Consider the following 72,089-nt stretch of genomic DNA (forward strand, 5'->3'; position numbering starts at 1 on the left):
GCCCCCAATGCTATCATCTCCAAACAAATCTTTGAAAGCAATGCCATCTGTAGTCTGATCGTAGTACACCAAATATCCCACTGTCGGGATTTGTAATAACCAATACACATCCTTTGACATCACAATCATCTCACGCATAGGCAAATGAAAGGTGTTGTGGTTCGAGTGCAATCACTTGACCACAACTATCAATAGCCCTCTATTCACTCGAAACTGGGGCATGTGTAGTAAATAAGTGAAACCACATTGGTCTATCACCTAGATATTTGCGACCGACAATCTGCCTATAGCCTCTAGGGGCCATGGATACAATCTTTGTACCATGAGTTTTCACCCACATACCTATTTTGCATCAAACAAACAAACAACAACGTCAGTTTTCATCTCAAATGATCATCATACATCAATCTACTATCTATATCTTGCTACTCAGCTACTGGTTCTATCTTGGACCTATTAATCATCCTTCTCTATCTTGAACCAGACCTATCTATTTTCCCTACTCTGTATCTTGAGCTGGGGCATCATTTTTTACCTATCTATTATCAGATTGATCCTAAAACATCATTTCATGACTACTTGATTGCTATTGTTTACTCATTATGACGAATCCCTGGCTGACAGACCTAAAATCTAACCTTTTGTGTTATCTTGCGCTCAATTAAGGCTTTACAATCTGTTTCCACTCTTCAATGTTCATTTCCGCTATTTCCTAAGACATATGTGCTACCCGATTAATCATATGTGCTGAAAAAAATGCATTATTAAAATGCTCGGAAGCGCTATTTCCTATATTGAATGTGCTATAAGATGTATAAGTGCTATTTTCATGCTCATATGCACTATTTAACAATGCATAAGCGCTATTTGACATTAAAGCATTAAAACATCATTCACATGTGCTACAAGATCAATCAAATGCACCAAAATATTCAAATGCATTATTACAAACCCTATATGCATTAATTTGCCTCCAAAACTAGGTTTTTGTATGCGCTATTTCATCCTTTGAATGTGCTAAATTATTGTGTGAATGTGCTAAAATAATTCAAATGCGCTAAAAGAAAAGATAAATGCGCTTAAACACCTACACTACTACATCTACCACAAAAATTCACGCAAAGTCCACAAAAACTCAGGTACAAATGCAAAAATCTTTAAAATGGAGGATCTCGATGACTTATCAGGGCATCATTGTCCGCTGGACGCTCGTACCTACCACCCATCTTGAATCTGTGCTCTCATAAAGGGACCACCATCCTTGCTAGCTTAGAGCTCCAAATTGCCAAATGTCAAAAGAGAGTGTGAAAATGACAAGAGTAAAAGGCCTTTGACCTATTTAACCCTCCTTAGGGGCATTTATATCACTTTTTTCACTCTATTTACCCAACGTTGGAACCTTTTTGCTCACTTTCACGAATTGACTATTATATTAAACCAATTTGATCATCTTTATTTGTCAATTATCAAACATTTCATAAATAAAATTGGAACCTCATTAATTTTCGCACATTCATTTTTTTTTCAAATCTCATTTGTGAGGGGGTAGTATATCCATATCAAATTGGGGCATCCAAACCAGGGCATCAAAATTTTTTGAAAAATAAAAAACATTCTACCCCAGCCAAAATTTCAAACATCAAATCAACCAAAACTAGGGTATCCAAGTAAAAACATTGCAACATCAATCAACAAAATTAATGACAATCAAGACATCAAATCATCAACAATCAGACATCAAGCCATCAACAATTAGTCACCATGATAACTGCGAAACATCAAAATATCATCGAACATATATCCAATCATTAGAATTTGACCTAAAATCAGAAAATCAAGACAACAATCATATTTCATAACAATATTAATATTTAAGACTAGTTATTCTCCCTCTTGAGAGACATTATTAGTCTCCATGGCCTATGAACAAAGTATCATTTAAATATTCACTTTATATATATATATATATATAAAATTTAAAATTATAAATTTCACATATATTTTAAACTCTTAATATTGACTTCAACAAATAAATGAAATAACAAAGGAGAGTAAGCGATACCTTTATGTTATCTCATAATTTGAAAGTTACCTTATTTGGGCTTCGACCCCACCTTCTATGTTTGAATAAGGAAATCAACTAGTCCTTTATTAATAAGTTTTGACCCAATCATGATTATTGAACTCGGGCCCAAATCATTTATGTACATTATAGGGTCCATGGTTAATATTTGTTGTCATTTGATGCTTGCAATTTTGCTTGGGTAATTGATGTTAATTTTGTGATCGAATATTGGTTGTTTTGCTTTTCTCAATCCTCAAAATGGATCTATATAATATTGGGGTCTACTCCACTGCATATTGTCCCTATCCTCTTTCCAAAGTAGTGACTGGCATCACTATATATATATATATATATATATATATATATATATATATATATATATATTGGCAAATTTAATCAAATGGATTATGATGCCTATATCATCCAATCTATTACTCTTAGTATTCAAAGGTGGCCCCTATCATAAGTAGAGCACTATTCGTATCATGTTATGCCATTTCATACTCTAGGCAAGTGATTTAATGAGTTTATTTGTAATTTCGCTAGCCACCCATATATTTATATAACATCATTGGCATAATAGGTTCTCATCCTTTTAAATCTACTCAATTCCTCATTACTCTCGGTGGTAGCCTTAATGGTTCAAAGATCAATCAATTCTATCTGAAAAATATTGCCCTTATAACTCTGTCCAGGCAGGCATCTCCTCTCCCATACTTCCCATAGTGGTGTCCAAAATATCTTTCCTCTGATATTAATAGATCAAGTTTCCCTTTCTTATATTTTCTTAGTGAAATTTTGTCTATACTATTCTAGGTTCCTCCAATGTGTGCTGACTAGAATAAATCTTTATATTGTCTTTGCCAACAATATTAGCCTTTGCCAACTGTAATAAACACTTACACCCGGTATACTTCTTGAGTATTTATATTTATTTTTCTTGCTTTGTTGGCTCTTGTGTATCTATTTGAGTAGTTAAGAAACTTAGAAATTGAACTGTACATGAAGAACCCTATTGATAAGATATTGCCTTTGTTTTTATCTCTATCACCCAACTGAGTTTATATGTGTTTTCCAATTAGGATAATGAGTGTACTATTTGACTTTTTTGGCCTACATGTGCTTAATTGTAAGCGGCTTGAAGTATGCCTGTGGTTCTCCCATTTAATTTACTTTAGTATGGGAAAGTAATGAAAATTTTTCCATTCAATAAACATACGACTTCATCCCATGCTGCTCATAATAGGTTAGATATGTGCAACCAAGCCTTGCAGGGTTCAAATGTAATTATCTTTATCAATCTTTGTTAGTGATCTATGTTGCATATAATGGCTTGAAATAACCACTGATATGGAATTCTCTATTATCATCTAAGATACAATTCTAATGGCTTATATAATAGTTTCTCTGCATAATAATACACCCCTTTATATGCATTATGCTCTTTCTATATAGACTATGAACTGATTTTATTTATTTTTTAAATATTTTGTTTCAATCTTTGTAAGTATTTGTATGAATTGGACAATTTCTTTTTTCTAATTTTATGAAAAATATCACTATCGTGTGCTTATCTATTTCTGTCATGTCTTTAGATCCAAAAGAAGCTTTCATAACTCCTCATCTTCTTGTATACTCACAAGGTGACAAGATCATGCTCTAATACCAATTGTTATGACCCTTTTCTGTCATCTTGTTATTTTGTTCCATTCTTTGACATATAATCATTTTTGAATGCCTTTTTTTCTCCATAATATGATTTCTTCATTTATATTCTTACATATGAAAGGATGTGTCTTTCCATCTCTTTAGTTTATTAAATTATTAATTTAAATACGATATGTTTATATGATTATATTATCAAATATAATACTATTATATTTGTAAATTTATATATAATCTAATATTATTATATTTTAAGATAAACTATATTATTTTTTAATATCTAATTTATATCTTTATAAAGTGATGCAAATAAATCATTGTATATAATAGATTATATTTTACTTTAATATTATTATTCTTAATTATAATAATAATAATAATATTATAATATTTATATATCCTATTAATTTAGGCTCATGACACGAGATCCTGAGAGACTGCTAGGGTAACCTTAGAGTTGGCTCATGTGATGACACTCCATAGTATGTAGCTTGAGTCTCCTTCATGTTTTCTTTATATTTGCCTTTGGTGGTGTACTTGTTGGACATTACTTTTGATGGTGTATTTATTGTGAGTTATTATTTATTGATTGAATGCTAGTTATCATTGATAGTTAACTTTTATTAATGAATGCCAATTATTCATTGGTGGTGTTTTTATTGTTGGAGGTAGTGATTCGTGGTTTACTTTTATTGATGACAGTTGTTTTTTGTTGGTTATTGTGCTTGTTACACTTAACATTGATTTGGAGGTGGTTATATCTTTTTGGTTTTGATATTTGTTGTTGATTTTGGTATGTGATGCTGGTTTGAATGACTGTCTTTTTGACTTTGGTTATCTTTTCTTTACCAGTAGTTTGTGTTAACCTTGAGATAGATTTGGCTATCAAGATTCCTTACCTAGGACTATTTTATGATTGATTAACCGCATGTGGATTGTACATTATCTCTTCTGTGCGGTGAGAGTGGATGTCTGATTAGGTGATTGCGCGGTCGGGAGGTAGCGTCTTCTTGCCATTTGGGTCCCCCTTAGATTGATAGATCTTGGATGCTCATTGATATAGTTGTACCATTATCATTCTTATTCGTATCTTGGAGACTTCTATTCGTTTGATGTATCTATGTATCATGTGTTTTGAGATCTTACGAGATATTGTATTGTACATTGATGTACTTGTTTTTATTATTGCATATCCTATGACATGAGCAGTTGATGATGTTATCTGAATGTACTCTATCATATTAGTTGTTTTATGTATGTGTATATGAGATTATGTATGTGTTTTTTCATTTTATTACTATGGACATTGTAATTGAGACTTAAACTTATTAATAAAACTTTCTCAAACGTGACTCAATGTGAAGGAACTCTTCAGGAATGAAATTTGTATTGTAATTGCATTTGTGTAAATGTTGTGTATGTGTATATTGCTTTCACATTGTTACTTTGATGTTGTTTAAATTAAAAAAAAATTAGTTTTGTAAACTTTGTAACATATTAGATTTATTTCTTTTGGGTTCCCAAGCGGGGCATTACAACTTCATTGCACTATTTTTTTAAATTTATGGTATAAATATTGTAATTCTATAAATTTTGTAAACCTCTGTAAATGACAATGGAAGAGCTCTAAAATTGACTTTGCAAGTATGGTTAGAGATTATGGTTTATTTTAAATGGATTGTTGATGGATTGTTCAACACAAAGGCTCCATCGCAGAATTTTCAAGTTTATTTTAATGTACTTACTTATATAATGTTCTCTCTTTTGAATAAAATTAATCTTATTACTGATAACTTTTTTAGTATTAATCATCACACTAATTATTATTTGTCACAATTCATATTTTTAATTAATTAATCATATCAATTTAATTAAATGAGAACTAACTATCCATTTTCATCCCTTACATAAACTCTTTTTAACTCCTGCTCTACATTAATTCAATCTCATTCGAGGATCTCAATGTTCATTTCTTATTTTAGTCTTCATTTAGAAACTTCTCATTCATTAGTCAATTTTGTGTTTTAATAAAAACCTCATACACACAAATTATTCATCAAATACATTGAATAATTATTTTTTCTTTATCACATCCTAATATTTTGCTAACGAGTTGGGGCACTACAATTTTTTTAATTCTAATAGTTGATCTTTCCTTAATTTATAAATGCAAGCACTTTCTTCATTGTTTTTATGCAAGTCTTTTTACTTCCAAATCCATCCTCATTCTAATTGAGTGTTATACAATGGAGTTAAATCTACATTTAGCAAAATAAAACATAAACATCCAAAGTCATCAACCCACAAACAAATTGGACTTAGTAATTTAACAATCTTATTTTTTATTTTGTTTTGTACTAAACTAATCACTTTTATATGTTGCTTTCCAAATTTAGAATGCAACCACCAAGTTGAGACAAGATTTTAATACTTAAATAGTAATAACAAGCTTAGTTTGAGGTTGATGAATATGTGAATGAAGACGAACATTAAGGAAAATGAAATTGGTCATTGGAATCCATAATGAATTTCCAAAAACATGTGAATATTCAAAACATAATTTTATTAGAAGAATAATTTCTAAACATTCATACACTCTCTCATTCACAAGCCCCTCCTTTCTTTCCCTTCCCTGCTCCTTCTCAGTAGAAAACTATTACAATTATTGAAACAAACAAATGATTGAAACCAATATAAAATAAAAAATAATAATAAGATGATTGAAATCAATATAAAATAATAATAATAAGAATAATAATATTATCCTATTTGATAATATATAAAATGATAAGATGACCTTATTTAATAATAATAATAATAATAAATATATAGAATGATAAAGATGATCCTTTTTTAGTATCTCATAAACAATCTTTGGTAAAAATCTCATATTTTATTCTTTCTACTCTATTCCCAAAACCAATAGAAAGTGCTTGGAGGTTGCAATTATATAAGATCCTTTTTTAGTATCTCATAAATAGTCTTGGGTAAAAATCTCATATTCTATTCTTCCTACTCTATTCCCAAAACCAATAGAAGAGTGCTTCAAGTAATTATACAACCATTGCTTCAAGTAATAGTAGAGTTGAGGAATCGTAGTCTTTGAGAGGAGTTATAGTAAGCATTCCATTGCTTCAAGAGGCGGGTGACAAATCCAGGCAGATTAACGTACCAAACATGGAAAAATCGACCATTCCCTCTTCACCATCGGGTCAAATCCCCGCAGATCGCACTAAATAGATGCTTAACACGTTATTCAGTTACACATCTTCGCGCCGGACAAGCAACCATTCTCACAAGAAGCGTGGGCTTTAAGCCATTACCATCCATGTTTGTGCCGCTCATTCCTCTCAATTTATGTCTTCGTTTAGCGAAATGGGATAGAAGAAAAAGACCTTAATTTGGTTCATCTGCTCTATTTTCTTACAGTTTTACTCTGGTAAGATTGCTTTATCCCCTATATAGCTTTGGGTTATCAATCCTTGATCCTATTTAATACTTGGGGTTGGAACCCTCAACCACCTTGTTGGCATAAACATATTCTTAAAGTGCCGTGGGATTTATGCCTTTGGTTTGTGTGATAGGGGTTTTATGTTTCGCCTAAAAATGCCTTTCAATTGTCAGCAATTCATAATTTCGGCATCATCGTTTGTAAACTTGAGCCATGGTGCTTGGAGTAGCGATTTGGCTGGAATGACAGCTAAGCAATGCTAATTTTGAAGGCCTAACTAAGATACTGTCTTTACTTTTATCCGTGTAGGTTTTGATGGTAATTTTCAAGTTGGGGAGCACTTTAGCAGTGTCTGAGATTGTTACAAGTTTTCCTGGCAAATTGTAAGTATAAAGCGTAAATGAAATTCTCATTTGCATACTCGCTTCCATGTTTTTTTCTCGGATTGTGATTGAAATCTTGTACCGCCAGGTTAACGTGCCACAAACTAACACTACTTATGGTGGTTTTCTTTCCAAAACGAGAGCTTTTGCTAAGTGCTTAATGAATATTCTGGCTAGGAATTATTCTTTTGAATTGCTTGTTTTACAAGAATTAATGACTATAAGAGCTGTATAATATTTCTACAGTTTGATCAAATTTAAATTGCTAGGAGCACTAGACTGCATGCAATGCATGGATTGAGCATTTTAGCTTGGTCTGCGCACATTGAGCATTTTATGTCGCTTGCAATCCCTAATTAATTTTCTATTTTCATGAACCCGTTTTATCAAAAATTAGAAATTTTACGATTAACAGAATTTCAAAAAGCGTGTCTTTACATTCCCCAAATTATCTCGTGTTAGTTGTGAATTGTCTGTGTCTCAGCAGTGTTCTGTAATACATATGGTTAGAATGAGGAAAATCTGCCATCCATTTCATGACTGGGAAGTATTTTCCATACCCTAAGATATTTTGCAGATAAGTGTTATATAATACATATATTTTGAATGAGAAAGTTTCAACAACCTATCTATACCTGTAAACTACTTTCAATCCCAGAAACTTCCCTTAATGCAGCACCGTAGATCTTGTCTAAATGAAAATTAATTAGCCTTTTCCTCATGGTAATGTACAAAATTTATCCATTATATGGCAATACCCCTTTAGTCCTCATCTGACCGCGTATGCCATTTGACCAGCCAGCATTACACAGTTAAATAGAATGGAAGATTCCAGTAGTTAATACACAGTGCTATATTATTTTATTTTACATCGAGGCGATGATGCAATTTCTCAAGATGTTATTTGATTGCATTTTCACAGGTGATGATGCAATTTCTTATTATGTTACTTGATTGTATTGTATTTTGAACTGTTTAAGTCTGGGCTCAACCATTTACGAATGCTCGTTCGTAGACTTGTCTTTGGAGGCACGCAACTGTGAGTATTGATTAACTGCATTCCTCCTAACCTGGGTCAGTATTACCTCTAAAAGCTTACCAGTCTACCTTTACCTTTGTGGTTCCTGAAGAGAGGACATGTCCAATCAACATGGACATTTGATTAAGTGAGGTATCATATGTAGTCATTTTACCAGAGCAGAGATTGCAACAAATAATTCCTTCAGCCTGAGAAATATATAAAGGAAAGAGACTTGGGGATATAAATGGGAAGGCTTTTCCTTGTACAGTTGGATGGAAGGACATACAGTTGCAAGTATTGCCGCAGTCATTTGGCACTCTTTGAGGAACTAATCTCAAAGGTAAAAATACATTCATTTGTCTTATTTGCTAATTAAACTCTCTCTTATGTTTGTACCACATGCTGAAATTCTTTCTTCTTAACACTTTTGCACTAAATCTCTTTCTTTTTATCAGTTCTACACTAAATCCGAAATTTCCTCACATGTTAAAAAACTATTAGATCATTACCTCATAGCAACTACTGTCATTGTTTATTGTGATTGAAATTATGTTTATCAAATTTTGATCAGTTATATAAAGTAAAATAGAAGTGCATTAATAAATATATGATTATTAATGAGAATATGTTGTAATTTTAAAATTGATAGTCTGTTATGACTGAGTTTAATTGTTGTTTTTTCCTGTTTTGAATCAAGTTATAGATTGGCTAACTTGAAGTTTCATTGTCTATTTTCTGTGCACAGTCTTTCCACTGCAAAAATGGGAGGGCCTATCTTTTCAACACTGTGTAAGTTCATTGATTTCAATTTTCAAATGCTTTTTGAACATATTTATTCTATTGTCTTGTAGCTGGTGATAGTGTTGAGACCTACAATAATCATATTATCAATTCTTTCTAGTTTAAAAGTATTAAAATATTCCAATTGCACCTTCCAACCATGTTGCTTCTACAAAATAAGGTTACGAGGAAATGTTCCACCAGTATCATTCTCTTTAAACTGTCTTTGGTAAATAATTTGACTTGTAACATACTTCACTGATTGATGGAGATCACATAAACCCCATTCCTATCTTGCATTTTTGTGGGGGCCACTTAATGACTACCTGATTCCACTTATGATATGTATTATTTGGGGATCACCTGTCCTCAGATACCATAATATACTGTCAAAGAAATCTTTCTCATAGTATATTCATCACATAACAATTTCAGATCTCAATCTCCTATTGAATAGATATTTTAAGTCTTAATGTACTATTTTTTTTGTTAAAACTTAAAAGGGTACTGAGAACTCATTAGGTTGAGATCTGCTCTAGATGAATAGGCCCTAGTCCTGAATGTAATATTGCTCACACATTTCTACCCAGCTGTGGGTTGACTTATTGTCATATGGGGATTTGAACTTGAGTTGTTTTCCATACAAATGCATCACTTTACAATTACATGGCTACCTGTTGAACAAGTTGTAATGTATTTAAATGCTATATGTTGTAGTAAGAAAACTTGGCGGACTCTCGAGTCTTTTGCCTGGCCAAGTTGACTTGCCTTGGATTTGTGAGCCGAGTCCCTTGCAAGTCCAAGTCAAAGACTCGTGAGTTTTTATTAAGTACTAGCAAAAAAACAGACTTGAAACCCCAGTCCTAGCCGAGCTTTTCCCTGAGTTTTTATTTTAGGCTGCTGAGTCTGCACCAAGTCTGAGTAATTAAATTGTGCAATATGTTAAGTTTTAACTAAGAAATAGTTTTGGTATGCAGTTCATGTTTGATGCTATTCATAATTTGCATTCATGAATGACAACATTGTTTTTCCATTTGTAGCTCATCTATAATTATTTAGTTTTAGTGATGAATATTGTTGATGTAATGTTCAGAAATAAAGATAAGCAGCAATATGAAATTTGAAAATGACACAGAAGACAACAACTTTATCCTGGGAAAACCCTTCGATTGAAGGGAAAAACCCAGCCACACCAGAAAAATATTTGTTTTATGATAATAAAAGTGTTCAAGTACAATGCTTTTCGCTTGATGCAGTATATATATAAAGAATAGAGAGACTCTTCAATTCACAACTGAAGGTACCTTCATTTTCCAAATTAAAAAACTATTCATATTTCCATACGCATGCCTCTTCGCATGACGCATGACACGTGACATGTCTCTATATATAATGTTATTTCAAATATTATTACAAATGTCTTCTTCAGCTGAAGATGACTATAATGGTCATAACAATCATATTTCTATTTCATAAAATCAGAGATAAATATCTGTATTGTAGCTGCAATCTTCAACACTCCTTAACAAGAGAGAGATCTTTAGTAAGGCAGGCATATATGGCTGCAACCAAAGATGTTAATGATATAGATTCTCATTAAAATATGTTATCTCAGAATAACATAATTCACCATACTTACTTTATAAGCACACGTCTTCCACGATGCCTCTTTGGAGAGGGTGGTCCAAGGGCATTCACCTCAAATTTCTATTAGAGAAGAATGCATTCCACCATGCCTTAGTGTAGAAAGGGGATCCAAGGACTTTCACCACACAACTTCTCTAAGAGAAGAACGCATTTCCACCATGCCTCAGTGCATAGGGTGGACCAATGGCTTTCAGCTCAAACTTCTCCTAGAGAAGAATGCTTTTCCACCATGCTTCAGCGCAGAGGGTGGATCAAGGGCTTTCACCTCAAACTTCTCCCAGAGAAGAATGCATTAACAACTGAGATTATCTGTCAACAGAGACTCCTCTCTCAGCGGGGACAGCTTTGATCACCATAATAAGAGAGCTGATGTAACCTCCCTCTAAAGCCGAAACATCTCCCTCTGAATGTAAAGCAATATTCATCCCATTGCTTCTTCCTGAAACCAAGAGAGATTACTAAAATCAACCTATGATTCACATAGGCAGTGCTTGATTAACATATAAATAAGCTTCAATTTCTGATGGAGAGAAAGCAAATCTGCGTGACTCCAATTTAATTCCTGGATCTGCCCAGCAAGCTTCAGTAGATCTGCATCTATCAGTCTCATCTACCAGCCCCCACTATCTTCCAACGACTAGCTCCCATTGAAAAATCAACCCCATTGTATCATCAAATGAGTTGCCCAATAAGAGTGATTTCTTAATTTCTTCTGCCCAACCACCAACAACGTGGCCCAGTCTGCAATGAAACCTCACACATCGATAACAAGAACTCTGATGCCCAGCCAAGAAAGATTTTCACCTTAGAACAATTGTTGCTAATTGCTCAAACTGTAACACAAAGTATCCTGGCAAAAACACATCGTATTTGGATGCTCCAGCGAATGCAAGTAAACAAACAGCAGCTTGAAATCTTCCGTAGAGGTTTGCAAGGCTTCCATAAAGCCAGCCCTCTGGAAGGCGGGATGAGATTCATCATATTCCCAAAATTTCTTCCTTGTGAATGTTCTCACCAAAATTCCTTTGGAAAAGCCACACGATCAGAATTATACTTTGCTGCATCTCACGAAAGGCCCAAACTTGAAGAGCAAACATCGACAGTTTTAATAATAAGGAAAATGACAACTGCAAGAATCAACCGATGATATTAAAGAATCAGCGGCCTGACCAATATGAAGAATACAGAAAGTCCTGACTGCCCCCAAGAAATAGATGATGTCCCGTATCAATATATCATTGCAAAAATATCTGATGATTGTTTATTGAGGGAACAAGAGATTGAGTCGATGACTCCATAATAACTGATAAGCGTTACAAACCAAACAAACAAAAAAGATGATGAGACTCATAAAGCCTCTGAGGAATATAACAGAGGTAAGACATCACCATATAGTGAGACGATGCCACCACATCAATAATCGATGCTGCAGGGCAACACAGCATTATAAAGACAATGTCATCACACAATGACTATGATTACAATTCTTAACTTGACGCAAGAGTGAGCGTATTATGAAGCCAGAACAGATGCATGTGAGTGGATGTCAGAAATATGTAGAAGTCTTCAACAGAATTAGGAGCTCAATGAAGAACAACTTTACTAGCATACAAAGAATACAAAGAGCTTCACCAGCAGCAAGATCGAGCTGAATAAACACATAGAGCTTCCCCAATTGATCTTTAGAAGAAATCTATTAACCGAGATATCCTTACATCTAATCCAACATCGTATTCTTTTCCATTGCCAAGTAATCTTTGAACAAACTCAGAGACAGAAGATTCAATGACATCTGATGAAAACTAAAAACCTTCAATGCAAAGTATTGGTCACTTCTTTTGTAAAGAAACTTCACCAACAACTAGACTTCTTTTGTAAAAAACTTAACTAACAACTAGACTCGAAAAGGAAATAGAACTGCTGCCCAAGTTGACTAGCTTCTGTTCGTGCACTTCCAAAACAGCACCAAAAGTAAATTTTAATTATAATTCCCTCAATGATTTGCAGAAGATTTTCCACGCACCAGGTATAGAGTCCAGTATTCGCCTGAAACAATGGAGGGGATTTCACAAAATAATTTCACACCTGTCATATTATGTTGAGTGGACCTCCTATTTGAAGGTGTTCAGAAATATAAAGCCGCTATCAAACTTTAACAAACACAAATAGCCTTATACATTCTCCTTTACTGCTGTTATCAGAAACTCTGATACCATGTTAATGTAATGCCTAGAAATAAAGATAAGCAACAATATGAAAATTAGAAAAATAGCACAAAAGACACAGCAACTTTATCCTTGGAAAACCCTTCCACTTGAAGGGAATAACCCAGCCACTCCAGCAAAATATTTGTTTTATTGATGATAAAAGTCTTCAAGTACAATGCTTTTTGCTTGATGCAATATATATAAAGAATAGAGAGGCTCTTCATAACACAACTGAAGGTCTCTTCATTTTCCAAATTAAAAAACTCTTCATATTTCCGTACTCATGTCTCTTCGCATGACAAATGACAAGTCTCTTTATATAATATCATTTCAAATATTATTACAAATGTCTTGTTCAGCTGAAGATGACCATAGTGGTCATAACGATCATATTTCTATTTCATAAAATCAGAGATAAGATCTCTATGACAGCCACAATCATCAACAAATATAATGAGGTAGTTAAAATTCATTTGTGCTGGATCCCTTGCCCTTGATATTTTAAAAATAGGACTTAATATCATGGTCAAGAGTGCAATTACAGGCTTTAAAACAAAAGGAAAGTTGTAAACACCTCTTTTAGGCAATGCTTCCAATACACCTATATAGAATAAAAAGTGGTTTCCTATCACTTCATTGTTGTGGATTTCTGGACATCACTAAAATAGTTTCATGTATCCAAACTGACACTATTTGCCAAATCATAGAGATTGGGACATGGAAGGAAGGTAACAGAGGATGGCAATACTGGCTTCTTATCTGCCAGGATTTTGCATGAAAACTAATTCTCCTAGCTATAATAGCAAGGTAAGCTTGTGCGTATACATCATTATGAATGTAGTCCACACTTTACTGTGGCAATTTAAGAAACAATTGTGCGTCCTATTCACATTTTCCAAGTTCGTATTACTAGATCTCCAGAACATGAGCCACTGTTTCCTTTTTAGGCTTTGCATGTATAATTCAGTTTGGCTCTGTGCTTGCCATTGAAATTCCTAAAAAATCAATGAGGACTTATGACAAAGTTGCAATTTAGAATCCCTGTTCTGAAGCTTGAACTTTTTACAGGGCCGGAGATGCTGTTTTAAAGTTGATGGGATTCATTTTAAACTTGCCAGATTTGGTCTTTCTACAAGTCTTCATGGGCATATCAACAAGCTTCTCTATATACCCCACTAATATAGCTGCCTGTGGAATTGCATTTCACTGAGGCACTTGTCAATTGATACTAGTACCTACTTACTATCAAGGCACGCGCTTATCTAATCAAATGTTCTTCAAAATCTTCAGCTGATGTGAAGCAGATGCAATATCTTTTTATAGTGTTTGATGGGCAATTCATAATATTTTAACAGGCACAATAACAATGAGACAGTGTTGCCTGTTTGTGGCTTTGTGTTTTCTGAAATGCTATCACTCTAATATGATGTAGAGCTTCTTGAGAGATTGGTCAAAGATCACCTTTAGTCTACTTTACTCATTGCATCATGTAATTATAAGCTTCCTGTCTTATGCAAAGCAAAATTAGTAGGTGCACACCTGGCTTCTAGTTGGAGCTTTGAAGAGCATGAGGGCTTGTGTAGGCCTGTGTGAGACATAGACTGGACTGTGGGCATCCATTGTATTTGTTGGAATGGCACTGAGGATGAAGCTGTATGATTTTGAAGGAAAATGTAAACTGGTTATGACTTGGACAAAAAAATTTAATTTTTGTTTTTCATTGTATGAATCACTTTCAAGTGGGAGTCAGCTCAGGTTTGGACGTGAACGAAAACAGGAGTTTGCATCAGTAGTCATGGGCAAATAAAATGCAGTTAATGTTACTATGTTCTTATTTGTTACAACTTAAAATAAAGTGGTGGAAGATAACTTGCTGCCAGGTTGTGCTTTTGTGAGGCAGAGCAGATGTGGACGAGCATGGACAAGTCATATCTGGCAGAGTTGCTGTGTTGGGAGCTGTATCTGGTATCCATCTCATATCAAAATACAATATTGATGCAGAGATGCAAGTGAATAAGCAATGTGAAATCATATTTTCCATTGATGCTAGTTGAATTGGAGGTAGATGTTGTTGGCTTTGATGTGTGCAGGTTCATATTTGGGAGATCCTACATATCTATAAGGAATGTATTCTCTGCATGGAAAGAAAATAAAAAATGGCCAGCTCAAGGATGGAGAGGCTTTCATCATCAATATAAACAAGGGCATGTCAATTGTAGGATTAGTGAGAGTCAATAAGGTTGATAAACTTAAATATACTAGAGAAATTTCAGTTGTTATTCTTAGATAACTACTAAGGAGGGTGGAATCAGAGACTTCACAAATCAAGTGTAGCCAAGAGCAACAATATCGATTAGATGGGCCACTGCAATTGTGCAAGCTGTTTCAAGAACCAAGAGGTCTGCCAACAAGAGATAATTAGAACACGAAAAATGACTGCTGTTTGATAACCCTTTCATACTATTTGGTTAGCAACTAAGCAGCTTAGTTCTCAAATTCAAAAGTTCAATTTCCTGAGGAATGAGTAAATTGCTGGAAAAATAGCAAGTCTGCATTAGAAGAACTTTGTGTGTGGGGGTAGGCATGTGAAAATGCATGCGTATATTAAAAAAATATTTGAAAATTTAGAGGAATGAATTCATATCTTTAAAAGACAAAAAAATTAAGAACACTTGGATCAGACTTATCAGAGAAGGTTGGGACATAAGGTTGCAGTTGGATGAAATGGTAGTTTTAGAAAATGAAACAATGTCTGGGTGTTTCCTAAAAATCTGAATCTGATATATTAAATGGACCTGACCTAGACTCAGGATGATTTAGTGAACTTGCCTAGGAGATTTGATTGTGGCCAAAACTTCATGGTTAAGCACTCTTCAGTGAAATTATAGTGGGACTGGTTTGATGTTAGGAAGTCTTAGTAAGCAGGTGCAAGCTCCAACAGTGATAATTGATAAGGAGTGGTTCATTTCACTAGTTTCAATCCTGTTACTTCACCTCTACCAGCAATTTTCAATGCAAAGTTCCATGTGGATCATCTATTCTCTTAAAATTGGGACATCCTTATTGTTTCTATGGGGGATATGTTGTGATATCCCTGTCAAAATAATATCTATATAATTAAAATATTAATGAATAATAATAATAAATAAAAATACAAAATCAATAATAATATAATATTAGTAATGATATAAATTATAACATTATAATCATGCCATGATATCACATGATAATAATAATATTATAGTATGGAAATGAATCAAATGATAATTAAATATTATTCTATAAAACAAATAAATATAATTTTATATAATGATTAATTAATAATCAAAATATATAAATTGACGTACATATATAATATGCATTAATATTAATAAAAATAACATGATAATAATAGTATTATTAGTACTAAATAATATAACAAATTAATCAAATGAAGGCACCTTTTTTGATTACAAAGTATATAGAGGAATATTGAACCTGAGAAATAGACATTCAGAATAGGGAGGAAAATATATATAAATAAATAAGTAAAGGTCCTGAAAAGGGACATTACATGTCATCAATATTGTTTTATTATGAAAAACATAATTTGATGCTCTTATTAAAAAGATATTTAATAAGAAATAATGGAAGTGCCAATAGCATATATATTTTAAATTTTTTTGGGTTATTGTAATGGCTAGTGATTTTTCCTTAGTTGTCGGATTCGTCCAAGACAGGCCGGATCCGGATTCGGATTCGATCCTTGAGGATCCGGGCAGGATCCTTGATTCAGCTTGTGGATGCGTTAGGATCTGCAGACCCCGGCAGGATCCTTGATGCTGCCCGTGGATACGTCAAGGATCCAAGCCACAGGCTGAGGATCCACAAGTAGAATCAAGGATCCAGCTCAAATCCTCAAGGATCCAAGCCACAACCTGCGGATCCTCAAGGATCATGATTTCATTTTGTAATTCAGTAATTCAATGTGAATGTGTTGATTTTCTTTATAATTGTGAAAATAAATCAATTATCAAGTATACTAGATTCGTAGATCGATACTAGAATCATAGATTCATACTATGAAATGATTTAGTTTTAGAATTATGTATATTGGTCTTATTTTTTAGTGTATATATATATATATATATTTATATTTATTTTTATACACATGAATCCTTCATGAATCATGATTGGGAAAAAAAATTCCCGAATCCACGGATCCAATTCACGTGCCCGAATCGGTTTTGTTTCACGAGTCGACAACTAAGGACTTTTCATTAAGTTAGTAGTAAGCTTTGTATTACATAACACACTTTGCTACTCAAAGCATGAATGGTATACCTATTTTATCCATTAAGATCCTTTAGAGGTGGGCTAAAGCTCTGCAGTTTTTTGCCTCCAGATTACTAAACTCTGTCATGTGTTTGTAGTGTCATTAAAAACACGCTTTTGCTTCTTTCATAAGATAATCTTAGATCAAGTTACTGATTAAGTTTTTCTTATCTGTTTTCTCATTGGAATATGTCTTCAAGTCTCACTTTCTATATAATGTTGCTTGACTTGTCTAGAAAATGTGGTGATCCTTTTTATCTAAGTTGCCGGTTCAGATTCTATTATGGATGTGGGTTCAAGATTCGGTTTGAAATTCGTCTAACTTTTTTTGGGCTTGCGTTCAGATTCATTTTGGGTTCATCCATACAAAAACCTATGTTTTTTCAAAAATATGTATGTGAGTGTATGCAACAAAAAATAAATCCATACTTGAATCTGCTAACAGTAAAGGAACATAGCAAAATACACCGCCAAATCTATGTTTCAGTTCAATAGGACATTAATTGCATCCTTTAGCTATACATATGACTTGATACACTTGCTTGGTCACATGCATGGAAAATATTTTTATATCAAGGGGACAGTTTGAGATTGAAAGGAATTGTCAAAAGATAAGTGCAGTTATCTGAATTTTTATTTTGTATTGGTTAGGGCATTTCTAACCCAGCTATATCAAAATTTGAGATACAAATTTGAAGTCCCGGATTCAAAGATATCATATCTTTTTAAAGACATTCCTCTATAATCATCAATTTAGAGGTCACCTATTGTTAATTTGTATTTCCTTTATAAGAAAGTTTTTATTTTCATACAAAAATGCATAAATAACATATAAACATCTTTTTTGGTATTTTTAGTGGTCACAATGGGTTGGGAGGACAAAAAAACACTTTAAAAAGGTCTAAAAAAATATTCTGAGACCAAATTCAGCCCAGGTCTAGATAGTAAATTCTTCAAAGTTCACTGCAAATTCTGCCCAGATTCCTCTGACTGAATTTGCAGCAAATTCGTAGCTTTGCAATAGAATTTGGAGAGAATTTGACAAGGACCAGACTTTGTACAGAATTGAACCAGACTTTGAGGGTTGCTGGAGAGAATCTGGTAACTTAGCTTTTAATCCTTACTGAAACTTCACTCAAAGCTTTCCTCATTTTTTTCTCTAACTTCTTTAGTAATAGTTTTACTATATGTTCTTTGATGATGTTAGCTTTTACCAAAAGTTAATTACGAAAATAAGCTTCTACCTTATCTATATAGCAAGATTATCAAGAAAGCTTGAAGTTGGACTGTTGCAAAAAAATGTTTTCCATACCAAAAACTTGAAAAGCAAAACTGTCATTTGTAATTGTAATGTACTGTACTTGAACTTATAATGGTAGAGACAAATTGCTTATCTGGGGTAAACCCCATTGCCAATTGCTTTGGTAACTATTTGTGGCTGTACCTTTTGGGATGATAAAAATTAGGGTTCATTTACTAAATCCTTGAACCAAATTATAGTGGTTTCCTTAGGATAATTGCTGCTATAAGATTTGATTTGGGTAAAGTTGGGTACCTTGGGATTTAGGTTTATTTGGGCTTACATTGATAATTCCATAGGTCAATGCAGGTATCTTATGTGAGGGTTGTGTGTGATTTGAATTTTTGATTATAAGCTGGCATGACATGTGCATTCTCTCTTTCCTCCCCAACTCTCCTTTTTCCCATCTCATCCATTATGTCTTAAATTATTTTATGGAGTAAAATTAATCCTCATTATACTTTTTGTGTGGTATGAGAGCCTAGATGCTAGTTCCTAAGGCTTCTCTAGATCTCTTGCAAGAGTTGTTGAAGAGCTTCCATGCCCCATTATATATTTGGTTGTGCTTGAATCTGGGGTTTATGGAAATGTCAATTTGTCACCAAAATTGAAGTTTGAATATTGTAGCTTGAAAGAAGTGGGTGAGCTAAGCAACATATTATCATGCCTAGCTTAGTAGAATGCTATTGTGTAAGTTTCTAAAACTTACCATAGGAATAGGTCATTGATTTTTTTGCTTTTAATAGTGCCACAATGGAGAGTAGGTAGATCATTGACAGGAGCATTTAGGTTTTGGGTTCAAGAATATTTTTATCTTGTGAACTGTTCTAGGAGTATACTGAAAGCAATGCCACAAGAAGTAAGTTAGGTCAAAGTGTTGCCACCCTTACCCCAAGCATTGTCTGACTTTAACTTTGAGCCCATAAGCCTTCATTGGGAATAAAGGTTGTCAACTAGCTTGCTGGGCCAGACCTTGATGCTAGCAATTAGAGTGCCAGAGTTCGGGGCCAAAGGCTATCAGCCAGCATGTTGGGCAAGGCCTTGATGCTAGCAAGTAGAGTGCTAGTGTTTGGGGCCAAAGGTTGTCAACTGGCATGCTGACAAGTACAGTGCCAGGGTTCAGTTCTGCCCTCTTTGGTATTTAATTGTTGACATCAACATTGATAGGACCATTGAGCAATAGTTTTTTTATCTGATGTGTCATTGTTACAACCAAATTAACAAGACTCTAACCCGGCTTTGACTCGGCAAGGGCAATTCAACTCATGACCCGGCTTGGACTTGGTCGTGACTCGGTGAGCCAAGCTATATTAATAGAAATACCTTATAGAAATATAAGATATTTGATGACTCAGCGGCCCAACTCGCTGACCCGGGTGACTTGCAGCGAGTCACGTTACTATGGTTACAACTAGCATGAGACTATTGGCCCAAAATATTGAAATCTGAAATTTCTTACAAGAGGTCTAGTGTGTCAATCGACCAATTATTATGAGGAATATTGGAACAGAAAATAAAGATGTGAGAACTGACAGAATCATCTACATTCATTATATGAATGATATATTTATAAAAATTAATTTTGGAGAGAAAACAGGGTTTTCATTTATAAGCTATTAGAGGCCAACAATGGTCACTGAATTCTCTTTTTAGTCATTTGAAGCTTAGGGAAGTATCAACGAGCCTTAGGCATTGGTGCAAATTTTGAGCAGTTAGGCTGTGTTGAGGAGATCCAAATTTAAGAGTTACTATTCCATGTAGAGTAAGAATCTTATGATGGATTAGCATTGAAAATGCTGCAAGCAATGGAGATTAATTGGTAAATTCTACAATTGCTTGGATAAGGTCTTTCGAGAAGATGGTCCTCATACAATTGCAAAAAGTTGTGATTTTACGTTTGGGGGGCATTGGTAAGAAAGGAAGGCTTGATGTTATTTTGTCAAATTTCAGAGCTCCGTACAATGCCATTTCAAGCTGGATTTCTATCTACAAAGCTCCAAGAAGAAAACCATTCAAACATACCTTGATGATTGATAAGAGAGAGATTTTCCACAGCAAGTCAAATGGTTTTTGACCATTAAAAGCAGCAAGAGGTTGCTGGCCCATATAAAAAACTAGCATATTAATAACACATTAATAGCACTAGTGACTTTCAGCACATAAACAACAACTATCTTGACTCTATCAAAGACCAAAAACCTAAAGTTCAGTGTACTAATAGTACTGGTAATGTCATATAGTAAAATAATAATAATAACAAAGTATCTACGCCACATAGGGTGGGTAAAAGTTCTAAAGCCATCCAAGCTGAGGAAAAAACTAGGAAAACCCATAAAGCAAAAAAACGAGAATTTTCCCAACCACTTAGACAACAATGTGGAGGTCCATTCTTCCTTGAGGGACTGGAAGACAATTGTAATCTTCACCTGGCTTTAGCTTAGTCCTAGTAAATTTGTCATGGAGATCACAAAGGGTCACCGAACAGGTATGCATAACTTTAATAGCAAATTTGTTTGAGTCCTTCTGACGATTGTTGAAATTGTCAACCTCCCTTCTCAGCTCTCGAATTTTCGAGTCATGCTTACCAATTTTGTCCTTTATTTTGCCAAGTAGCCTACTAGCAGCCGAGCCAATAGCTTCTTTAGTCTTCTCCACAACCTGCACAGGAAAGGGATTGGGGGTGGGATTTGGGGCAGGGTTTTTTCTCTGGGACTCCGAGGGGGGAGGGTGTGGGATTTGGGGCAGGGTTTTTTCTTTGGGACTCCGAGGGGGGAGGGTAGGGGTATTTTTGACATTAGAGGGAGGGGAGAATTCAAGGATTTACTAGAGGAATTGCCAGAAATTTCCTCAGTAGAATTAGCCACAGAACTATCGGAATCCGACCCGCCAACATTTTTGAAGGCCTGTTTACACTTAACTTTGGCAAGCCGGTTAGACCTATGGGCTCCAGGGATTTCAATAACATCACCTGACTCAATAGCATAAACCTCACACTTGCCTTTTTTTGTGAGCTCGCTAGATTTATCGTCAGGTGGAAAATCCATTTTGGATCTTTTCTTGCCAGTATGGGAAGGGCTGAAATCAAGGGGCCTAGAGGGGATGACCGCGTGAGAGACAATGGGTTCCCTAACTGGCGGACAAAGCACACGGTGAAAATTATAAAGTCTAAATAGTAACCCTTGATGCAAAATGACATTATCTTTGTCTTTTTTGTTAGCCTCAATGGTGCCCTCAATGGAATGCAGTAGGTAAAACAAAATAGAAATTAAGACTTTGTGGCGGAAATGGTTCAGAAAAGGCAAGTAGTAGAAGTTAAACAATAAACTTACCTTCAAGAGTGAAGTACTTCATAATAATGTGGCAAATATCCTTCCAAACGCTCGATGAATCTTCCTTGCTGAACTTGCCTTGCTTTTTAATTTGTTCCTCTGGGGGATTGAAGAATTGGTTGAGGGCATCGTAGTCAGAAGTCTTACTTGTTTTTTCCATTTTCTCCCCTCCATGGCCAGGCCCGTGACTTTTGATATGACATCTTTGTTGACCTCGAACGTTAGGCCTCCCACTGTAACCTTTTTGTTATTCCAAGATGAAACAAACTGCTTTGAAATTTTCTCATCATGCCCACCATACATGCATTCCATGAACTGTAACAGACCACCTTCCTCACACACAAACATGGCCTTCGCATTGTTCCTAAAGGCACTGTCAATTCTGTTAAGCTCAATGTGGAGCTTATTGCCACCCATAGTCTCTAGCAGGAAGAGCTTAAAGAAATTCTGAAACTGGTTTTTTGCAGAATAGCCCAAATGAGATTCAAAAAGCCTTTTTGAATGCTGCTGTAACCTTTCCTTATAATGTCATGATGAAAGTGATAGGAATAGTCTATAGAGAAGTCATTGGCCTAGCCGTACTCGTGCTAACCCTTAATATTGTGTAAATAATCAATATCCCACTTGCCTTTATAATTTAAGGCGAAGTTAGGGGAATAAATACTTAAGATCATCAAATCTCTCCATAATGATACAATTATCATTAAAAGTTTGTGCCTATAAATCTTGAAAAAAAGCCCAAAGTTGCCTTTTCAGCTCATAATAGTAGCTTGCCAAGTGTCTTTTCGGAATTGTAAAATATACCTACTACACAAAGGGTAGCCATTGTTTCCCTTACGACGCTGCCGCGTGTACCGATTGATGGTGTTATGCATGGTTGTCTATACCCTTATATTCCTCCCTCATTACAAGGTTCCTTGTCTCCTACAGAAGCTGATTTTCCTCCCTCCAGCACCTTAACCCCTCCATTTGCAGCCTAGTGGCAGCCATTAAGTCCGCAACACCATGTCTCCCTCTGTATATGTGACCAAATTATTAGTTCTGAAATCTTTGCATTTGGACATTGGCATCATCCAGGATAGTACTGACCCTCCACCCAACACTAGTCTTTTTGTGCATGGCTTGTATAATAACTCTGGAATCACCCTCCACATTAATATTAGTAATTCCTAAAGCCATAGCAAAATTAAGGCCCCAAAGGAGCGCCATTCCCTCAGCTTGGTTAACCGTGTGTTCTCCGAGAGGTCCCACATAGACCGCCAAACATTTACCTTTAAAGTGCCTTAGAATTCCTCCTCCTGCCTTTTTCTTTCCTCTAACAGCCCCATCAAAGTTAAGTTTGTACCACCCAGCCAACGGTGGAGCCCATTTGGTGTTAACTCTGGGCAATTTCTTGGAGCTGTCAATTCGATTGAATCCTTGCAGAAGGTTCTATTCCCTAGCAATTTCAATTTCAGTTGGGGATGGGGGTGAATTTGGGCATTTCCAATAACTAGCATTTACATTTTCAAGAAGCATTTTTGAGACCCAGATTGAAAGTAACTTGAGGGGTATTTTCCTCCTCCCGAGTATCCTATTATTTTGTTCCTTCTATATACACCAACAAACATGCTGGGGGATCAACTTCCAAAGCATAGCAAAAAGGGGGCGATTAGAGAAACTGGTCCAATAAACAGATTGCTTGAGATCCACATCCATCGTCTAGTTGATCCTTAGTTTATTGAGAACCCGATGCCAAATAGTAATAGACACCTCATAGTGGATAAGTGGTTAATCGTCTTCTGCTCTATTTTACTCAAAACACATCTATTGGGTAGACTAAAGGCCCTCTTTAATAAGATTGTCTTGGGTGACAACCTTTCCATGCATAAGGGTCCACCAAAATAAATTTATTTTGGGGGTGAGGTGCTTGTTCCAAATTTTTCTCCACTCAATTCCAACGCAAGTGGGGGCAAGAGTGAGATCGTAAGCCGATCTAGTGGAAAAATATCCTGAAGGCGTAGGGGCCCTAAGAATTTTGTCCTCCATGTTAGTTTCCAGGATCCTAGTGTGCTTCAATTGTTCAGTCAGTTTTTGGGCGAAGATATGCAGCCCTTGATTATTGATGACCTGGCCTAGATTGATCCACATTCTATTACTAATGTACCCCTCCACTTTTTCTCCCAGTCTTTGCGTTAACATGGTACTTAAGTTATGATTCTTAGCAATATTCAAATGAAGCGAGATATTCTAGTTATCCTTCCAAAAGTTAATTATTTGACCATTTCCAAGTTGCTACATTAGACCTTTCTGTAAGAGAGCTTTACATTTGGTAATGTTGTTCCAAACCTTGGGGAAGATTACTATCCTTAAACTTATTCTTAAAACTTCCACCCTATGATGTTGCACCAGTCCTCCTTTAACAACATTAGCTTCCAAGCCATTTTACAATTGAGGGCTCTATTGGTGTTTCTGATTTTTCTTTACCCAATTCACCAATTTTTTTGGGGGAATAGACCGTGTGCCAATTAATAAGGGAGAGCTTTTTTCAATCTTCAGTTCCAAGCTATAGGAAGTTGCACTGTATCCTTTTCAGTTTGTTGGCCATGACCACCAAGATTTTGAAGATGGAAAGGAAGTAGACCGGAATACCTTGGAGGGTAGACTTTAGGAGCTATAGTTACCCACATGGCTGAGGAGTTTTCCTTTCCACCCTGCGAGTTTCTTTTGAGTTCTCTCAAGGATAGAGTCTCAGAAATTAGACGTAACATCCTTGACCATGAGAGGGAGGCCAAGATAGGTAGACGGGAGGTTGGTATCCCAGGATCTTGATAATCTTGCCTTGAGTATCATGGTCTGTATTAAAGAAGAAGAATTTGCTTTTTTGAAGGTTGATTTTTTGACTCGAAGCTTCGGCATAATGATCCAATAGACATTTCCATTCTCTAGCTTCCACCATTGAGGATTCACCAAAGCAAAAGGTGTCGTCCACAAACTATTGGATAATAGAGGGGGAGGGTTGAGGCTGGTCTGATGCCTTTGACTATTTTGTTATCCTCCAGATGTTGCATGTTCCTTCCCAAGACCTCAACAATCATTATAAACAGGTATGGAGAGAGGCCCCCCCTCCCCCTCGGTTTGTGGGATTTTCTACCAGCCCTAGTGTTAGGGGTGTACACTTTGAAAAGTTGCCAATGGTTTTGATCTTTAACAATAGAGGCCAAAAGGTAGTTATGAGAAAAGGAAAGAACCATTGGGTCTAGATGGGTTCCAGAGTGTGGCAATACCCCCTGAGGCACCATTGGATTCAAAGTAAAAGAACATGGCCCCTGGCCAGAGGTTGTTAATGATTTTGGAAAAGTTAGAAAAAGTCATTTTAACTTCTTGGATCATAAGGATATCCATGTTGTGCTCAACAATGTACTGCTTAATAGCAAATTGCTTTTTAGGGCTGTTAAGCCCTCTTATATTCCACGAGAGGAAGATGATTTCTTACCTTTGCGATGCGTGTCTAACTTTTTGGCGTCTTACCTTTTCTTTAGGTTTTCCTCTTGTAGAGTTTTCATCCACATTTGATTTTTCAATCTTCTTGTCTTTAGTCTTTTGTGTTTTCCACATCCCTTCCTCATCAGTGCTAGCATCTGTGGAAGTTTCCTCCACCTGTTGCTAGAGATCATTGGCAAGCCCTGCCTTGGGGGTGAGTGATAAAGACTTGGAGAGATCTTTAACACTCACCAGATCAATGAGGGTCTGATCAGTAGCTTCAACTAGGACCGTAGGGGTCTCATCCAGAGAACCTTCCTTCATCTGGGTTTCCCCAATCGCATTGGGGTGGAAAATCAGAACTATGGTGCTTCCCACTTCTACCAGCACCTGTTAGTTGTCTAAGTCATTCTTAGGGGAATCCTCATGTTGCATAACCTCGACCACCAAATGGTCGGGATCCGAAATACAGAGTCCATCTTGACAGGGGTTTTTTGAATCCCTTCCTCCAATGGGCCATCTGGTACCACCATAATCGATTTTAAATTTTCTCCTTCCAAGCTATTGGTGACAACCTCGCACTGGGGTTCAATGGTCTTAAACATTCTCCAGCTATATTGACAACCCCAAATGAGGAGATTTTTTCCTTAGCTTTTTGTTCCTTTGGCTTACAGGTATTCATAGTGTGACACCTAGTTCTGCACTTTTGGCAAAACATAGTTGCGCTTTCATAAACCAGTGCTTGAATGTGCTTCCCAAACTTGGACTTTAGGATGACAAAAGTGGGGAGGGTTTTGTTTATAGCCACATTAACACAGAATGTAGCGAACACCAACCTAGATTTAGATAGAGTGACGCTATCCACAGTTATGAAATTCCCGAATGAGTCCCTGATCCAACGGTAAATCTACCCATCCCAATATTCCTATAGAAGCCCATGCAACCTAATCCAAATAGGAGCCATGCATAGCAGATCCATTGTTGGGTCAAACCTTGGCTTCCATTTAGCCACAGTGAGGGGGTGTTTTCCATAAAGCCATGACCTCGCAAGGACCTTAGGCAGGTCCTCAACAACCGTAAACCTGAAGAGAAAAAGGCTGCTCGGCATAGCAAAGGTGGAAACACTGCCCTTCAATTTGCATTGCCCCATAGCCCATTTCCTGACCATATTAATTGAAGGTCAGAAGTTTAGGAATTTACCTACCACAGTCAGATGAAGATCTGTCGTGGTTCTGTCCACCATTGAGTCAGGGAGCCCTATCTTAGTCCCTACATCCATGGTGGTAATGTTGACTAAGAATGATTCAAGTATGTTCTTAGGTGCTCCCACCAGCGCAGATTTCCAACCATTTTTTGTGGGTATCAATAGGTCAGTTTTAGGACCCACAATTTGTGGCACACCTTCCTTCGACAGGGTAAGTGGCAGACCATTGTTAGTCTCAGGTAGCATCGGGTCTGTGGATGGCCCTTGTGGTACATGGACAAAGGAACCAATGGGGGAGGATGGATCCTTCCCAGATCCAGGCATCAATAATTTGAAAAGCAAAATGAGCAGGAAAGTTGTAGGTTGCAGAGTTAGAAAAAGATACAATACCAATTACTTTTAGCAAATCAAATTGTTATATTGGCATTTTGATTCAATTGTGTCGATACTGAGTCAAACTCATTGACCCATCTTTCGTGTGTAGGGTTCACAAAAACTCGTCTCTCATGTAAATGAATGGAACCCATAGAACACATTGCATCTAGGTGATGTTCACAAAGGTGAAGCATGAGACTTCTTGGGAGGTCACTCGTCCTAGTACCACTTCAGCTCAAGTGCACTGAACCTTGGGGTTTTCTCCAAGGTAGGTCCACTTTGCTTTTAATCCCCATCCTAGTAATACTCATGAAACATGGATCAATGAGTTTTACTCTATAACTACATAGTTAAATCATGTTGAGCTGGAGTAGTTCTGGGATGGATGACCTTTTGGAAAGTCTTGGTGCTTCACCTATGTGAGCATCATCTAGATGCGACAGGTGCTTAGTGTTCCATTCACTCTTATCAGAGATGGGTTCTGCTGAACTGCTACTCATGAAACATGGGTCAACCAATTTGACTCGATACCACAATACCTATATTCCAAGGGGACTCAACCCCTATTTTCTGCCCTCTAGGAAACGTCTTGGAAATGTGTCCCCTGTTGTCTCCCCATCCTTGTCCCTAAAATGCATTTAAACATTTTTCAAACCAACACAAATCAATGTTCTTCTTAAGACAACAAATTAGAAACAAATCCAAGTGGAACTTATGGTTCTCAGCTGTCATAGGATGAATCTACGTTTTATATTGTGTCCGAGATCATCAATGTTGTTATTAAAAGTTATATAAAACATAAAAGAACATAAGGCAAGAGCCTACATCGAAACGATAAATTTTGAATCTCTTAATTGGGAGGTCTTGAGTTCTCTACTCGAGCTTAAAACATAATAATTATTCTCAACAAACAATAAATAATGAATAATCTAGGCTTCGGCCCATTACCCATAAAAAAAACAAAAAAAAAAAAACATAGAAGAACATGAAATATACTAGTATGGCTCAAATTTTTCATATATATATATATATATACACATACATACATACATACATACATATGTATGTATATGTATATACTGCTGTCCCCTGCTGTTCCATATTGTTGATCCTCAAGGAAACATCCTAGAAACGCGTCCTCTACTGTCTGTGTCCTCAAAATGTCATGGAACATAGCACAACACTTTGATGAGTTTCTTGCCATTGTTCTTATTCGTGAACAATCAAGCGCATTCAAGATGAGAAGCTTAAATCTAAGGAGTAAAGCCTGCTACATTGAAGGCAGAAACCATGCTTACTGCATATAAGAGCAATGAGATGATGAAATCAAATTTTAGCATGATGATTTGAAGTTAGCGAAAGGACAACTTGCTCAAATTGTGGCGAATCATGACATAGTGAAAAGAGAATATTCAAGCAGTTGGATCAAAATATTAAAGAGGGTCAAAATATTGGAGACAAGAAGTAATGAGATAATCCCCATTCTGTTATTTTCTAACTATACATGCTCATTCTTGTTTTTGATTAGGTAAAACAGGTTTTACAGGGATCCTGAAACCCAAAGTTTTACAGCAAAAAGAGCGAGATGAAATAGACTAAACAAACAAAAAACTGCCTCGAAAGGCTGGAGACAAAAGAAGGCCCGAAGCCAAAGTACAAAGGCCAGAGACAGAAAAGAAAAGCTAGGCGAACAGGCTAGTGGCCGTTCGTGTCCATGGCCTGCAGGGTTTCTGTAGCATCATTGTCCTTCTGACTGGCCACGCCCTCTTGAATCCTGTTAGGAGTGTTCATCTGGTTCCCCTGATTCACCTGGTCACTGGCCTCTTTCTGAAATTCATCTCGGTTGAATCCTTGCTATGTGTTCTGCTCTGCATCCCTTTCAAGGCCAGTTGTAGTCAGATAGTCCCCCAGATTGACAATATTCTCATTCAAGGTGTGAAGGGTGTCCACCATCTGTTTGGTGATTATCTGGTGGATAGAATCCAGCCTTTGGACCTTCTTCTCAAGCTGGGTGAGTCTGTCATCCTGATGGTCTCTGGAGACCTGGCCTCTGTCTTTCTCTTGGCTACCCACCTGGTCCTTGCTTCCTCTGGCTTCCTGGTCCTTGTCAGTTTCCTAGTTGTTGGGCTGGTTGCTCCTGTCCTTCAGAGCCTCAATTTCCTGAAAAAGCCACTTGATGGAACGAAAGTTGTCAATCAGACTGTTCTTTGCATAGTGCTCATTCTTGTTGCTTTGCATGGATTTTTGATTTTATATGGTCATGGAATGTGGATATAAAGGCACACTGTCTGATGGAATATTTGTTGCACATCCTACATATTTGTGCTTCTAGGAAATCAATGTTTAGAAGGGAGAAATTACAATGTGTGCCATGTTCTATTTTGAGTGTCAATTTATGATCCATTATCAAATCAGAAAGAAGGCCAAATTCTGGTCCCATAAAGTTGTGGTTACTGGTTGAAGACATCAAAAGCAATTTCAACTTTCAAGTTTGTAACTTCTCACTATAGTCTTTACTGTGATACAAATTCTCCATGTTTTGTGATGTTGAAAAAGTATGACAAGGATGATCATCCAAAGTGTGATACTTTTCTAAAAGAAACTAGAGAGTAATAATGCTGATTTTTAATAAACCTAAAAATTGAATTTTCGTGATGACACTCCACTGCTGATGCTTTAGAGGATATTTATTCAGAGAAGGAAGGTGATCGCTCATCATGTTGTGCTAATGTAGATGATGATAACAAATATGACACTTCTTCCTAAGATGATGATTCCTCACATGAATATTGACATTTAATTGGGTAATGATTCTTCCTATGACAAGTACTGCTAAGGTATCATGACCTTATTGAAGCTTCCAAAGTCATGTTTTTTGTGCCAAAGCAGTACTTAGGGATTTAAAAAATGATGGTTTCTAGCTGAAACTGGTTTTTGTTATTTCCAAAGTTTCAAGGGATTCCAAAGCTGCGTTTAAATTTATTTAGTTTTATATAGAGGTCATGGACCCTATTTATGAAGAAAAACAGTAATGTGTTCCATAAATTCAGTAGTTGCATGTATTTGGAGATTGTTTTTACAAACTTATGTTTTTATATTTATAGTTTGGAAATTATGTCAAATTGTTTCCATTAGTAATTGAAGAGTCGTCCAAATTATTGCAGAGTTTTGAACATTCAATTATCATTAAATTACTGTTCATGTCACCCTCTGTTTACCTTTTTTCCTAATCAGCATGTCTGAAACTTTTGGAACCACAAATACAGGAAACTCCCATGTAGAGAGCTACAAGCCATCTAGAAGTAATGTGCTGAACTGAATTTTCATGAACATAGTCTGTAGAATTCTGAAGCTTCTCCACATTTGATTGCAGCAGAGGCCTTTTAGAATGCTCATTAGAATGTTTTCTGGTGACATATTGCATAATACTAACAGTTATAGTGGAGCACTGTGCATAGTATGTCCCTGATCTGTTAGTTGAACCACAACATGAATGTCACAAGTGAACATGGATTTCTTAGCAATTTTTATGACAATCATATTCATCAAAACAAGTACATTCTCATGGTATTGGCATTCAATCTTGGAACATTTACAGTGTGTATATTGTTACCAGAATATGGACAATTAAAAAATAAATGAAAAAGAATATAAATATATGTGGGGATGTCTAGCCATCCTCAGTATGTTTGGCACTCTTTCTAATTCTTCAGGGACGTGGCCTTAAAACCTTGGAAAGCAGGGGATGGCCCTTGTCATCCTTGTGTGGTAGAAGCACTGTTGGGGATGGGGACATGGGAAACAAGGGCAACACATCCCCCTCAAAACCTCGGAAATGTAGGAAAAGCAAGTTCTGGCTATATTAATCAGGTTGGAAAAATGGTGATACAGATGAATAATATTCTGATCATGCTGTTTTTTGATGAATTCTAAAGAAATCAATAACGTGGGATCAAAAGTTTGCTTTAGCAGAGTAAATTGAGCTAGCAATCCGATTGAAGTGTCTCAATACCTCTGAATACGTTAATGTCATCCAATAGACTCTGTTGTTCACATAGTTCCAAGAATCACGGCGATTCATGCGATTCACGCGATTCGATTCAAGCCAAACGATTTTTTGTGAATCGGTGAATCGAATCAGCGATAAAGGGTTTATGAAATAAGTTACTCACTAAATTTCAAGGGTTTTTTAAATTTTCCGATTCATGGCCGATTCGATTCCGATTCATGGCCGATTCACGATTTGATTCGGCCTTGCCGATTTCGATCGGATTCCGATTCTTGTTACTTTGGTTGTTCAGAGGTGCCCATGAATTTTTCTCTGTTCAAGTTTTTTAGAGTAATTTTTTGTTTTAAATAAATGTGCAGTCTTCCTAAATTTTTCTTGCTCCTGCTCTTCATTACTATATATTTGCCTGAACCATTTTTCCGGATTAGTTTATGTGTGATTTGGCTCCAGTTATTTCCACTTGATGCTTTACATTGCCCTTTACAATATTAAATCTTCTTTACATATGCAAGGCTTGATGATAGTCATTTTCTCCTCAGGCTTATAGGGTTAGTCACAATCATTTTAAGCTTAGTAGCGAGTTTGGATCCTGGTACAGATGCAGGTTTGAAATTCATCCAGTCTTTTTTTTGGGTTGGCTTTGGATTTGTTTTGTGTCCATCTGTACAAGATTACACATACACACATATGCAGCAGCAAATAAGTTCATACACTACTATGCTAATATTAAAGCAACATAGAAAAATACACCACCACATATTAAAGTTTTAGGACAACACCATTTCTAGTATTTGACATCAACATTTAATTTGACACCCAACAAAAGATAATAGTACAAATGTAATCTTCTCCCACTGTAGATCTGTCTGCATATATTCCAAACATAGGACTTTGAAGAGAAAATCTTGAGAAATTTTGTAGAAAGCTCATATTAATCATCAGGGCCCATTGTCTTGTATTTTATTTTCAATTTTTTTTCAAGTCATTTCTGCTTGGACAGTTTGACTGTGCTCAATGTGTCTTTCAATATGTGTCGTAGTATAGAATTTCTTGTCCTATCTCCATTCTATTCTAACCCACTGTAATAAAAGAGAGGCCCACTTAAAAAATAAGAATACATCACAAACAAGGAAGGAAAAAGAACTAAAACAATGAAGCAAAATAAAAATTAGGATGGCTAAAAAACAAGTTAAGCCTTATTCCAATGACATTTTGCATCAAGCATCTAATGTGTATAAATAGTCGACATGCAGGAACAGGATACCGATATTCATACATAGTAGACTAAAAGAGTAATTTATTTTGTTATAATTTGGCTTTCGATATCAACTTCTTTCTTCCCAATTCTTTCCAAATTCAGTCCAAATTGATTCCGGGCTTGTGTGGGTGTTTGCAAAGTCTTCAAAAATCATTTGAAATTTGTGCAGGGTCCTGCTGATCGAAATAGCAGGGAATTGCTCAGTCTGATAACTACTTTGGAGCGAATTCACATTGTATCTGAATTTGGAGTGAACTGACATTTGAATTCCACCTGTTCTGAGTGAATGTGGTATCTTAGATTTTAATAGTCTCAGAAAACTTATAATAGGACACAAAGAATAACCATCTAAGTTAGTCTTATCATGTTAGTGTCATTTTGAGCATGGAAGATTGTAAACCTTTTTTTGATAACTTGAGTTATTCTTCTTATACTGTCACTCACTGTTTAGATCTCTCAATGCCTATATTATCTTTGGTGCCATTATATCTTGTCATCACCAATTCATCTCAATCATTCATATATAGAATATTTGAATGCTTTTTCAATGGGGGTTGTAAGTTCTTGTCCTCATTTAGTTGGCGAAGTCCTCTGCAATGGCCCATACTCCTTTCCTAACGAACTTTGATCTTATTGAAATTCGGAAATTCCTTACAATTTGACTTTTTATTATTATTGTATGACAGGTTAGAGACCAGAAAAACTGGGTTCTGGAGTGATGAACCATTTCCCTCCGCATAAAGATTTCCCAGTGGCTTTATTTAAATGAAAATCTAATACATGCTTCTGCACCCTATATTAAAAAGATGTTTCAGTTTCTCTGCCTCTTTTTCTGTGCTGACATTTTCCAGTGACTATATCTAAATACAATGTAAACATTTCCTTATTCATATACTTTTGTACCTTTTTCAAGATATCATCTGTATCCCTGTTGCCATTTACCAGGTGTATTGCACATCTCTCAGAAAACTTTCTCATTATCACTTTATTTTCTTCTATTAGCCTGTTGCAAGTACCTCCTTTTTTGTCGAAAAATCATTTACCCGTTTTTGTTCTACCAAGCGACTGTACTTTTCTTGCAAGCTTTTTCTTTGCTAATATTCTTCTTACATTTTATGTTTACTTCATATACTTCTTGTCACTATATTTATTTCTAGCCTGTTTCAAGTCCCTCATCATTTGTTATGCCAGGCTATTGTAACTTTCTGGCAAGCTTTTTGTTTGCATATATTTTTCTTAAATTATATGCTAATCCAAGGGGTGACCATATGGATGGTTTGTAGATTAAATTTGATTTTCAGAATTTGGTTAGCTTCTTCTCCGGTTTCTGACTTAGAGTAGAAATTGTTGTTCTTGACTTAAAATCAGTGTAGGCTGATTGGCTGAGGCCAATGGCACTTGTGAATATAAAAGTGTGACGTTCATGCTTATGGGACTAGATCTGGGCAGAATTCTTTAGATTATAATTGTCTCTAAAGATAAATCGCTGCACAGTTTATTGTTTTTGAATTCCAGTCTTTTTGTCATGGACCTCGGTTTTGCTTTCCACAATAATATAAGCTGTATATATATATATATAAAATTCATGTTGAAAATGCTGTTATGGAGAGGCATAAATGATTAAGAGAACATTCTACTTTATTAGCTGTTTTGTTGAATCAAAATGCACAGCTATAAAAAATGTTGAACACCATTCTAATCTACGGGGCATTAGGTTACTAATTCGTACAGAGCCTTTTCTAGATAGCTCTTGGTTGTATGCTTATGTTTTGATTTTAATATAATTATAGGTGTTTTTGTCAAAATAATAAGGTTTGATGGATAGTTTGGGACTTCGCGAAGGCCTTTTACTGATGTATATGTTAATTCCGTCCACCACAACAAAAAGGGTCTATGTGAGATTTTGTCTAAATATTGGGTTTTCTGGCACTTTGGCCAGTTCATTAAGTAAAGTTGTAATTTTTTTATTTTCTAATACTCATGTTTCGTCAACCTTGGATGAACCACCAATGTTTCTATTATTTAGCTCTACTAGAGTCAATACGTAGGATCAAGACTTTAAAGACTTAGTGTTAGGACAACTTGATGTTTTGCAATTTGAGGATTTATGCTCTGACAAAATCTAATAGGTTGGGGTGAAAGAGTGAACAATAAAATATTAAAATTAGCAGTTTAATAATTGTGACATACTTTAGCATTTGTAATTACAAACTCCTTAAAATAAGCAGTGCAAGTATTGCAGCTTTGGGAAAATCTAGAAATGGTGGAGAGCTAGAAATTTATCAATAATTAGGGTGTTTGAGCAATAGAAGTTTAAATGCAATCCAAGCTGCATAATATAAGTAGCCATAATCACATCAGAAAGGAAATAATTTTGTTCTAGCTGTTGATGAGAACTTTTATTCAAAGTAGCATTTATAAAAATATTATTATAAAATCTCCATTGCATGTATTAATAAGCCAAGATTGCCATCTATATGAATTCAAGTAAAAACCATGTAGAAAACATCAACTGCGTCGATCCAATGGACCTTTTCTTCTAGCTGAGATGATTTGGCTCAATTATCTTAGCAATTATTGCTCAATGCTTCTCAGTTTTGGGAATTTGAAGGACCCTAGTAATGATTTTAAGTATCCTTTTTTGGTTTGTTGAAGCTCTCTTTTTCCCTCGCTTTTAGTTTGAATTTGCGGTGAATCTGCCTTGCAATGGCCTGGTTGTAACATCCGATAACTTTCATTGTATGAAATGTATGCACTAAGAAGTGTGTGGTTTGTGCATTTAATCAAGAAATGTAAATCGGTTTATTCTGATGTCTTTCTAAGGTTTTAATTATTTATTAATAAGAGTATTAATATTGCAAAGAAATTGTATGACATTTGATAATCAACAGAGGATGAGAAGCCAGTTATATGTGTGACGAGCCATCTTTATAATAAAAACACTATGTAGTGACCAGGAAATAAGATGCTGGGTGAAAGAATATGTTTAGTTCGAAGCTACAATCTCTGAAGATCCCATTTGCACTCCATTACAGACCATTTTTTTTAAAAACTTTTTTGTTTCTCATGGAAAATGAAATATGGGAGTTATGAACTACGGAATCCTAGTCTGTTTAATTCCCTCAAGCAATATAAAGCATTGACCCAGTTTCAGCTATTCTGAGCCTATTCAGCGTATGTTCATTATGCATTGCCAATATCAATTGCATTGTGAATAGTAGTTTTTCATAGGGATTGCAGTATATTTGTTCCTTCTATTTTACTTTATTGTATGTTTTATTTATTATTTCTGTTTCCATCATGTTTTCTTGTTTTTGAAACTCTTATCTGCACACTGGTATTTGGATGGCTGGGATTTTTAGTTATTGTGGTATTTCTATGTTGCAGTGTTAATGTATTTGTTGGGCCTCTAGAGGACAGGATGATGACAACTGGAATGCATACAGTAGCAGATATTTTTTGCAATTGTTGTGGGCGGATCGTTGGCTGGAAATATGTATGTCTCACTGCTTGAATCTGTCTTATAATAGTTTTCCAGATTTATCACTATACAACAGAACTGTTCGTTCAATTCATTATGCTTTTGGAGCTTTACTCCTGGCATGTATGCAGGAGGCTGCCTATGAGAAGAGTCAAAAGTACAAGGAGGGAAAATTCATCTTGGAACGGTAAAGCAATGTTTTTTCAAATTGAGTGGTTTGGTGCTTTTGGAAGTCCTTTTTCCCCTTGGAAAATAACCTTTAGGTAGGAAAATGTTGTGCCCAACTCAACCATTATCACTGGCTTGATTTTGAACAGGGGAAGGATGGTCGATGGGGATGGCAGGAGCTTCTTGGCTGACACACCTGTAGTTGGCAGTGATGCAGATGATATGTAGGTACAGACAGCCATGCTAGTCTGTTTTACCTGTTGCCTTAGCATGGCACTACTGGCAAATTAGTGTAAACAAACAATGGGTTCCAAGATCTACCTTTCCCCTCAGATATGGGTGGTGAACCCTGTTTTGTTTACTGTTGATTTCTTAAGCTGGAATACTGCTACTTTTTTTTTAAAATTAAAAGTAAAACACTAATTTCTGAGAACTGTATAGCTAAGAATCTCATTCACTCTAATTTACATTTGGGATGCTGTTTGCTTGTTTGTCCATGCTAGCAAAATCAACACTGCTGAATTGCTGATTAATTAAATACAACTTAGTGGATTTGGTAGATAAATGAAAATTTCCATACTAACATCTATAATTAGAGGCTAAGTGAACCTTGCTCAAAATGGAAGCAACAACAGTATCAGTAATCCATACTAGGGATTATAGGGGTATTTAAGTCATCGTTGGTATGGACTATAGGGCTCAGATGTTGTACAACCTAAGTAATGAGATGTAAGCGAAATACATAGTCATTATCAATGTAGTGTATAACTCGGGAAAATGCATTTGGCATGTTGGAATCAGGATATATATTCAAATTCTCGAACAATGAAAGTTTGCAAGATGTCTTAGTGGATGAGTCTAAAATTTGTAATCGATGGGCATGTAGTAAGTCAAATGTGTTGGAACAGATCCATTTGCTGACCAACACAGAATGAAATTTGGGCAGATACTTAGACTATTTGTAAAAATGTTGGGACTTTTGTTAGTTATCTAGCATTACCTTTGTGTTCTCTCGCAACTCTTCTAATTGAGTCTTAATCATGTGATTATCCTATGATAACCTATTAGTTATCTATGCCTTAGAACTCCTGTTATGCTTGAAATGGTAGATAATGAGATTTAGATGGACACTCTGTCATTTTTTAGGTTGTTTGATGGGAAAAAGTGTGCATTTTAGTCCAGGTTTTCTCATTAATTATTAATAACTTTATACTGATGAACTAGCTTATGGTCTATTGCATTTAAGTTATGGTAGATAAATGGAGGCATAATATTTGATATTAAACAGCAGCAAAACAAGGGCGCTGGCCCTTACATAGGCAGACCAAGAAGGCTATATGCAACATTGTCAATAATAGACCATTAACAACACACTGGCAGAACAACACAATGGGTAGTGTGCTGACAAGGCCGTACATTGCTTGCTAGAGGTTGACGCAGAAGAGGAGCAGGTGAAGGAGAAGGGTCTATGTGGGCAGAGGAGGCCACACCAACTGGAAGAGGTTGGGTAGGATGCACAGGATTTGAGCGGGCGAAATCAGCAGCAGGATCATCATCAAAGGGGGCTCATCATCACCCTACGGAGAGTTGTCAGATGAAGGGGCTGAAGCCAAGACAATCAAATATTTTAGCTTCCTTCGACCAAGTGATAGAGAGCAATCAGTTGCAAGTGACCATAGTTATTAATAAATGCAGATATAGTTATTAATTTTTTGCAGGCTACAATTCAGATCAAGTGTGCTAAACATAATTTTAGAGGAATCTCAAAAGATATTGCTACTAAGAACAATAGATGAATTAAATATATGATGTGAGAATCCAAATGACATTAAGATTTAAAGGGTGGCATTCAAAACACCTTAACTTTTTTGGATTCTTTAGGGTTTGGCTGAACATGTCACATTGTCATAGTTTCAACCAAGTTATGTTTTGACGAGTGTTGTCTAGAGTTAAATATTTAGATTATTTTGGCTCTATTCCTCGGTGACTTTTGTTAACGTTATTTTATCTATTGGATTGTTCTACAAAGCTAAGTGTGTTTTCAAGTTGCACATTAGCTGCTGCATAGTTCAACCAATGCTATATCACCTGAATCCTTTGTCCACAAGTGTTTTATCTGTGAGTTTTTGGGTACAAGGGAGGTGATTTGTATCAATGATGTTAGATTTTGAGGCATGCTTGGTGCTACATACATGACAACAAAGTAATTGAGGTGACAAAGTGAATAGATAATGTGACTATGTGGACCAAAGAATGTTGGATTTTTTTTAATGATGTTCATGTGACTAGGCAATCTCTAGGACTCGGGAGTTTGGACCCAATGAGCACAACAGAAGCACTCACCCCTAGAAGCAACCTAAGGGTGAAAGTTAATCCCCGTTGATCAGCTTTGTTTTTTTGTTAATTTTGACCAAGTAATCTGCCATCCAAACAATTCAATCTTCTTCAAACAAGATATATAGAGACAATGTTTAGGCTATCAATATATTTTCTTCAAATGTCATCAAAAATTGTGTAATCCACGCTTAATGTCATTTTGTTTCTATTGATACAGATTTGCAAGTAAAATAAACCTTGTCATTTCATTCGTCTTTGGGTGTTGTCCACCTTGTTTCACATGTAAGATGGTGTGAGCTTGTTCTTCTGGACAATTAGCATTTTTCCTTATTTTATATCTGCCTCTATAATGTTCTTGTCGACGATCACATGTGGCATAAAATGTTTTATGTAATATTCTCTTTTTCTTCCATGTTTTTACCACAATGTCATTTTACCTTTCTTACATTTTGATTTCAATGTTAATGCTTGGACATTCAGTTATACCAATTTCTTCTATGTTTGGGTCAATGGTTATTTTTCATTTTCTATGTTCTCTTCAAACAACCTAACAATTTAATCATTGTTGTCAGGAAGGCCCCAACTTTTGCTAAGATGATCTCATATGCAATTGTAGTCTTCATTTTGAAGTTGTTTGTGTTAAGGTGTCTCAGTGGCCTTTCTACTTACCTCCATCTTGATATTGAGTTGTTGCCGCTCCAAACCTCACAACCACATAGAACCATTGAGATAACAAATAACCCAAACAATATTTTCTTAGATTTCCAATCCTATAACTTAATAGAAACATCTATCTTGAAGCATGCATAATACTTTCCATTCCCCTTGTTTGCATTATAGGGTAATGTTAATATGAAAGTCTTGCCCCAAATATATGTATTTATTTACCACATGTAGTGAATTGCCTTCAAATATTTGCTTCGTTTTCCTTCTCAAGGTAAAGATCATTACTTTGGTTTTCCAAGCATTTGCTTGCATTCCCACTTTGTAACAAAAAGATTCTAGAGCTTGTTGATGTGAGTTTTGTTCCACAACATACAAAATCAAATAATGAATGTTTTAGGATGAATTACCAAATTTGTAACCCTCTCTTGAAGAAGGATACTCATATGCTAAATAATGTAGTTGGATGTCGCTTAGTTTTATGATGTGATATTTATTACAAAGTAAATGGTAAAATACTTACTTAATATTAATAGATCCTGAGATGTTAATATATACAAAAGAATAAATCAACGTTTCCTTAGGAAATGATGTAAATTAATAATAGACACATTTTTTTATAGCTAAAAGAAAGTTAAAGAAAGCTGACATATAAATATAGACTAACTCATATGAGAAACATTCTACTATTTACAGTAGATTACAATAGATAACCATTAACTAATAATAGAGGTTTATCTATTATCCTAGTACCCTCTTGTAATGGTTAATATATCTACAACACCAAGGTGTCCTTCGAATTTAATGAACTTATTAGAACAAAGAGGTTTGGTAAGAATGTTTGCAATCTGATCTGTCGTAGAAACATACTGCAAGTTTATTGTATCATCTTCAACCAGTTGTCTTATGTAGTGACAATTAACATCCACATGCTTCGTTCGTTCATGGAAGATTGGATTTCATGCTATCTTTGATAACACCTTTGTTATCAACAAACAAAGTGGTCAGTCCTATTGGTGACATTTGCATATACTCAAACATCTACCAAAGTCAAACAACTTCACAACATGCCTTTGTCCCTTTGTAGAGGAGGGAGAAACTGCTTACAACTTCTTAATGGTCCATGTGATGACATCAAGTCCGAACTGAACACATATCCAAAAATTGACTTTTTATTGTCAACATAGCCTGCCCAATTTGTATTTGTGAACCCACCAAGTCTAGGATTAGAACTCCAAGAGTAAAGAAGTCCATAATTTGAAGTGCCCTTCACATAACAAAGCACACACTTTATTGCCATCCAATGATCAACTTTAGGATCTGTCATAAAACGTGAGATGTAGTTCACTGAGAAGTTGATATCATGCCTATGCCCAGTAGTATAGAGGTAGATGAGGTTGCCTACTAATTGCCTGTATGTAGTATCATCAAGGGGAGGAGAATTAGACTTGGTTGATAACTTGAGACGTTTCTCCATGTATGTAGATGTAGGCTTGCAATCCTGCATACTAAATTTGTCTAACAGAGCCTTGACATATTTGGACTAAGAGATGACTATACCATAAAATTGTTGCCAAATATGAACACCTAGGCAATAGTGCATGAGCCCAAGGTCAGTCATATCAAAACATTGGCATAAATTCTATTTGATTCCTTGAATTAAAGATGTTGAATTGCCAGTGATGATCAAATCATGCACATAAATAACTAGAAGGATGATGTCATTGTCAGTAGTCTTGATGTACAAATTTGAGTATGACGAACTCCTTTGGAAGCCTTGATCATTGAGGTACTTATAAATATTCATGTACCATGCCCTAGGGGTCTACTTTAAGCTAGTAGAGAGCTTTCACTAATTTGAGAACTAATGCTTGTTACCGACAATCTTGACATGAGGTTGCATCATGTAGACCTCTTTGTGGAGATCACCATTTAGGAAAGCACTCTCGACGACCATCTAATGGACCTTCCAGCCAAACTGTGCTACCATGGCTAGGACTAATCTGATCATGCTTATCTTTGTAGTATGGGTAAAAGTGTCCTCATAATCAATACCTTGATGATGAGAAAAACTCTTTGCAACTAAATGAGCTTTGTACTTATCCAAAGTACCATCAAATTTGTATTTGATTTTGTAATTTGTAGCCAATGGGTTTCTTCCTCAATGAAAGATAAAAAAGGATCCAGGTGTTATTCTTCAATAGACTTTGGTGTTCATATGTTATGACCTGTTCCCACTTTAGAATTCCTTTAGCCTTGAAATATGTTTGAGGTTCAAACACATTGTGAATGTTGGCTATGAGAGAACATTTAAATAACTCTGTAGGTTTTTTTTTTTAAAATTATTAAAAATTTAATTTAATTATTCTGAGCAATTCTCCCATCAATGATCTCATCATAACAAAGATCAACAAGTGTCTTAACTCACCACTTAGGCCGGAGAGGAGAATGATCGACATTAGTATCAAGAGATGCTTTATGATTAGGTTCCTCATACGAAGAATTTAGATAAAACTCAGGTGAAGTATCTACAAATCTGGGTGTGTTGGCATCGGGCCACTGTCTCCCATAGGATTTGTGACATGGCTTAACCGCCTCTTATGGTTCTATAAGACCATTGGTTGTATCAAGCTTCTGGTGCAACATAATGCTGGCCTTTCTAATAGGGTGATCTTGCATGAGAAGCTATAAGTGTTTGTACAGGAATCACTAGTGTAACTGGAGTTACAGGAGCTATTGGAGTTCTCCCACCAAGTGGACCTAATGGAAGCCTAACTCTCAAATCATGAGCCTTCATAGGTTGGTCTATTGGATTAGGAACATGAGAAACAAGCATGACAGGGCCTCTTTGCTTATCAAAGACTACATCATGACTGCATAGGAGATGAGATGTCTAAGTGTCAATCAAGTAGTAGGCTTTGTGAAGACTACTGTATCTAACAAGCATGAGTTTTTGACTCTTGGCATCTAACTTGGTGCATGATGCATCAGGGATCCAAACAAAAGCAAGGGAGCCAAAAACTTTCAGGTGACTAATTCTGGGCTTGCGACCTGACTAAGCCTCTTCCAGAGCCTTACTTTTGACTGCCATTGTGAGTGACTAGTTCAAAAAATAAACTATAACGTTAACTACTTCTGTTCAAATTTTCTTTGGAACATGTCTATGTTTAGGCATGGAGTGAGCCATCTCGGTGATAGTTTTGTTCTAATCTTCAATTACATTGTTCTGTTGTGGTGTCTGGGGTGTGGTTAATTGGTGTTGGATGTCATGAGTATCCAAGAAGTTAGAGAATTCATTAGAACAAAATTCCCCCCATTGTTTGACCGAAGAGTAATAATAGATTTTCCAGATTTTTTTTCAACTAAAGGTTTAAACTTCTGAAAGATGGGAAATGCATCTGATTTCTTTTTAAGAAAATATACCCACATTTTTCTACTTAAATAATCAATGAACAATAGAAAATAGCTAGATCCAAGAACATACGGAGTGGCCATAAGGTCATAGATGTTGACGTGAACAAGCTGAAGTACCTAAGAAGCTCGTCATGAATTGCCACTAGTGAAAGGTGTGCGATGTTGCTTCCTAACTTAGCATGCATCACAAACTCCAAACTGTTGAGTCTGAATCACCAAAATCAAGAAGTCGGAAAAGAACATGATACTCAAGACCCATTGCAACAATAGACCAAGTCGCCCTATTAGTGATGGTACACTGATGTGAACTGAAGGTGACATCCAACTATGGAGAATGTCGCAACAACTGACTGACTGAGAGTAGGTTTAGTTCCATCCCTGGAATGTAGTACACATCGAGGAAAATGAGATCCCTCCTAACAGACTGAATCTAAATGTTTCCTTTGCCAACAACGGTATAGTCTTCTCCACCACCAAAAATAACATAATCTGAATAAGGCTAGTAGTCAGTGAACTAGTCTCTATGGTGGGTGAAATGATGAGAGGCACATGAATCAGTGTACCAGGGATACGACTTCATATGATCTGCAGGTCTTTTAGCCATGAAAGTGTAAAAGACAAATTCTATCTACTCAGTGTGCTCTACACTATCCACTTTGGGATGCAAACTTGATTGCTTAGATTGGGAAACTAAGTGTTTCTGACATTCAACCTTCATGTGACCGAACTTGTGGCAATAGTTGCATTGAATGTTCTTGGAGCCTTCTAAAGCTGGAGTAAAGGACTTCTACTGAGACTTCTATTTATCCTTCTAAAAGGATTAACAACAAAGGCTTGCTCTGTGGAGGTGGAGTTAGAACTGCTATCGAACTGTTGTTTCCACTGATCTTGCTGAAGTAGGAGAGAAGTGTGCAAAGATCTATGACATCAGATCAATACTTGAAGAAGTGATGTTGAGAGTCTTGATAAAATGCTCATAGGACTTTTGGGTAAACTCCTAAGAGTGATGACCACAATGTCCTCTTCCTCCATCTTGTGACCAATGACAAACAACTAATCACAGATTTCTTGAATTCTATTCAGGTGAGCTTGGAGTGATGTTCACTCATCCAAGATATTAGAAAATGAGTGTTCAGAAAAAAGCTTTGCTTTTGTTAGAAGTCTCGTGAAGATTCTTGAGATGTGCCCATATCTTGGCAGTTGTCTTGTTAGATGGAATGCGAGAGAGTTGATGATTAGCTATAGATAATTTGAGAAGCATCACTGCCTCCTAATTATTTAGATCCCATGTATCCTGATCAGTATTAGGGGCAGTCGGACGCTGTGTAACACCCATTAACAATTTGACTAGTATTTTGATATTCAAAAATTGCTATTATCTGCTACTTCTAAGTGCCATAATTTTGACCATTGAAATTTGAAATACTCTCGAGCAAAATATTAGTCAGAGATGCCATAGCACGTTTTTATTTAAAAAGTGTGAAAATATGTGAAGACATGTACTTTGAAGCAAAAAATCGGAAGACCTAGACAAATTGAAAGGGTACCCAGAAGAGAGCTAGAAAAACCTAGAAAGAAAATATGTTGTCGGTTTTGGATCCACTGGATCAAAAATTGAGCACAAAAATTCAGGTACTTAAAAAAAATCTGATGACCACCTAGTTGAGCTCTCAACAAACCCACCAAGAATCTATGATTAGGATAAATTTTTGAGCCCAAAAATTAGGGATTCAAATAGAAACGTTGTGGGCTGAAAAAAAAGCTTGAAATTAATGGGAAATCTGCAGCAAAAACATAGTTTTTGGGCACAAATATGTTACGGTTTTAAGAAACCCTTGGTGTCGCTCCCAGCCTTGATGTGCAAAAAAAAGGGATGAAAATGCCCAAATATGTTACTTATGGTTTTAAGAAACCCTTGGCGTTGCTCCCAGTCCTGATGTGCAGGAAAAATGGACGAAAATGCCCAAAACATAGTCACGGTTTTGCAAAAATGGCTAGAAAAAAATGTGGATATTGATGGTCAATATTCTCAAAGAAACCCTAGTTCGAAGTAAATATTTTAGAAAATTAATTTTGAAATTAGGGTCTCATAATTTTGGAAAAGAAAATATGATTTTTTGATTATTTTTAAAGAAGTGGCTTTGATACCATATTACAAAGTAATTGGTAAATATTTGCTTATATTAATAGGGACCGAGAGGTCAATATATAGAAAAGAATAAAATGATGTTTCCTTGGGAAATAATCATAAAGAATAGAAACACTCTATTCTAACTAAAAGAAAGCTAAATAAAGCTAATAGATAACTGCAAACTACCTAATATTAGAAACATTCTAATATTTACTATAGATTACAAATAGATAACCATTAACTAATAGTAGAAACTTATCTATTATTGTAATAATATTTTGGCTATCATAGACGGACATATGCTATCCATTCAATTGATGACAATTTAACTTTAACTAAATTCCAAGCAACAAATTGCTATGGGATGGATTTGGAGAATCTAATATACTCCTAGAAAGTAAGAAATTGTGAATGCTTTGTGACTACTAAACTTCAACGATTCACATAAACCAAGCTAGTATAATATTCGAAGGTAAATGTAAGATGTTCAAACTACCACCATTCTATTAACACCATCCATTGATGCATATCAATGTGCAAGCAATAATTGAAGCGAATTTCATAAATTTGTTGTTTGACCATGCAAGACAACCTTACAATCAACAAGTAGATTAGTGGGTTGGTCTAAACGCGTTCATCAAAGAAACATCCAAAATATCTTTCGTTCTCTTAAACACCATTTCTAAGAACATCAAATGAAATATACTCTTAAGTAATTTATTAAAGAAACCATATGGTACTTCAAAGCAACATAAATAATCCACCATAAAGACTAACAATGAATTAATGGTTACTTTGATTGCATTATGGGAACAATTTCAACAAGTCTCTCTCTTAGTTAGCCAAATCTAAACTATTTTCAAATGGCCTTAACCTTTTATAGTTGTTCAATCCTAATGAAGGGAAAAGATCAATTCAAGATCAAGGGCCAAGATTTACCCATTACAAACCATACTTAGGGTAGCTACACTATCATTTAACTACATGAAGATACTAGTTTTTGGGCCAATAAAAAAATTACAATGCTTTTGAGAGCCAATGAGAAAATTGTACACTTGGAATGTGACTGATTTTTTTTGATTCTTTGAAGGCATGTGGATGTCACCTCAACAATTTTATCTTGTAGACTTGATCAATTCTTTGATGAGAAAATATCTCTTTATACTCTCAACATTGTCAAACCTTTAATTGTGGTGACATATTACCCAAATTGTTTCATCTTCTAAAAATCTCTCCATCTTTAATTTTGAAATCTTCTCATTGTCATGACTTAATCTTGATTGCACTTGCAAACTTGATGTCTCCTTTGATGCCTTTACGGTCTTGTTATGGTGACGAAGTCTTCATGTTGCTGAATCCCTCAATATGAACTTGGATTTCCAAAGAAAACTCAAGTTGATAATTTCTTCCACTTGTAAATTCTGATTTTTCCTTTATTCTTTGCCTTCTTCAACTCTATTTTGATCTTGCTTTAAATTTGCACTTACATAATTTGATATTGAACTACCTCTTCATTTGAAGTCCTTGAACTTGACCTTGCTATCATCCCCTTGTTCTCCAAGCTCCCCCATCAACAATTTACCTTGCAAAATAAAGGAAAGATTTCATTAAGCTCACAAAATTGATGGAAATTAAATGAAACAAAATTGCATCATCAAAACAACGATGTAAAATGATTTTTTCTAGTTTAAGACCAAACTTCTCCTTTCCAAGTTTTATTTTATTAATAAAATGATCTTTAATCTTACAAAATGGAATAATTTTTCTAAAATATGAAATAAGTTTTTTAATGAATAGCATGCCCAAATTTCACTTTTCTTACTACTTTCATCTCTAACTTTGAATGAATTTCTAGCTTAAGATCCTCAAAATCATTGATAACTACCTTGTCAAGATAATTTACTCCTAAATATTTTGCCGCCTTGAAGGAGATAACTCATTGTTGATTAAAGAGGAAATCATAAGGAGTGTAAGAATTCATTTGTAATAGTAGAGATAAATCTACTTGGTTTGATGTTGAAAATGAATTATTTTATCCTTCCCTATAGAAGCTGACTTGGATTTATTTTTCCCAATCTAAATCAATCTCTTTTATTCTCCCATGCAGGCCAAGACATGTTTTAATTATTAATCACAAAGTAAATCACACCCCTTACATCTCCATTGATCCATTTTATCTCTAGGCAAAAATTTAGGCATCCACGTATCCTTGGAGGGTGGCAAAATTTGCCATCCTTTAAGGACTTTCCATTTGTTGCTCAAGCTCATTCAATCTCATTCATTTCTTCATCTTTTTTATTTAGCCTTAGCTTGACAGATTAAATTGATTTTCTTCTCTTTTGTCAACATTTATCATTTCATTTCACTTCATTTCCTCATTGTGCAACTTGGAGAGATTAGCTTAATCTAAGGTAGAATTTAGGCAGGTTGAGGATTTTGGACTCTTTAGAGGGTCGCAAAATTTGCCATCCATTAAAATGATTCTTCTTTCACTCATTGTTCAAACTCATTTTCATCCCTTATTAAATTTGGCCTAATTGATCTTAATCTCTTGTCTTTGAATCATATTGTCATTTCCCATGCTTTTTTGATCTTTTATTTCCTCTACATTGCACAATCTTAAGGTTTAATTATGTTTTTGTCCCCATGAAGAGGACTTTGTTCATGTTTCTATCACCATCCATGCAAGGCAAAATTCAAGGATGAGAGGATTTAAAATCCTAGAAGGTAAGTGGATTCCACCACCTCCCTAGGATTTTGCATTCATCCTCCAAACGTTCATTATTTCCCCTTTTCTAAATCTATCATGCCTAGGTGAATGTCATTATTTTAACTTGGGGTTTTCATCTCCATTCACCTTAAGTTACCCTTTTTGTCATTGATTTTCTTATGTTAAGCATGATTCTTAGGTTGATTAGGATAATGAATTCAAAGAGGGCAACGAATTATGTTATCACTCTAGGGTTTTCACTTTATTATCATTGCCCCACTTGTCCTACAATTTCTATCTCCCCTTGGGTTGACCTTCTCTCAACTTTGATTGAGTTTAATTTTCATTTTCTCAGGTTGTGAGGGGCACAAATCTTATCTTCTCTCATATTCTGAATCCTAGAAGGTGGGCAAATCACAACTCCTCTTGAGGATTATTTTATTGGTTCATAACTTCACCTCAAAAAACACAATTTTGTACTTTCCTTAACTTTTTCAACAATTTGGACTTGGAACTTATTTTTACAAGGGGTCAGATTTTAGGGGGATGTAAGTATCATCAACTAGGACATGGTTAGATTTTGACCTAGTGTTAGGATTTTTTCGTTTGCAAGTTGTGAGTTTTGACCTAGAGCTAGGGTTTTTCATTTGCAAGTTAATTTCCCAATTTATTAAGTCAGTTTCTCTAGTTTAGAGGGAAAGAGGATTTATATAAACTATAACATTTTACTATATAAATACTATCACGATGTTTGAGATAGTTTTCAACTTGCTAGGAATTAAAATAAAGATTTTCAATTTTGGGGTTTTAAAAAAAAATCTAAACTTAGCCAATTTGCAGGATTCAACATGACTTCGACAATATTATCTCCTATAACCTTTCCTAACTTTCTAAGGTGAAATTGAAACTAGAACAAGGAATTTTAAAAAATATTCTCATCGATTTCATCGCAATTTCTTTAGTTTCAACTCCACCTCCATGACTACCTTATCGCAAAATTCATGCTCACACCTTTGACAAACTTGACTACCCATCAAGATAATGTCACCCAAACTCATCTCTTTGGGTTGGAAACTTGATATCGCTACCAACTAAGACCACTAACCTGCTACCAAAGAAAAAGGAGGGTGTCCCCATTTGTAACGGGGTGACAGTGTGAAAATATCACAACAAAGCTCTTAGATTATCTTGAAGACCCTCCACCATCTTGGAAAGAACGAAAAGATCACCCACATATACCATTAGCTTTATTACATAGGTAGCCGATTTCAGACCCTTGCCATAAGATTTTGTTATCCATTCCTCTAATTTGTTAATATATAACCCAAACAAAGTGGGAAATAGAAAACACCCTTGTTTGACTCTAATGTGACTTCCAAAACTCTCTAAAATCTCATCCTTAGTTCTACTTTTGTCTTGCACCTATTCATAAAGCCTATGGACAAAAACCCTATAGTAATTCAAAATCCCTTGTTCTTCCATCCTCTACCATAATTTACTTATAGTGTAGGTGGCATGTATCACCATGCACGATGAATGAATTAGTGCCAATAACTTTTGACAACCACTTGGTAGATATTGGTTTTAATTGACAATCGTCTAGTAGATTTTGGTTTCAATTACACACTATGTGATCCATCATCACGTTGAGAGAGAGTGCTAGAGATGAAAATTGTAAGTTGCTTTTCCAACATTTTTTTCCATGTTGATTATATTTATGGGGTTTCATTGTTAGGGAGAAGTAAAGATTTGGTTTAGTTGTATGTTTTCTTTTTCCATTAATGAAAAATCAAAGTATCAAAATGATTTTTTTGTATTAAGTATAAGCCACAATCATTTTACATCCACTAGTTCTCATTATGCACTATCAATTTAAGATAGAAATTAATGCATTAATAATCCCTTGCATTGCATATTCAATAATTGCCAACATATATATTTATGATGAATAATAACCATAATCAAAGAAAATATATATTATGATATCCATCACTTACTAATCCAACATCTAATCAATCTTTATTATCAATAAATGCAATGGCTAGCAACAACCAAAGGTGTTGACTAAGTCAAAGATAGTCAAAGAAATCGACAAAGTCTAATGTATCTCCTATAATCTAGGTCACTCTAGATTGAGTGACAACCTTCCACACTAGGGAGACATCATCTTGATGTCTTATTACGACTAAAATAAACTCACATATAATATAGTCTAAAACATATAAGTGTGTATGCAACCAAATGTGGAAAATTTCTTTGTCCTCAAAATTTTCTCATTTTGCATTGTTTAATGAATATTGGTCCCACTCAAGCTTATACTACATTATGTTTCTATAGCACAACCTCATGGCGTGCCTGTCAATAACTTGAGTAGGCTCCACTAGCAACACCATTGTATCCTGAACCTATAAAGCAAACAAACCAAGAATATGAGACACACTTGGATGATAAGGCTTAAGTATTAAATACACTATGGATGCATGCAAGAGCTAGTGGTAGCTAGCTTATAAGACTCGCTCTGTTTTTGTCTATCCAAGGGTGATAGGTTGTACTAATTTTTTTTTTTGTCAATACAACATTCAATGTTGTCCAAAACTTTGATGTCATGCTTGTGTCTCTATCAAAGATAATAGTGTCCAAAAACCCATGCAATCTAAATATCTTGTGCACAAAATTCTATCCCAAAGCTAAAGATCCATCTCTAAGGTTCCCTGATGTGAAATCTGCTATATTGGTTAGTTTATCAACAACTAGAGATATGCATGTACAACTACCACTATGACATCATGACTATTTCTAGTCATGGAAAACCAATGAATGAAATCCATACTAATAAATTTCCACTTGTATTTTGGCACATCATATGGATATAGCAACCTTGTGGGGTGAATATGATCAATATTGACTCATTGGTATTCTAAACACTAGGCCACATATGTAAGAACATCTTTCTCAAGTCCTAGCCAAAAGTATACCGTTCTCCTGTTAGCTACCATCTTATTCACACTGGGGTGCCCTATATAAGGCATTTTATGTATCTTATCTAGAATTAACCCCTCCACCCATTTTGGCTTGGTACATACATTCTACCTTGATATCACATTATTTCATCTTGGTTAAAAGTGTATCCATGAAAGCGGTAGTCAAATGGATCTTCTCCCAATGCTAATTTAACTAAATCATAATGATCATCACCTTGTAATTTTTTCAACACATGTTGCCTCAAGTTGGTCCTAGTGGTAGATATAGAGGATATATGTCTTCTCTTGCTAAGGGCACCAAACACCTTATTTTCCTTTCCTTTATTTTCAATCCCAAAACCATATTCACTAAAAAACTAGAGATAAGAATTTAATAAAAAATACCTATTATATATAAAGATTATAATATTAAAAGGATAAATAATATTTATGAAAATAAATAATATAATAATATTAAGATGAAAATATAAATTATAATATATTTTATATATTATAATAATATAAATACTATCATATTACCATAGACATATACATATTAATTATATATTGAAATAATAATACTATTAAATATAAATAATATAAATATATATCATATGCTATTAAATTGTACTTGTAATATGAAAGTATGGAAATAAATTAAATGATAATATTATCATATAAAATAATAAAATATAACTTTCTAGCAACTGATAATAATCAAAATATATAAGTCAAACAGTATAATAATATATGATTTACATATATAATAATATAAATATGATAATATTTTAATATTAAATAATTTAATATTAATATTATTAAATAATAAATACAATACTCATATTAATATAATAAATACATTTAATATGAAAAGATACATTGCTCTCATACACATAGAAAGGAATAATAATAGTGAGAAGGGACATTTAGAGGATTTATCAAGAAAATCATTAAAAAATTTAGAAATTTTATATGAACTCTATAAAAAAAATTCTAATATAAATAAGGGACAATACAAATGGTATCAGAGCTGGTTTTCCTACCAACCTATGAACCTATTTTAGAGATCAATTCTGCAGGAAATAATAATAATTATAGATTTTAGTATTTTATGTCTTAACAGGAGAAATAATTTATTAATTTGGCCATATAGTTTGATTAAATATTACCCTCATGAGTTTTAAGAAAGGAAAAAAATGTATAATATTATTTGGCCAAAACTTCTATTATGATTATTTTTCTGAAGTTAGTTGGACTCGTCTCTTTAAAGGCAGATTCGAATAACAATCACATACAATAATTTTATTTATATTTGTGATTGGTGCGATTCTATAGAAGCAAAAATATGTTATAAAATTCTAAGCTAATAATATTGATCTATGGTTTGCTACACTCAATATTAATGGGATGCGGCTATCCTCCCTACAAACTATATAGTTGACCAATTTTCAAAAAATGGAAACATCATGATTTTTTCTGAAAATTTCAGCATTTGATCTTCATGATTTGAATAGTTTGTAGTCGAAAACAACAAAAATTTAGAAAAAAATCACTACATTTTTCGTGAATCTGGAAAAAAAAGTTTAACTTTTTTGTCTTTAGTGCATTTTGTCTCGGGATTAGTCCGAACCATATTAATGTATCAAGGAAAGAAATATTCATTTATGGCACATGATTATTTGGATTAAATATTATTGTTTGTGAAATAATTTTATGAATCAGTAAGACTTATTCAAATGCACATCACACATATTACACAATAGAGCCGACTCATTTAAGAATTGCCTATGAAGTATTTGAAGGCAATATTTTATGGGACAGATATAATTTGGGGATATTACTATTGTTGTCGACTATAGGAAGTCACTTTACAGTGAAGATACAACCTAAATATTTGGAGATTGTCACCATAGAAACTACAACATTGATAATATGAAGATCTTAGGGATGCACAAAATTCATATAGTTGTTGTATAGGGAAAGAACATTGTAGGCACGGGACTCCTGAAAACAAAATATTTAAGCATATTGCCATTATTACTTGGACAAAATGATGAAACCTAGTTCGAGCTATATATATATACATAGTTCCTAATTTGGTGCAGTATCATTACTACTCTAAGAAAAAATTGAGCCTTACGGTGCCTATTTATACAGTTTTCTGTAGTTTTTTTCTTATATATATAACATATTCTAAAAAGTGTTATACAATCAATTTGCCCAAAAGAAATGGGGGACAAGAAGATGAGTAAGATGCTAAAAGATGACTCTAATCTAGCATGAAAATGAATGTGAAGAATGCCACAATTATTTCATAGAGGAAATTGTCAAAACGACCTCAACAGAGCACGATCTTGCCATCCCGTGACTTTCAGCCCATAACTTATTAATTCACCAACATAAAACTAAGAGTTTTAATTAGACTATAAGGATATGAGTTGATAAATTACAACCCCAATATAAGGTTTAATAGAGATTTTTTATCACTTAATACACAAAGTCTGGTATTATTAAAGACCCACAATCCATATTCTCTAGATGATGAAACAAATGGAAAAATGTTGCATCCAAACATGGTGGAAATCAAGGCAAGTCATTCTCTCACTAAAAAACTTAAAGCATATATACAAAAGAAAGAATTCGAACATACATCTTTGGGGCAATCCACTATATCTTTGGAGGTTGTGACTATACCTTTGATTCTTGAAGACATAAATAACATCTATACTTTCCAATCCTAAATTCAACATCTACTCTTTCCTTCAACGATTTGAAACAAAAAAAGACTAGATATATTAAAATTCCTATTACTCCCTACATGAACACTAAGAGAAGGTAGTGATGTTACCAAGGAGGGGCTTTTCTAAGTCCAAGCAAGTGGATCTTTGTCCCAAGATACGGTAGGGGTCAATGACCCGTGATCCTTCGGGACATGGGCTTGGACCTATAAACTTTGAGGGAATCCATTTGCATATTTGACATCTAGGCAACTTGGATAACATCAACTCCTTCTATCTTTGAGGTTTATATGAGTGTTAAAGATGAACAAATTAATTCTATTAAAGAATTGGCTTGGAGTAATTTATCATGACTCACATTGTTTTTGAAACTTATATTTACATATGTGCACTAATGATCACTTGTGGTTGCAGGAATTTATCAAGGAATTAAAAGGTGTTAATCAAGAATGCATGTATTATGTGTCTACGTTGTGTTTGTTTCATGTTTTCCTACGTTCATGTGTTTGCATTGTGTTTTAATGTCTCTACTTAGTGTTTTCATGCATTCATGTGTCTATTTCGTGTCTACTTTGTGGTTTCATGCACTAATATGTATACTGCATAAATCATAAGAATAATCTTTTCTTAAGGACAAGCAAATTCGATAGGGGAGGACTATGATATCCCCACCTTAAGATAAGAATTTAATACTAGATATCTATTGTATATTATAATATTCAAAGGATAAATAATATTGATGAAAACAAATAATATAATAATATTAAGATGAAAATATAAATTATAATACATTTTATGGGGAGGACTATGATATCCCCACCTTAAGATAAAAATTTAATACTAGATATCTATTGTATATTATAATATTCAAAGGATAAATAATATTGATGAAAAAAAAAATATTAAGATGAAAATATAAATTATAATACATTTTATGGGGAGGACTATGATATCCCCACCTTAAGATAATAATTTAATACTAGATATCTATTGTATATTATAATATTCAAAGGATAAATAATATTGATGAAAAAAAAAAAAATAATAATATTAAGATGAAAATATAAATTATAATACATTTTATATATTATAATAATATAAATACTACCATATCACCATAGACATAGACATATTAATTATATATTAAAATAACAATACTATTAAATATAAATAATAGAAATATATCATATACAATAATAAAATATAACTTCCTAGCGATTAATAATAATGAAAATATATAAATCAAACCATATAATATTATATGATTTACATATATAATAATATAAATATTATAATATTATAATATTAAATAATTTAATATTAATATTAATAAATAATAAATATAATAATTATATTAATATAATACATTTAATATGAAAGGACACATCCCTTTTCACACTAAAATATATAAAGGAATAATTACAGTGAGTGTACACTAGAAATGTGTCACACTCTAAACCCTTCTATCCAAATGATTCCATGAGTTTGGAATGCTTGGATGCCGGCTTAGAGCTCCCTATCCACGGAGTGCAAGAAGTTAGTATTCAAGCATGAAGGCTCTCAGCCAAGCCTTAGACATGTACTTCTTGCTAGTAAACCATGCAACGGGAGGTTCTTTGAGACAAGAGCAAGAATGCAAATATCTTCAAGGAATCCCTCAAGAATGCAATACAAGTATGGAAACTAAGCTAAGATGATAATGCAAAATGCAGCTATGTTAAGCATGTATGAGAGTGTTACAATACCATTATTTAAACTATGTGAGATTATTGCAAGAAATCAAAGCTAAACTAACATGCAACTATGCTAAGAATGCCATATGATCTTATGCTAATATGATGGAATGAGAGAATGAGACAAGAAATGAGAAGTTCTACACAAAGCTCCAAAGAAACCTGTTAGAAAACCTGCAGCATGACAATATTCAAAAAAAGATGGATTGAGGGGGAAAGCTCTCCCCCTTTTAAAGATGTATGGACGGTAGAGATCAAGATGAAGATGGTGGATGATCAACGGTGGAATTTGAAAATAGGAGTGATCCATGTGCACACACAAGTCAACCAATAGAATATAAGTTGACTTGTCATATAAGACAAAAGTCACAAAGCCTTTTCTTTTAATTGCAAAATAGAAAAAGGACTTTATGTGTGCACTTTAAGTGGGTTAGAAGAATGGGGTCTTTTATTTAATTAAAAGGGGACATGTTCTTTTAATCAAATAATGAACTTAGGATAGTATAGTCAAACTATAGGTTATAATCAAATAAATTGATTATTAGCAATTTGGTCTAGGTAAATGATTAAATTAATTTAGCCAAAATGTTGAAAAGGGGGCTAATAGTCTAGATGACCATTTTTAGGTGATTACAGTGAGAAGGGACATTCAGAAAATTTATCAAGAAAATTATTTAAAATTTCAAAAATTTTATATGGAATCTACAAAAAAAAAATCCATTATAAATCAAGGATATTACAGGCACCAACCACCTTATTTTCCTTTCCTTTATATATTCAATCCCCAAACCATATTCACTAAAGAACTCGAGCCATCATCTCTAACAAGCATTGTGATTAGGTTGTGTAAAAATATACTTGAGTCACAAATGGTCAATTTTCAACTCAAAGGGATTATTGAGCAAGTAATATATCCACATTAGTAATGCATTCACTGTGGAGGTTATCTCTAGATTATGTTGTGCATAGTTGAGTTCATATTATTTTAATTTCATGGACTCATATGTTACTACTTGCCCATTATGCATTAGCACTCCTCCAACCCCTTCACTTGATGCATCTCTCATAACTGTGAGATGTCCATTGGGATCTACAATAGTCAAGATAGGAGTTGAAGTGCGATTCTCCTTAAGAATTTGAAAAGATTCTTCCCTTTCCACATTAAATTTTCCAAGATACACATTTTCCTATCCACATAAATTTCTTCCCTTTCCTCTTAAGATAATTGATTGGTGCAATAATTTTAGAGAATCCTTCGACAAAAGTAGGTAGTAACTGACAAGTCTATGAAACCTTGGACCTCTTTGACATTCTTAGGAGTGGGCTATTCTATTATCACCTTGACTTTATCAGGGTCAATTGTAACTCCTTGTGTTGATATGATAAGACCTAAGCAATGCAATTTCTTTTGGCAAAAGGTACTCTTTGACAATTTTCCATAAAACTTATGTTCTCTTAAGAACTGCAAAACTATCCTGAGATGTCTTTCATGCTCCTCTAATGACTTAGAGTAGATCAAAATATCATCTCTTAATATCAAAACAAAATAATCAAGAAAAGCTCTAGAGACACTATTCATCAAATGCATAGATGTTGTGGGTGCATTTCTTAATCCAAATAGCAACACAATAGATTTATAATGTTCATACCCATTCTAATTGTAGTCTTATGTATCTATTCTTCCTTAATTCATAACTGGTGATACTTGTATCTCAGATTAATCTTTGAGAATATTGTAGCTCCCTTCATTTGATCAAACAACTCATCAATTCATGAGAGAGGATATCTATTCTTGATGGTCATCTTTTTTAATATGCTTTAATCAATGAAAAACTATAAGGCATAAATTGTCTTAACAAATATGATTTTTTCTCTCCATGATGATACATTAGGTCTGATAAACCCCTTGAATAGAAATTCCTACAATTGGACCTTCAATTCATAGTTCAGTAGTGGTGATCCTGTGGGGAGCCTCAGTTCTTAGAAGAAAATACATAGAAAAATCAAACTCCCTCTTGGGAGTTAGTTGTGGTATCTCTTCTAAAAACACATCCTAAAACTCCTTAAGAATATGAAATTCATCTAATGATGGAGTTGTGTCATCAAGATCCTTGACATAAACAACATATATCATAGACCCTTTCCTAAATGCCTTCTTTATTTGCATGGTTGAGATTTGACTTCATTTAATTGGCCTCTTTACTCCTTGGATATGTACAAAATCAATTAAAATAGAGACTTGGTAACCAAAGAGCTTCCTCAAAATTTGGATACGTGCTGCTTGAAACTCAACCTAATGATTGTCAACTATGGCATGTATCTAGTTTTGTGCCCAACCTTGATGTCCCTTTCTATTTCTCATGTCTAAGCATTGAGGATAACCATTTTCATACCGATCTCCTCTACATACATAACGATAATCAGGAGTTCCTTGTCTACCATCTCACCTTTTACTCTTAATGTTATTCTTGTTGTTGCCTCATTATTATTTCAATAAAAAATTTGATTATTGTTGTTGTTCCTATTCCTATTTTGATTTTCACCTAAATTACATTGGGCTCTTTCTTGTGCATTATGATTCCTCTTGATATTCCTTAGATGATGATGTTGAAACAATTGATTAATTATGTATTGTCCTTGATGTTACACAAAATGTCATGTCATCACCAATCAGTGCATACTGAGTTCACTCAAGCATTGAAGACAATTTTCTATAACTACCGAGCATTCCAGAATTTGCCTAGTTTAGAAGTCAATATCTATCGAGTTCACTCAGGCACCAAAGGAAAGTCTGTGGGAGATGAGTGCTAACCTAGCTCACTCGGTTAATGAAGGTATTGTTGGATGGAACCAATGTTAACTGAGCTCACTCAGTTACCAAAGGAACTTTGCAAATATGCAATGTTGACCGATCACTTGGTTAACATAGGAAAATCATTTTTGAGTTAGTGTCTACCGAGCAGGGTCAACTAAAAAAAGATTTTCTTGTTTTGGAAGATTGAGTTCAATTGATTTATCTGTTGGTTTTAGTTGACTGAGAAGATGAATATTAATTATTCTAAGTTGTATTCTAGCCAACTTGACAATATGAAAGATATAAATATAAGGTCAAGTTGAGGATTAGAAGTGTGTGAATGCATGGAAGACAATTGAAGATTTAATGATGCTAAAAGGATGTGAATTAGAGGGATAAGAAGAATATCCTTGAGAAGCTGAATGATACATTTGATCAAGAAGGATCAAGTATAAGTTAGAATTGAGATCTATAATTAGCAATTTAGTTGCAATCATAAATCAGGTCATGTCATTGTTACTCTCTAACCATTGTAGCAGTGATATAAACCTCTTAACAGTGTTGGCTTAACAACTATTTGTAAATCCTCTAACAAGGTGGCATTTCTATTTGAATTGTCCAAAGACCTCTAACAAGGCCACTCCTAATAGGGTGATTAAATCCTCTAATAGGGTCACACCTAATAGTGTGTTTTGTAGCCTTTAATAGGGTTTGCTCTTAACAAGGCTCACTTCATAAGAGTGAAAAACACTAACTAGTTGCAATTGGTGGTTTTTTTCCCAAATTGGGTTTCCATGTTAAATCTTGGTGTCAAATGTGTTCATGCTATTTCTCTTATATGTTTACAACTAAGTTAAAGTAATAAGTAATCACAGATAACATCTTAAGATTTTCATGTTAAGTGTTTGCAGATCATTCTCAATATTTACCAAGTCACAACATTTTTAGTGTGTTTACTGAGCATCAACAGAGTTCAGTTTTTAGAGATTATTTTGTACTAACATCTAAGGGATCTAGGATTTATTTTTGTAATAATTGAGTCACCCCTCCCCTCTCAGTTACTCCTCTTATATTTCCAATAGATGTCACCTCCCCTTAGGTTGATGTCTTTTATGGAATTTTCTTTTCTTGTATCCTTGTATGTTGTTGGATTTAGACATCTTTTGGAATTTTTATTCTTGCTTGATAGACTTTTCATGTGCTTGAACTATGACTTTTGGATTATGCATTTCAACATTAGTTTAAACTCCAATAAAAAACCCAATATGAACTTACATACCTTAAAATGCCCATCTATTTGATATTGAGGAACATTCTTCAAAAGGTGACAAAATCTCTCATAGTACTCTATCACAATCCAATCCTCCTATTTGAGACTCTGGAACTCTATCATATTTGTGCCAAAGTATAATTGTGGGAGCCACCTTTCATGAAAAATTTGTAAGAACACCTCCTAAGTCACCTCTTGAGCTTGTAACTACTTTTCAAGATGTTTATTGTCCTGCTAGGTAGATGCTTCACCTACAAACTAGTAGATATTCCACATAGATCATGTCTCCTTAAAAAGATTACATATCTCTAAGTACTTCTTTGTAGAAATTGTCCAGGTCTCCAATATATCACCAATTTATTTCCCAGCAAAGGTTGATGGGGTAACCCTTTTAAGTTTTTCTCAATTCCTCTAGTTTCCTACCTCTGTTCACCTTTACCTCAGCTTGCTAATTCTTTACTACCTTTAATTGTTCCTCATTTTTCCTTCTTGCCTCCTCATGATGCTAATCCTCAAATCACTTCTCTTCTTTATAGATTCCCCTCAGATCCAATTACAAATTTTCTATATGAACTCCCCATTAGTTCAAAAGAGCTCCCTTTTGATTCAATAGTTCAAGGACATGATCCTATCTCCCATTGGTTTTATTGTTAATTCCATTGTTTGTCCCAATGCGATGTCTTCCTACTATCCATCTTGATTACCAAAAGGTCATGCATCATCAAAGACACCTCCCCTTAACAATAGAATAGACCCAAACCCTAATGTTTAGCCTAGAGTTTTGATACCAAATGTAGGGCACTCAAATCCACATTTACATAAATATGAAAATAACACAATACACCATAGTCAAAATAAGAATCATATTTCATATAGTTTAAGATGTATACCATTTTTCCTCCAATGCAAGGTAATACAATACATAAGTACAACAATTCAACCATCTCATTGAAATATTAATTACCAAATTGATCGCAAAATAGTCAACATATCATATAAATCAAATAATTTTATAATGTCAATACTCCTCCTTAGCCTCATACTTTACTCCACCTACTATACTCGAGAATGAAAATCAGGTCTAGACACTTTAAGTGCCCCACCATAGAGTGGTTAGCTCCTCAAAATTGTTAATGTCCTCAAACTCAACATGAAAGGTTGAGCACCTGACCTTGCATCGAAGAACCTAGCACACCCAACACACGGAAACCAACATGTTAGAATGTAGTGTAAAACTATGCCCTATCTAAAATTTCATAAACCTTAATGTAGTATCTACACAATGATATGACAAGGATAAATACATCCATAACATTCACTAGTATCAAATGAATTCACAATTATTTTGGCCAAAACATTTTAAAACTAGTTTTCATGCTAGATAGGTAAGAAAATTTAGAACTACCTATCATTCCTTGTTACTCCATAGTTGACACATCTATAACAACAATCATAAATGAATAAGAGAAAAAAATAAAGATATCTCCCTAGATTTCGTTAGGTATAAAAATAATAATTCTACCCCACTTTTTTTAAGTATTAGAGGGCTAACATATGGTGGATAGGATTGTAAATTTTATCATTTGTTACTATCATAATTGAAATATAGTAGCAAGGTATGCAATATAATCCTTCAAATAGAATCAAATTGCACCTTTTATAAGAAATCAAAGTAATTTAATGTGTCTTGAGGAAATAATCATGCCAGTAAATAAATCTAATCATGCTTCAAATACAAAATTAAAATCCTTCACACTAATCTAAGTTGATGAGCAAGTTTTTAAAACCTCTTTCCATAAGATTACATCCATATTTTTGTTCTTACTAATAGTAATAATATTACTAGTAGATACCATGTGTTAATTAAATAAAAAAAGAGAAATCTCTGATTAAAATTCTAAATCTTAGAAATGTAAAATAAAATAAATAACAATTGTATACTTTTTCTAATTTATACCACTAAATAATAAATCTTCTTTATCAATGTTGATAGGCATTCTACAATGGAAGAAAGGGTAGAGTGAGATGGCGTGAGTGCATTAATGTTAACATTTATCTTCTAAGGTTAAATTTGACAACCATTTACATGTCAAAATAACAATATTTATAATTAAAAAAGTACACTTCTAAAAATAATTTAATAAAAATTATATAAAATATTTGTTAAAATTATAAACTTTTTAGATAAAAATAATCATTTGTTTAGAAATAAAAATAAAAATAAATGGAAACACACAAAAATATAAATATTTTTAGATGTAGTAAGTTAAATTTTAATCATTTTATAATAGATATCTATCGATATTTCTTTAGATATATATATTTAAAAATATTCATATAATTAAATTTGTATCAAATTATTTAATTTAACTTTTCGAAGAGACTTGAACCATTCAACTCATTCCTATTTGACATAAATGCCCTCCCTTGCACTAGCAAAATGTTCTACACTATACACAAACTTATTTCACATATTACTTATATGTACATTCTTTTGAAGCAGATTTCAAGAGCTTAGATATTTAAAATCCTACTTGCTAGAAGAAAAATAATTACATATAAATAGGGTTAAATTTTAAATCTTGCAAACATAAGATGAGTAATATTTTATTACCTGAGATGTAAAATTAACTAGTTTTCATCATTACTTTATTTTTTATTTTACATCCTAAGTATTTCCTTCAATTTTTTTATATTTGTGAAAACTAATTTTCAGGAAAATGCACAATACAGTGGATTGTTTTCTCCATTGGGAAAAGGTGGCCAATGATATAACTGAGAGGAAAATGATTTGCAAGAGCACAAGAAATGCAAAATATAGAGGCAACCTCATGTGGATAAAGCAATATTTATGACTTACCAAAATATGAAAAAATCTCAATCACAAACTTAGCATTTTTGGTGACAAGAAAGCAAAATTAAAATTAAAAAAAAAAATGCAAGAAGAATTCAATAGAATGGGTTACCCATTTTCAACCAATTCCAAAAATAAATATTTTTTTGTCAAATACAATACAAGCAAGAAATTGAATAAGAGGTAGATTTTCTATACACAAAAAATTATAAAATTCTTTCAAAACAAAATAAATTAGAGATCCAAATGCCTGCGACTAAAATTTTAATATTGAAAAGTAGAAATAGGAATAGAGGAACCTAAATAATTTTGGAAAGAAATCTCGGGTTCTTCTTACCTGATCATTAAAATGCCACTTTTTCTAATTCATTGTCTTTGCTTATTATGGTCTTTGGTGTATTTTTTAGAATTCCTCTCATTTTAAAGTTATTTTCTCCATCTAATTCCCTTCACTTACAATTTTATTTCCTTAATTTTGACATTTTTAATTCTCATTATTAATTTTTTCTTCCTTTTTTAGAATCTCGTTTTTAATAAGGGACACAAGTGCCAAGGTTTCTATCATTAGTGTGGTGGCTTTTGAGGTAAGAATTGAGTCAAGTTGTACTTTTAACTATGAAATTGAAATGGAATGTCAGATGGAAGTAATGTAAATTGAACATTGGAACAATTTATATTCAACCCAAGCTCAATTCAATTCAAAATTGCTGCTAAGTTTTAATAGGTCATTGTTTTTTGTGAAAAATGAATGCTAATGTTGAATAGCCATTGGAAATTAACTAGACCTTCTCTAGAATTGTACATACATGTGCCAAATGTAGATGGTATTCAAAGCAAGCAATCTATAATCTAACTCAAATCTATGTCCAAAAGAAAAGATTGTAAAAGGTAGATTGATACATTACCAATTTGATCGACTAGGAACATTAACTACCCATTCAACAAGATGTTTGATTATGATCAAGTAGATCAAGCAATACCCTTCTATTCAACTCCACCTTTGTCTTCTAGTTGTCAATGCCCTTCATTGTGTTCATTCAGATCAATCTAGCTTAGATCTTAACACAATTGTTCATCACCTAATGTTCTAGGACTACCCATCTAATATTTCAAATATCAGTTCAGTATCCCACAATAATGCTATTGTGGAACTTAAGGCTTAGGACTTCAATGATAGTATGATTGCAGAGCTCACCATGACAATAATTCATGAAACTATATCACAGGAAAGTTATTGGCTCTGTAGTAACCCAAATTCATCAACTCATTATTTTTGCTTAGATATTGTTCCTTCTTAGTCATCAATTGATATAGAGACCATAGAGGAAGATAAGCTTGAGCACCAACTGCACAAGTTCAATGACTGTGACTGTCTAAATGATCCTTTCTACTCAGGGATTAGGGATCAAGAGAAAATAGTCCCACATGATTTTGAGGCTTTTCTAGATGAGCTCCTTGAGGATCATTTGAATTTAGATTAGAACAAACTTCCTTAGAATACCATTCAGAGTACTATGATGATAGAATCTGTTAGGGATAGTGAAATCAATGGTCAACAAGAAATAGAGCCAACTGATGCTATTCAAACCATCCCTTTGGGAGGATTTGACCACAGCTTGATACTATCTATCAAAAAATTTCCTAATCAAAAGGCTCAATGCAATTTGATTCCCAAAAAGAGAGGGAGAAACCTAAGGGAGACAAAATCAAGGCAAAAATAGCAGTGGGAATTCAATCAACATTGGATGAAAAATTTACACCTACCAAAAGATTGACAAGGAGAACTGAGGGTTCTCCTTGTTAGCAATGATATTCACTTCTTAGAATGTCAGAGGCTTAAATGCCTCTGAAAAAAGAAATAGAATCAAGTTAGAGCTTGGTTCTATGAGAGAAGACATGATTTTTTTACAGGAAACAAAAATGTCTCAAGAGAATTATGATAAAACAATTAGCAAATGGCCCCAGTAGAATTTAGTTTACAGGTAGTGCAATGGTGCTTCAGGTGGCCTTGCTGTATTATGGGATCCAAAAGTAATTCAAAGCTAGCTCATAGATCAACAATACAATTGGCAATTATTGAATATTACGAGGTTTAATCTCTCTTTCATTTTACTAAATGTTTATGGTCCCACAACAACACTAGAAAAAATGAGATTGTGAAAGCATCTGACACATGTCATTCAATCACAAAAAAATCAACTTATTATTCTAGGTGGATACTTTAATGCTATTTTAAAACCATTAGAAAAACTTGGCAGAATATCTGCTCTCGTGAAAACTGTCCAAGATTTTACCAACTTTCTAGAGGATAATAACTTATTGGACATCGAGCCTAATAATGGTTCCTTCACATGGAACAACAAGAGGGCTAAGTTTTTTCAAATTGTAGTCAGACTGGATAGATTCCTTGTAAGTCAAGATTGGAATCTGTCAGACATCACATTTCAATCTAAAATTATGGCCCGTTTAGGCTCAGATCATTTTCCCATTGGCATACAATTATTCTTACCACTGGCAAACCTGGAATTCCAGTATCAACCTTCTTTTAAAGTCAAAAGGATGTGGCTCTGCCACCCTTAGTTTCTGCCATTACTTAAACATTCGTGGGTTAAAATGAAGTGTGTTAAAAAACACATAAAAAAGTGGAATGAGATGGTCTTAAAAAATATCTTTAAAGAAAAATAGATAGTTAAGGAACAGTTGAAGGAAATTCTTGAAACCAATATCAAATAGGGTATGAATCGGGATAATTTGGTCAAACAAAACAAGCTCTAGTAAGAGTGGACAAAACTTTGTACTAGAGAAGAGATATATTGGTGACAAAAGTCCCAAGAGTTGTGGTTGAAAGAGGGTGATAAGAACACTAAATACTTCCATCTTTCTACTAAACAAAAAAGAGCTGCCAATCACATCTTCAATATCAACAATGTAGAAAATGGGCTTTAGATTTCAAACTCTTAGGGGATTCAAGAGGAAGGGGTTAGATTTTTTAAAAACTTATTAGCTCCTTCTATTTTGTCTATTTTTCATGAAGCACAATCAAAGGATCTTCGCAATGTTATACCCTCTCTAGTTTCAGAATCTGATAATGCACTAATTTATGGCTCCCTTCACATTGCATGAGCTTAGGAATGTAGTTTTCTCCTTGCCTCCAAATAAAGCCCCTAGGCTAGATGGATTTTCAACATTATTTTTTCAAGCATGTTGGGAATTCTTAGGTTGGGATTTACTTGGGGTTATTGAAGAATCCAAAAAAAGTAAAGCTATGTTAAAATACTTTAATACGAATAATATAGAAATTATCCCCAAGGTTAAGTCTCCTAAAACCTTCACAAATTTTAGACCAATTTCATTATGCAATACTATCTACAAAACTGTTACTAAGGCCATATATTTGAGAATGCAAGATTTGATACCTAAACTAGTTTCACTTGAGCAAGGTGGTTTTGTCCCTGGACGTGAAACCATGGATGGTGCATTAGTTTCCCATAAGGCTCTAACTCAATTAATTCCTCCAACTCTTCAAATTTCATCATTAAACTTGATATGATAGGAGTTCCTTTTCAAAGATCTCCATAGATTCAGATTTAAATTTTTTTGGTGTAAATGGATTAGAACTTGTATTTCGAGAGCATGGTTCTCAGTTATTATAAATGGAGTCCCTATAGGTTTCTTCTCTTTGACATAAGGGGTTAGGAAAGGAGATCCTCTATCCTTGGTACTGTTTATTGTAATGGCAAAAGCACTCAATAGATTTATTCAATAACAACATGCTCTTGACCATTGAAAAAGTACAAAACTTAGGAATTTAGACATTTTGGTTACACATTCATTATTTTTTGATTTCACATTGCATTTTGGGTCATCCAATGTGAAGGAATCCAAGAAAATCAAACATGTTCTGGATTCATATACAACTATATCAAGTCAAAAGAATTAATGAGAATAAATCAAAGATATATCTTTTTAGTACAAATCAAATTATTTCTACAAGGATTGTTAATATTTTGGGGTTTTCACAAGATCATTTCTCATCTGTGTACTTGGGTATTCCTTTCTTCATGGGGGATAACAAAGCAAGCTACTAGTCACTTATAATTGATAGAATCAAATCTAGAGTTGTGGCTTGGAAAGCCAAATGGCTCTCACTAGATGGCAAAATTCTTTTCGTCAAAACAGTGCTATCCGCTATCCCAAACTACTATCTTTCAGTGCTAAAAGCTCCCCCTTCCGTGATTCAGACTATCCAAAGGCTGATTCTAGAGTTCCTATGGTCTAGAAACATTAATGGAGGAAAGAAAATACCTCTCATCTCTTTGCAAGATATGGCTCAAGTGAAATTTTTGGGTGGGGCTGGAATTCATGACTTGGTACAAAGAAATAAAGCCTTTAGTGCCAAATTAGTTTGACAAATGTATTCTGAACCCCAGAATAAATAGTGCCAAATAATGCAATACAAGTACTTAGATAACAATTGCCCCTCAAGAGTATTATCATTACAAGACCCCTTGAAAGGCTCGACACTATGGGACTTTATGATGACATCCAGAGACATTGTAACTAACTATCTCTCATGGGAGGTAAACAACGACCACAAAGTCACATTTTGGAGAGATTCTTGGAATGGATCCCCTCCTCTTCTCAAACCAGGCCCAAGAAATATCTTGATCATCTCTTCGGAAAACTCACGGGGAAAATAACTGATTGATTTTGTCTCTACAATTTGTTTATTCTCCAAAAAAGTGATTTGGAAGGACACGAGGGAGCTATCTATTTCACCCTTTGATCAAGACACATTTTTTCAACTATTCTCAAGTTTATTGGTTTATCTTTCCAGACAGGAAGACTGGCTAATCTGGGCCCAGGGTAAAAATCACTCATATTCAATCAAAGAGGGTTACAACATACTCCAACAAAAGGAAGCTAATAAAATCCCATCCCTTGCATTCTCATTTTTCTAGAATCAACTTACTCTCCTGAACGTCGGGTGTTTTGCTTGGATTTCCTTGAGGAGAAGATCCGTTACAAGTGATAGAATTTCTAAATTCCATATCTCATAGCCCTTTAACTACCATCTTTGTGATTAAGAACTTGAGGATGGAGACCATCTCTTTTTGAATTTCCCTTTTACACAACAATGATGGCTTTTTATCTTAGATAAACTACACTACTCCACCCCCCTCCTGAATAAACTATGGGATCTCTTCCAATCTTAGGAAGAGCTCTATTCCAATTCCTTTTTCTCCAAACTGTGGACCTGCATTCCAGCTCTAATTGTTTGGGCTCTTTGGTGGGAGCGCAATAAGAGGATTTTTTGTTAGCATCCCTCCACTATTGATAGTGTGCTCATCACCATTGAAAATTCTATATTTGAAGTTGTTAACACTAATCACACTAGACACAAATACAACCTAATTTTGTCTAATTGGGACATAACTATTTTTCATGATTTGAAAAACATACATGCACACATTAGATGGTGTCAAAAAAATACTTCCCCTTCAATAGCTAGAGACAAAATCCATTGGATTCCACCTAATTCTAGATATGTTAAACTTAACTTTGATGGTGCATCAAGGGGTAATCCATGTAAATCAAGTGCAGGTGCTTGCATTCAAGATCATTATGGTGATGTGCTTGCTACTAAATCTGATCCCTTGCCTTTGGGATCAAACAATATAGTAGAAGCATATGCTCTCTTCCTTGGTCTAGTTTGGGCAAATGAGGGAGTTTTTGACTAATACATGTTGAAGGCGATTCCATGTTTAGCACCAATGCTTGCATAAAAAGAGAGTCACACAACTAGAAGTTGGCTTACATCCTCCAAAAAATATGGCATCTCCTAGACACCTTTGAAGAAGTTCTTATTTCACACACCCTTCATGAAGGGAATGCCCTTGTTGATTATCTTGCAAATCTTGGTTAAGACGGCTATTCACATGATGAAATTTATCCAGCACACGCTACTAATAATAATGTAGATTTGTAAAAACTAATTGTTGATGATAAGAAAGCTTGTAGTTGTCAAGAATGATCCAGGTTGTAAACCCACTAATTTATGATAGGGAGGCTAATCACTGATTTAGGTCACATATATTTCCATATTAGGATACATTTCTACATCTTGGTTTTGGTGGTCCGTCCTTTCACTTCCCACAAATCAGCTATATAATTCAAATGATATCCAGTGTGAACTCTTTGGTGGGATGCTAATTTTTCTAGCTGTGTATGTGCAAAGTTATAAGCTCTTTATATGCAAATTATTCTTGTCATTGTGATGCACTAGATTTCTCATCCGCAAAGTGCCTGCAATGCATCTCATGCAATTTGATTTAGGTGGACGTGTTGCCATGATTGTAGAATCAGAGAAATAATTAGTTGCTAATAGAATTTGGTGTTGTGGTGGAATGACAGTCTGAAATGGAGCTACTTACCTTGGTTTTTTGGACAACATTTTATGTTTTGCTGGTTTTCGACTTGGAATGTACATGATAAATATCTTTTCAGATGGGCAATTATAAATCGAGGTTCTCCTCTAATAATTGTAATGATGAGGATTCTGGGTTTTCTAACCTGATTCTTTCCCAGACGAGTCTTTGAATTAGAACATACATACATACATACATACATACATACTATAACGCCCTGCCAAGGGATCCAAAGAATTAACCTAAAGTTCCACTAAGTTTGGTAGCTTTTTTTTTAAAACATGAAAGTTAAACCATTCACAACATACACAAAGTAGCGGAAGCAATAAAAAGAAAACAAACTGAAAGTAAACATAAATTTAAATAAAAGGTTACATTCTTCAAGGATCCCTTAATGTTGAATTAACTATTAATGATTCCATCTAACATCACATCCACATGAAATATTAATGAAAAGTCTAATGTTCTTAAAACAACATACTTTGTTCCAAATATCTCTTTATAAACTACATTTCAGAAAGCTCAATCATCCACTGTACATGTCACAGGGTATGAAAGACATAAAAGAATATAAAATACATCATCATCATATTCTAATCCATGATGCAAGTAACACAAAGTAAATGAAACCACATTTCATACATTATTCATCATCATAGAAGATATAAACATACATCATAATAAATAACCAAAAATCACAACATATAATTATCTAAGTGCACGGTTCTTCCCAACTATAAATAGCATCATTAGACCATCGTGGGGCCTAGCCATCCCTCTGTGCGTAACATCCCAAATCATCAAAGAGATCATTGATATTATCATAATAGGAATGTCACTCCTAAAACATACTACATCATATGCAGAAAGAAATCTAACATGCAAATTAAAAACATAAGATAAGTAAATAACATCATCTAACATATGCTAATCATAAATATAAGGATACATGTCCACCATCATAATCTATGAACAAAATGAAGATAGATGCCAACAAATAATGCATCAGCCACGATGTCTCAAATGGATCTCAAATGATAAGAGTGAAAAAACGCTACCACTCGACCGCGTGGAACCTAAATGGTCCACTCCCACCGTGCTGAGGAGATAATCTCAAGTCTCAAATAGACTATCAATCACATAGCACAAATACTCTCTAAGTCCAGGAAACCTAAAATTATACTAACTCAAAGGTTCAACCACAAACCGACATCTAATCCCAGAGGCACAACAAAGACATGTAGGAAACCTACTATGTAAGCGGGAAAGTGTCATTGCACAGATCACGCTAGAGTTACCTCGGTAGTCTCTCAATAGACCCCGACCCCCTAGTGATCCCTATGCGGCCACTAGTATCCTCTCATACAAACGAGGCATACTACAGAATGTAAGGTCGCAACCAAGCATTCTCTCTACTCCCATCCTAATCTATACTAGCACCAGAGGCATGGGTGAGAACAAACAATTATCTTATTAGGTTCATTTAAGTCAGTATTAGGTCTAATGTTTTCACTTATTAAACAACTTACAATGAGTTACCCTGGTAGCCACTTAGGGCCCCAACCCCCATTGCAAGCCACTTTTCGACACTACAAGTAGATAACCTACCCTAGGCTCATGGAATCATAAATCAAAAAATCACCACAGTCCTATACAAGCGACTGGAAAAATACCAAAATATAAATCACAATAAGAGCATCAAATCTCCATGAGCAACTGAAAAGAATCCATAGATAACCATGACCACAACAGTTCTCTATTGGCAACTTAAGGTATCAATGATAATTACAATATCCATTGGTTCTCAATAAGAAAACAAAAGGCATATCAAGCAAATAATAATACTGATCAAAGACTCCAAAATGGTCGAGTCAAAACATGTCACAACATGACATCATCAAGATTAGATAAACAATTCAATCCCATCAAGGTGACTAGAAAGTAATCCAAATACAACTGATCGATAACTCATAAAAGGTTACACATATCACAACTTACACAAGAATACTGAAAACAATATCAATCAGTAAAACACACACACACCATAGAGCATGCCATCACATAACCATGGTTGGGTTTTAAAAAGATCGAGATCAAAAGACATCATCATGACATCACAATCATAACCCCTGAGCCTTTGGTAGATGTCCTATAACTGGTCAACCAACTAATCAACCCAAACCCAAAACAAGAAACATAGAGAAAACACAAAATACAAGCACATGTTTGGGTTTGCTAAAATTGCTTAGTTGAATTAAGTGTGGAGGTTTCAGTTTTTGTTTAAGAGTTGAGTATCAAATGAAGGAACATTGTTCGTCTTCCTTATAACTAACCTGTGTATTAATTAAAGATTTTCCCATGACTCTTAGAATTCAACTTTCTAAAATGTCCCAAGGCCACCTTCTTGGAAATGATCCCTCCTTCCATATTTTAAATCAATATCTCTATACTGCTTTGGGAAAAATTAATCTTTTAAATCATCTATCATTTTCAAATAGCTCAATTTACGATTTTGAGAAAAACCAAAATAATTGATAACTTGAATATCCCAATAACCTTATTTAAACTCATTCTAATTAAATAAATTTATTAATTCTAAATATAAAAAAATATTATTTAATTAAAATTTAATTAGCTTGAATATTAAAATCTCTTTAATATAATATTATATATATATATATATATAATATAATAATTAATATATAAAAAATATTGATATTTAATATTATTAACATATAAAATCAAATTATAAAATTCAATTCATAACATTGTGCTATTAAAAAAAAAGAAAGCAATTATAAAGTTTTTAAAGTGATCTTATATCACTGTCGGCGCTATTAAAAAGGGTTGTGCGTCCCTACACCCTGTCACAATACCTGTGACAGTGGTACAGGCGATCGCCGGCTGTAAGGCTATGATGGGGGGTAGGGGGTGGGTAATCCCGCCCCTCCTCAATATAGTTTTTTTTAATATAATGTTTTAAAAAAATTCTTTCTCATATGCGATTCAGATTTCTCCACTGTGATTCTTATTAAGCAGTGTTTTAATAAACACACACACACACACACACACACACACACACACACACACACACACACACACACACACACACACATGTATAGTATGCAGATTTGTATATTTTTAAAAGAAAACATATACATAGTTTTTAAACAAAAAGGACTTTCCAATTCTTATGAGTTAAGAATTTTTCTATAATGATCATTCTCTAAATTTACCTATTAATCCTTCTAATAGGTTTGTCCATAAGCATTTGAAAACCCTAGCCCCATAGATTCTTCAGATCTACGCATGTGGGATTTTCTTATATAGAAATTTAACTACCCATGAAAAGAATTTATACAACCAAGATATTCAACACATGAAATCCTCAAAAAACATTCAGAAGACACGAAGAAGACAGGAAGTGCAAGAAGCGAAATATCATATGCAAAAATCACAAGTGTCTACCTAGACACTGATGCTAAATCACTTCTCCTCAGAATCTGCAGAGCAAGCTCCTTCCTTCTCCAATGTTCTCGGGTCCTCCAAACATGCTCCCCGAGCTTCTAGGAGTGCCTGAATATAAATAACTCTCAGGAAGCACCTAGAATGTCTCTAGAAACAACTAGAAGATGAGTTAAGCATTGACAACTAAGCACGAGCTTTTTTCAACCTTCTAGATGAGTCACAAGGTTGTAGACACCATGTGCTTACTTTGTGCGCTAACTCCTATGTTGTAGACATATGTGCAATCAAGAGGTGCACTTACTTCTAGATAGACTTATAACTTTTATTTTAATTCTTTTATTATTATTATTATTATTATTTATTTATTATTAATGATTATTAATTTCTTTTATTTAATTCTTTTTCTCAATTAATAAAATCAAAATATCAAAAGATCATGATATTATATTAATTTTTCTAAAATAATTAAA

At 34.3% G+C, this 72,089-nt stretch overlaps 1 protein-coding gene across 9 annotated transcripts; it reads left to right on the forward strand.

Moving 5' to 3' along the window:
- Nucleotides 1–6,793: 6,793 nt before the first annotated feature.
- LOC149567495 (protein yippee-like) lies at nucleotides 6,794–36,552 on the forward strand. 9 transcript variants are annotated; one of them, XM_089820691.1, is made up of 8 exons: nucleotides 6,794–7,169; nucleotides 7,491–7,564; nucleotides 8,487–8,603; nucleotides 8,695–8,925; nucleotides 9,331–9,374; nucleotides 35,858–35,966; nucleotides 36,083–36,138; nucleotides 36,269–36,552. In XM_089820691.1, the coding sequence occupies exons 4-8, from the start codon at nucleotides 8,830–8,832 to the stop codon at nucleotides 36,345–36,347; spliced, it is 384 nt and encodes a 127-aa protein (XP_089676817.1). In that variant the 5' UTR covers nucleotides 6,794–7,169; nucleotides 7,491–7,564; nucleotides 8,487–8,603; nucleotides 8,695–8,829; the 3' UTR covers nucleotides 36,348–36,552. The 9 variants fall into 9 exon arrangements, with proteins under 9 accessions (XP_089676817.1, XP_089676818.1, XP_089676822.1 ...); XM_089820692.1 differs by having other exon boundaries at nucleotides 8,749–8,925; XM_089820696.1 differs by having other exon boundaries at nucleotides 8,545–8,603; nucleotides 8,749–8,925.
- Nucleotides 36,553–72,089: the final 35,537 nt, after the last annotated feature.

The sequence above is a fragment of the Cupressus sempervirens genome, chromosome 3 (genome assembly GCF_028749045.1).
Source record: "Cupressus sempervirens isolate cs-2001-9-10 chromosome 3, ASM2874904v1, whole genome shotgun sequence".
NCBI lineage: Eukaryota > Viridiplantae > Streptophyta > Pinopsida > Cupressales > Cupressaceae > Cupressus > Cupressus sempervirens.

What these genes read in the sequence shown, in the direction of transcription:
- LOC149567495 (XM_089820690.1), top strand. Translation starts at nt 8,830, where the DNA reads ATGGGAAGGCTTTTCCTTGTACAGTTGGATGGAAGGACATACAGTTGC. An exon ending in GGATCGTTGGCTGGAAATAT is followed by an intron (nt 35,967 to 36,082) that starts GTATGTCTCACT and finishes GCATGTATGCAG; the next exon opens with GAGGCTGCCTATGAGAAGAG. An exon ending in GGAAAATTCATCTTGGAACG is followed by an intron (nt 36,139 to 36,268) that starts GTAAAGCAATGT and finishes GATTTTGAACAG; the next exon opens with GGGAAGGATGGTCGATGGGG.